The sequence below is a fragment of the Hakea prostrata genome, chromosome 2, assembly GCF_041222555.1.
Source record: "Hakea prostrata isolate BN-2017 chromosome 2, UWA_Hpros_2, whole genome shotgun sequence".
Lineage (NCBI taxonomy): Eukaryota > Viridiplantae > Streptophyta > Magnoliopsida > Proteales > Proteaceae > Hakea > Hakea prostrata.
The window spans coordinates 19,706,587-19,778,675 of NC_142601.1; the positions used below are offsets into that span (position 1 = coordinate 19,706,587).

The 72,089-nt window shown below is 39.0% G+C and overlaps 2 protein-coding genes across 5 annotated transcripts; both read right to left on the reverse strand.

Annotated features, from left to right (window-relative positions):
- Positions 1-15,836: 15,836 nt before the first annotated feature.
- LOC149023967 (acid phosphatase 1-like) lies at positions 15,837-18,065 on the reverse strand. Its single transcript, XM_089144389.1, has 3 exons — positions 17,456-18,065; positions 17,151-17,363; positions 15,837-16,191 (listed from the first exon to the last, which is right to left on the reverse strand). Exons 1-3 carry the CDS (start codon positions 17,953-17,955, stop codon positions 16,014-16,016), a joined length of 891 nt encoding a protein of 296 aa, XP_089000515.1. The 5' UTR covers positions 17,956-18,065; the 3' UTR covers positions 15,837-16,013.
- Positions 18,066-19,505: 1,440 nt separating this feature from the next.
- On the reverse strand, positions 19,506-49,141 carry LOC149023968 (uncharacterized). 4 transcript variants are annotated; one of them, XM_089144387.1, is made up of 7 exons: positions 48,699-49,141; positions 38,937-39,254; positions 38,219-38,358; positions 36,531-36,626; positions 30,615-30,871; positions 27,426-27,646; positions 19,506-19,982 (listed from the first exon to the last, which is right to left on the reverse strand). In XM_089144387.1, the coding sequence occupies exons 2-7, from the start codon at positions 39,249-39,251 to the stop codon at positions 19,611-19,613; spliced, it is 1,401 nt and encodes a 466-aa protein (XP_089000513.1). In that variant the 5' UTR covers positions 39,252-39,254; positions 48,699-49,141; the 3' UTR covers positions 19,506-19,610. The 4 variants fall into 4 exon arrangements, with proteins under 4 accessions (XP_089000513.1, XP_089000514.1, XP_089000512.1 ...); XM_089144388.1 differs by having other exon boundaries at positions 38,937-39,257; XM_089144386.1 differs by having other exon boundaries at positions 38,937-39,295; positions 48,699-49,140.
- Between the last annotated feature and the right edge of the window lie 22,948 nt (positions 49,142-72,089).

The window sequence follows — 72,089 nt, forward strand, 5'->3', positions numbered from 1 at the left end:
AGAGGGTTCTAAAGAACCGAAAAAAAAAATTAGATCTTTGCCACCACCGAATTAATTCCCAAATCGTATATGCTTTGATACCATGTTCAAAATAGAAACACAATTTTAACGTGGTTCGATCTTCAGTATGAAGTCTACGTCCACGGTGAAATCCCCAATCAACTGTGTTCTGGGGAGAGCTTTCATTATCTTTAAATAGAGATGGTAGTGTACATGATGTGGTGTTTTACAATGAGTAGAGTTCTACAAGTAAAGGAACTTTACAATGAGTGGGACTATTAGTCTTTGTGTTACACTGAAAGACTAATATCCGATAACACCAATTATATGGAAGAATTTGTTGTTTAGCACTTATGTTCTGTTTGTTGAACCAACTTGAAACGCAGGTGAGAGATCTAGCCATGAAGTGATGGGATTCAATCATTTGGAATATTTTAATCTAAAATTAGAGTAAATCCAATGAACACCCTTAATGGAGAATTTAGGGAATTCTCACTTGCTCAAATTGAGAAAATATACAATTATAAAAGTGAATTACATAATTTATATTAAAATAGAATACAACCACACACGTGTAATCTTATTAGTAATTATAAAAAGGTGAACTCAAAAAAAATGACTACATTTCTATTTCCTTAAAATTTCTTAATCATGAATTTGCATGCAATAATAATTATACCCAAAACAATAATCTTATTTTATAAAAAAATAATAATCAATATTAATTACAATCTCATTTTAAATAATACATAATTACGTGATTACCACTTTCTTCTATGTTAATTAATTTTTATAACCCAAAATACTGATTTTGCAATTTAAATTCGGAACATCACACGTATATAATTTTACATTAAAGCAACGTAGATTTCTGAGATACGTTAGGAGCTGCTGAGCATAATTACAAGACCAGTCATGAAGTAGAGAGTTCTTAAAAAGGACCTATAGTGGGTCCACCATATTTTGCAAGATATATTCTAGAAGATCATTGACTGCTTGCTCGTGACACCATATTTCTTGAACGGATCTGAAAAAAGGGTAAATAATCTAAACCCATTTTTAAGCAAAGTAGCAAGGTTTCCAAAAGATCTGAAGAGTAAGTCCATCCATTTTATTTACTCTAAAAAATTCTTAAAATTAAAAGACCAAAAAATCATTTTTTTAATTAGATCGTGCTACATCTGTTAAATTGTATTGGGTCGGGTCATAACCCGTATCCAGGTAGAGAGGGTAAGGCGGTGGAAATAAACTCTATAAATTGTGGATCATTGTAAAACCCTAAAATTAATGAAAACTAAAGTAACCTCCTTTTTCCTGTGGACGTAGGCCTCTGGCCGAACCACGTTATCTCCTCTTGTTCTTCATAAATCTCACATCTTTTTCCTTGATTATACAATTAACATGGTATCAGTTAAGGTTCTCGATCCATCTCCATAAGTGCTACAATTTTTTTTCTTTCCCACGCCTCTTCATTTGCTGAAAAAAAAAAAAAATTCTCTGATTTCATTGGAGACGGCGACAAATCGAAGGTAACCCTAATCCAAGAGGTGAAAAACCTCTGAGATAGAAAAGAAAGAGACGGTCAACAGGTTCAATCAGTGAAGGTAGATCAGAGGGTAATCGACCCATCCTGGGGAGATTTCAAGAGAACAACTTAGTCGTCATTGGAATTAAGAAGAAGTTGATTTTTGTCCAAAGAGGATATAAGTTGATTTTTATATACAAAACATATAAAGACAAAACATAAGCTCTTATTTTATTCGATTGGCACCCATCTCTTGTTGCCCATCTCTTGCAGAGCAGATATAGCCAAAATAGAGGATTAAATTTAATTTGATTGGCAACCTATTAGTGCACAGTTTGTCTTGTTTTATTGCAAAAGATGGCTGCCTCTTTGGATGCTTCGACGTCTACCATTGACTCCAGTGGTTATTATGCATTCACCTAATTATCTTTATCCTTCTAACAATTCAAGCATCACTTTGGTCACTCAAGTCCTCACTGGCGATAATTATCATACTTGGCGATGGGCTGTGCAGATGGCTCTCTCTGCAAAGAATAAATTTGGTTTTATCACTGGCACCTTATCTAAACCTTCATCCCCACCTTCCGCAGTCGATGTTTGTATTAGATGCAATGACATGGTCTTATCTTAGATCCTTAATGTTATTTCTCCAAAGATCTTATGTTGTGGCTTTTATTGATACGGCCTATGATCTTTGGAATGATTTGGCTGAGCGTTTTACTGAAGGGAATGCCACTCGCATATATCACTTGAAACGGACTATTAGTAATCACACTCAATGTCAGTCTTCTGTTTCAATTTACTTTAATAAATTGAAAGCTCTTTGGGATGAGTTGGCTTTACTTTCTATTATTCCACAATGCTCTTGTGGGGCCTTAAAGGAATTGACAACATTGCAGCAAGCAGAGAAGGTATTTCAATTCTTAATGGGCCTTAATGATAGCTATTCTATTATTAGCTGTCAGATTTTGACCATAGAACTGGTATTTCAATTCTTAATGAGCCTTAATGATAGCTATTCTATTATTAGCTGTCAGATTTTAACCATAGAACCTCTTTTAAATATCAATAAAGTGTTTTCTATGGTTCTTCAAGGAGAGCGAATTGCGGATTATTCATTTTGTACCTACTCATCCTGATGCCGCTGCCCTTGCCGCTACTCGCAGTAATTCTAGCTGTGCGGTTCGTTCTTTTGGCACTCATCGATCAAGACCTAAGTGTGATCATACGTGAAGGGCACTTGAAGGCTCGTTGTTATACATTTCATGGTTTTCCTCCTAAAGTGCCAAATTCAAGTTCCTCTTCATCCAGTGTTGCAACTTTTACAGTGGCTCGTAGCTCTAGCCCATCTCTCACAGCTGAGCAGTACCAACAGCTTATGCAATTTGTCAATACGGAAAGCCCTCAACCTTCTGCTAATCTATCTGGTGAGTCTATTTGTCGTTCCTCAATTTCTTCATCTCATTGGATCATTGATACAGGTGCCACCAATCATATAACCCACTCTTTGCATCTTTTAAATAATGTTTTACCTTATGCTCATTCTAGACCTATTCGTCTACCCAATGGTACATCTGTCCCAATGACTCACAAAGGGACTACTCATTTATCTTCTTCTATTCACCTTCATGATGTGCTTTATGTTCCTGATTTTCATTATAATGTATTGTCTATCAGTCAACTCACCAAATCTCTGCATTGTACTGTTATTTTCTTTCCTGATTTTTGTGTTTTTCAGGACCTCACCACGAAACGGGTGATTGGGATTGGTGAAAAGCATGTTGGTCTCTACTTTATCGTACTCATGGTCGTTTTGTTTCCTTTGTTTCCCAAACTTCACATAATTTTGACATGTGGCATTGGCGCTTAGGGCATCCGTCTCATTTTCCTCACAATTTTTTATCTCAAAGTGTTTCTAATGTTACCATTTCACCTCGCCATTGTGATATTTGTCCTCTTGCTAAACAATCACGTTTACCTTTTCCAGTGCATGTTGAACAGAGCAATTGTCATTTTTCTCTTTTACATTGTGACATATGAGGTGATTTTTCTATTACTTCATTTTCTGGTGCTCATTACTTTCTTACCATTGTTGATGATTATTTTCGATGTACTTGGGTTTTTCTTATGCATCACAAGTTTGAAACTCAATGTCTTCTTAAAAATTTCATTGCTATGGTAAAAACACAATTTAATTGCCTTGTCAAGAAATTTCGTAGTGATAATGGTCTTAAGTTTCTCTCTCTCTCTCTCTCTCTCTCTCTCTCTCTCTCTCTCTCTCTCTCTCTCTCTCTCTCTCTCTCTCTCTCTCTCTCTCTCTCTCTCTTACTTTAATGAGTTGGGCATAATTCATGAACGTAGTTGTGTTGCTACTCCTCAACAAAATGGAGTTGCTGAACGTAAACATCAACATATCCTTGAGGATGTTCGAGCTTTACGTTTTCAAGCACATCTACCTTTAACTTTTTGGGGGGAATGTGTTCAGACTACGATTTATCTCATTAATCGTCTCCCTACCCCCTTGTTAAAAGGGAAAACCCCAAATGAGCTTGTGACTGGTGTTTCACCTAAGTATTCTTATCTTCGTGTTTTTGGTTGTTTATGTTATGCTAAGAATTTAACTCCTCATAAGTCTAAGTTTTCTCCACGTGCTATTCCAGGCATTTTTGTTGGGTATCCATATGGGCAAAAGGCATATCGTATTTATAATCCTGTCACTCGTAAGGTATTCACTAGTAGGGATGTCATATTTCATGAGACGATATTTCCATACCAGAATGCTTCCTTCCCTCAATCCGTTCCTTCTCCCCACACCTCTTCTCCATCTGTCCATCCTTGTCCTGCAATTGATGATCTAGTATCCCCTCCTACTCCTACCCCACCCCCCTCTTTACTAGAATCACACTCTGATGATCCTAGCGTCCCTCTTCGTCGTAGTACTCGTCCTACTCGCCCTCCTCCTCACCTCCACGACTATCAGTGTGATGTTGCTTCTCTTCCTTCTTGCCCTTATCCTCTCAATAATTACTTTTCGTATTTGGCTTTTTCCCCTACTCACCGTGCTTTCCTTTATAGTATTTCTAATGATTCTGAACCTCGTTCCTTTGTTAAGGCTTCCCACAATCCCAAATGGTGTGTTGCAATGGCTGATGAGATTAAGGCTCTTGAGTTAAACCATACTTGGAGCTTGCAACCTCTTCCCCCTGGCTAGGTCGCTATCCAGTGTAAATGGGTATACAAAATTAAATATCGAGTTGATGGTTCTATTGAACGCTACAAAGGTCGCTTGGTTGCCAAAGGCTTTACTCAAATTGAAGGTGTTGACTACCAAGAAACATTTTCCCCTATTGCAAAATTAGTCCCTATGCGATGCCTCCTTGCTATTGCTTCAATTAAAGGTTGGCCTCTTTATCAAATGGATGTTAACAATGCTTTTCTTCAGGGTGATCTAGATGAGGAAGTTTACATGTCTTTGCCACCTGCTTTTTCCCGAAAGGGGGAGAATAATCTAGTTTGTCGTCTTCACAAGTCCATATATGGTTTAAAACAAGCTTCTCGCAATTGGCTCTCCAAGTTCACTTCTGCTCTACAACTTGCTGGATTCAAACAATCATTAGCTAATTATTCTTTGTTTATATCTTCCAGTGGGTCTAGAATCACTATTGTTTTGGTCTATGTGGACGATATAATTATTACTGGAAATGATCAAGTTGTCATCAATGCTTTGAAATTGTTTCTTCATAGTCGCTTTCATATCAAAGACTTGGGCACTCTCAAATTCTTTCTTGGCATTGAGGTTGCTCGGTCAACTAAAGGTATCTTCCTTTTTCAAAGGAAATATACCTTGGAGATGCTTAATGATGCAGGTCTACTTGGATCCAAACCCATCAATTGTCCTATGGAGCTAAACTTAAAATTGAACAGTGAAGATGGTGAACTTCTTGCTACTCCAACAGAATATATAAGACTTGTTGGAAGATTGATTTATCTCACAGTCACTAGACTTGATATTGTCTATGTTGTGCAAGTTCTCAGTCAATTTATGGAGAAACCTAGAAAACCTCACTTAGATGTTGCATTTCGGATTTTACACTATTTAAAATCTTGTCCAAGGAAAGGCATTTTGTTATCTTCTGCTAGCGACCTACACATCAATGCCTATTGTGACTCAGATTGGGCAAGTTGTGCCACTTCTTGTAGTTCTACTACTGGCTATTGTGTTTTCATTGGATCAAATCCTATCTCTTGGAAGAGTAAAAAGCAGTCAACTGTTTCCCGATCTTCTGCTGAAGCGGAATATAGATCCATGGCCACGACAACTTGTGAAATGATTTGGCTGTGCTATTTACTTAAGGATTTAGAAGTTTTGCATCCAGAACCTATAGACCTATTTTGTGACAAGAAAGTGGCTATACACAATGCTGCAAATCCAGTCTTCCATGAGCGAACAAAGCATATTGAAATCGATTGTCATGTGATTCGTGAAAAACTTTAGGCTCGGCAAATTCAAACAATTTATGTTTCTTCTAAGCATCAAGTGGCATATATTTTTACTAAAGCTTTAAGTCAAGAACAATATCATTTTCTTCTTAGCAAGTTGGGCATTCATGATGTCCATGCTCCAACTTGAGGGGGAGTGTTAAATTGTATTGGGTTGGGTCATAACCCGCACCCAAGTAGAGAGGGTAAGGCGGTGGAAATAAACCCTATAATTTGTGGATCATTGTAAAACCCTAAAATTAATGAAAACTAAAGTAGCCTCCTTTTTCCCGTGGACGTAGGCCTCTGGCCGAACCACGTTATCTCCTATTGTTCTTCCTAAATCTCACATATTTTTCCTTGATTATACAATTAACAACATCTGAGGGTGTTTTTCATAGCAGAGGGGTTGGTTTAGTACTTTTGGGCATGTCTCCTACTTTGCTTTTCTTTTTCACACACATTTGGCATGGTGTTAGAACTTTGTTCAAAGATATTTTTGTTGGGATTGACTCAGATTTGTGTTGAGAACTTGTTGAGGAAGACTCTGTACAAAACACTGGTAAGACTGTTGTAATCATGAACTTGATGGAGCTGAAACGTACAAGAAGTACTTTCTTAAATATTCAGACACCCAGATTTGTGCAACACGGGTTCCAAGTGTGTCTTCGCCCTCAAGATCAATACCTTTAAATTGCAACTCATAGAGGTTACTCCAAGTGCAATTAGATTGTATTCACTATTAAATAAAAAGACAATAGGAACAGAGAGGAAGAGAAAATTCATTGTTAAAAAAGAGCTCAAATATGGGTTTTATAGAGCTGCGAGGGTAAAGTCACCTCCCTTTGTGAGGGTACCTCTTCAGGTCACCTCCAAAAGGTACCTCTCAATGGCATCTCCATATTTTCACCCAGTAGTGGACTTTTTGGATCAAGGTCTATGACCCACGCTCCTAAGTCCCAAGTCCAAAATCATATAGAAATATTAATATTAATATATAGCTATACAACCATGATCAAGTCAATCTAGGGTTAAGCTAGGTTCATGTCGCACACGGGTTTGCACCATACTGCTTGAATGTAATCTTTAACCCTAAAGGTAAATAACATTGGTCATTTCTATATATAAACCAAATAATCAACTCCTTATTATACATAAGTTTAAATATTTTTCAACAATTTGGATGCTCAAGTAGAATTTGAAGCATTCCAAAAACTTGGAGATCCAACTACAAGGAAGCAAATAGGTTGATATGACATTGTTCTAGTATCCGTATTTGATTATTGTGATTTTAAGATAGGGTACCAGAAAAATCTTGATTTGAATTACCACCCTTTCTTTGACTCATGCTTTAATTCTCTTTATTTGGGAGATGATATAACCCGAAATGAACAAGTGTGGAAGCTATAATCATAAGCGACAATCGAATTTGTTGTTCATTGGCTGAGATTGCATATGTTGTCATTGTTGGCAACTAAAATACAGTGTGTTCTAAGAGTACATGACTTGTATTGAAGTGAAGGTCTCATAGAAGGCTTTGGGCATTTGTTATATATTTTTAGAGGGTGACTAACACTATTACAATAGTTTTGAGTGTTTGTGAGAATATTTAAGTGTTTTGGGTGAAGCGAAGATTCCTTAGAATGGTGGATTTCACATGTCACTGCACAAGGGTCATGTTGGATGAATTTTTAAGCAGTCATCCAATTGTTTCTGGGTTTGACTAAAATTGGAAAAATGTAGTTCATGAAGTCTTCTTTCCAGCAAACTTTTCAGATTGTGCTTTCGATATCAAACAAGGAAGTTATGAGGTTTCTCATGAGAGTGTGCGATATGGAAGCAAATCTGAGCATTGTAGAAATAATATGAAATTTGGCTACTGTGATGTAATCTACTTTTAGGGGTTCGAGAATAATTGTTAAGAGTTTGGGGGTCTTTGTGAAATAAGTTTTATATCTCAAGGAGGAAAGTGTAATTTTGAAAGACTGAAATGATACAATCTAATGGTCATTAGAAGAAGGTGGATGAAGATCCAATTTTGAGGGTCGAAATTGATGCGCTTGGTTTTCAAGTGTCCAAGACGGAAAAGATTCCATCGCATGCCTTTTGGATGGTCAGGAGCATGAAAATTTGGTGTGCCGCAAAAGTATAATGATCAACATGATCCTATGTGTTGCAGATTAAAGGTAAGATTAGAAAAGATTCCATCAACATGATCAACATGATCCTATGTGTTGCAGATTAAAGGTAAGATTAGAAAAGATTTGAAATAATCTGGTGAAGGGTCCTCTAATCTTACATCACTTAAAGGATCTGATGGCCCATATCTCACATGCCTTTTTAAAGTGGATATCCAAGGGTTGTGTGATTAGATTCTCTTTGGGACTCATCTAGAAGATGAAATCCTACGATTCCTGTGCATCAACATTCATTCCTTTGAAAGCCCGAATTTAAGCGAAACAGATGAGGGTTTTTGAGTGTTTTGGCTTGTGAAGACTAAGAAAAACAAGGAGGATAAGCCAAGAAGCAAAATGGGTATGCCGAACAAGCTCGGATGTGCATTTTGATGAAACGTTGAAGAAGAATGTGAGTAATCTATTGTAATCTCCCTCAATTTGAAAAGTTTCACCTTTAAAGTAGTTGCTTGTTAGGGTTGAGTTGTTTGAGGTTGTGGCCTTATACTTTTATGGGTATAAAAGTTCATATTGAAGTGGGTGCTCCATGTTTTGAATTGATTGAGAGTAGTTGCTCTCTGATTATTGTAGTGCTCAAAATTTTAGTTGGAAAGTATTGAGTAAATACAAAGCTCTATTTAGAGCATTACTCCTTGAATGTAGGCAATTTGACTAAACCACATAAATTTGGTGTCTTGCATTTTTAGTTTATTTTTTATTGCATATATTGGAGTGTTTGATTGCAAAGTGGTGGTGCATTGTCTGATAGACCCAACCATATTGTACTGTGTGGTGGACGTGCCTTTGTGTAATTGATAACTACAGGATTATCTTTACCAATCTTATCTTGAACTTAAAGAAATATCACATTCAAGAGAATTTTAAGATTTAAGAAAGCGTTGATTAATACATTTCTCTTAGTCTTGAATAAAAGCCCTCAATGTTATTGGACGTTCACTGTTTCAATTCGTTGTCATATTGCTCAAATGGGGGTCTCTTAGTTGTTGGGAAGGTTGCCCAAAAATGGTATATAAGGTGTATGGTTCAGCTTTGGTTGACATAATCCCTGCACAAATCAAGATAGAGTAAGGAAAACAGATTAGCCCATTGTAAACATGACAAAGACAATGGTCGAGGTGCATAATTTGGGGATATTGATAATTGTCATTTAATAGTCCAGGTTGTTGTATGCTCAGGTTCTTAAACCACGTAGAGAAAGAATCTAGAACCCACCCTTGTTAAATCACATCATTGCCTAAGACCCACAAGAATCTTTAAGTGGTAATAACAACTTAAATAACCGTTGAAGAGAGACTATCTAGAGAGGGATCACTGAGAAAAAAGTTGCATAGATGCAATAAAGAACTCAATGGGAGACTTGGACCTCAATCCCAATGGGCTAGTTGCCCAAATCCTCCATGGACCAAAAATACCAACAAACATTAAACAAAAATATACCACAATAATTCAATGCAACTTTACAACAATTGCAAAATTATAACTTCAGGTATTCAATTTATTCTAGCATGATAATTCTTCAAAATTATAACTCATAATAAAAAGAATGTATCCAAAAACCATCTCACATGTATAATGAAATATATAATATTTTGTAATTGAAGAACTTGGATAATCATTCAATTCATGAAAAATAAATAGTCTAATTTAGTTCATAAACTTCATATTGTTATGGAATTAGAAGAAAATTTTACCTAAAATTTTCTTCATTTTCTTTCAATTGCCTTCAATATATCAAACTTATTTTCTAAAAAAGATAAACTAAAAGTCATTGTGGTAAACTATAACCAAATACGTAGAATAACAAAAAAAAAATGACAATAGCCACAAACATTCCCAATTATCCATGTGAATTTTGTATGAGTATTTATTGTCCTCAATCATGCATAATGTGCTAATGGATAAAGTTTCTAATTTACAAGTGAAGAAAAAATGAAGCACCCTTAAAATGCCTCACGAGATTAGCATTTTTAAATAACATCACGATTTTAAATATTTCTTTGTAAACTAAAATAAAAATGACAATCCACAAACATTCCCAATTATCCATGTGAATTTTGTATGAGTATTTATTGTCCTCAATCATGCATAATGTGCTAATGGATAAAGTTTCTAATTCACAAGTGGAAAATAAAATGAAGTACTCTTAAAATGCTTCATGAGATTAGCATTTTTAAATAACATCACAATTTTAAATATTTCTTTGTAAAATGGGGGGGGGGGGGGGGAATGACAACAGCCATAAACATTCCCAATTATCCATTTGAATTTTGTATGAGTATTTATTGTCCTCGATCATGCATAATGTGCTAATGGATAAAGTTTCTAACTCACAAGTGAAAAAAAAATGAAGTACTCTTAAAATGCCTCACAAGATTAGCATTTTTAAATAACATCACAATTTTAAATATATCTTTGTATTCATTTTACTTCACTTTTATTCACTACTCCACATTATCGTTCAAAATATTACCTGGGATGTGTTGTATGGATTTTAAGATTGGGGCCAAATCATGACCGGGTCAAATTGGACAAGGAAGCCAAACTAGGGGGCTTGATCCCAAGAGGCGGATGAGGCCAGTCTTCAAGAAGGGTCTTGGTGATGGACATCTAAGGACACCAAGCAAATAATATTGGCAGTCTTCGGGATCAAGAAGTTGATCTTAGATGCCAAGGAGACTCCATGCCCAAGTGGAGACCAAGGGGTGCGATCCTCATACCCAGAAAAGAACAAACGTAAATGATATGTATATCAAGGTCCGACAAACCAACGATCCCATTGGCTTGTTGGGTAAGTAGACCAAGAATTGTCATGTCAGCCTCCGCTGCAGCACCTACACCAGAAGTAAGCCAATCAAAATGGCTATAAGCCTAAGAGCCATGTATTGACCTCAGAGGAGATCCAGGACACAGTCGGCCATTCAACAACCACCAAGAATCATCTTCCACTATAAAGACTCTCCACCTACCACCGAATCTTGTAATGCACATTTTCTCTCTCAATAGTATTGAGTGTTCTTGTTCCTTTATTACAATCCGCTGACCTCGGGGTAGTGTTATTCCTAACTTGACCTTCAAAGGTGGCTGATTGACCTCTCAGTCACCCCACTCTCACTTGTCTTCTTGCATGAACAGGTTACACAACTAGCTTGTGGGAAGGGGGTTTGATTCGGATGTAAAATGATGGGTTATTTGGTTCAAAGCTGGCCCAACTTATTTTGACAAGTTCTACGAAATGTTCGAGCTCCACATGAATTATACATAGAGTATTATGAAAATCGGTTAGTAATTTTGTACATGAATGTGAAAACTAATTAATTATCAAGTCATATATTTGAGATATATTACTCAACTTCTTCATCTTATATTTTATTTGTAAAAAAAGTGTATTGATTGTTCATTTGAGTTAGGTTGGGTCAGGTGGGTTTACACGGTTTAAATGCCTATCCTGAAAGATGGTTGGAGATGGTCAAAATATAAATTTTTGGTTTGACAGATGGTTGGGGAATTTTACCATTGCAGACTATGTTGGTATTCCTCTAGATCTAGAGGGTCATTTGAAATTGACTGTTGTAGATTGTTTATAGCAAGGGGAGTGGAGATTTCCATTAGTGGACAATGCCAAATTTCAAGAAGTAATCTCTCTTATTATGTTATATCTTGTTTTTTGTGCTGGTTTTGTTGATGTTTGTCATTCGTAAGGTTCGGTGGGGGGAGTGTTTAGTTTTTGATCGGCATGGGATCTCTATCATAGAAAAGGAGAACAACTGGAATAGGCTAAAAGTATTTGGAAGACTTCTTTGCAGCCTAGCCAACAAGTTTTCTGTTGGAGACTTTTTCATGATAGGCTACCTGTTGATGCCTTATTGACTAGGAAAGGGATTATGCTGGCCTCTCGTTGTAATCTATGTGGTAAAGCTTCAAAGGATATAGAACATCTCTATCTTCACTGCTCATTTTCACGTGGATGTGGAGAAGCTTTTGCAGCAAAGTTTGGTTATAGTTGGATAGTAAAAGATTCGATTGTAGAGTTGTTCAAGGCTTTGAAACACCAGGCTTCACAGTCTCCTTTACAGATTACTTGGATTAATGGATGTTGTTTGCTTTTATACTTTCTTTGGATGGTCCGCAATCAAATCCGGTTTGAAAAATTAAATTTCAGGATTGATGAGGTAGTGAGTTTAATTTTTTCAGACTTAGTACAGTTTGGCTTTAAAATGGATGAGAGAAAATTACCTCCTACCATTTTTTCGGATGAAAGAAGACTGGGCCTTCACTTCTCTATCTTTAGTGCTGCTCCTCCACAAGAAATTTTTTGGTGTTCTCCTGCTACAGGTTGGGTTAAACTAAACATTGATGGGTCTTCTTTAGGCAATCCATGAAGGTCTGGCGGTGGAGGAGTATTTCGAAATGAAGTTGCTACAGTGGTTTTCAATTTCAGTATTTTTTTAGATGTTAAAACCAACTTTGAGGCTGAATTGTAAACTTTCATTCATGGATTACGTTGGGCAAGGCATTTACAAATTACAAGGCTTTGGGTAGAAAGTGATTCAAAAGCTGTGGTGACTTTAATACAGCAGAAGAAAATATCTTGGTATATTAATATTTGTTGACTATAAATTGGAAGATTTCACATTGCTATCGTGAAACTAGTACAGTGGCAGATTTTTTGGCAAATTCGGCAACTAGGACAAGAACTTCTGATATTAACATTCCTTGGTCAGCTTCAATCCTTAATGAACTTGATGTGGATGCCTCTAGACGTCCTAGATTTCGTTTTATGAGTTAGTGATTTTCTAATCTAAGTAGGAACCAGTGAGGAAGGGTGTATTGGGGGCAACAGTTGTTGCGGGTAAGGGAGGTTGGTTCCTTATAAGGTATTAATTGATGTATTTTTAATATTTCTTCTTCGCTTAATATAATGATCCTTTTAGCGGGGAAAAAAAAAGGCTTGTCTTGAAAGATCAATGCTATCTTATTTTAGGAGTTTTCTTTCGTTTAATGAACCTATTTCCAAGAGTAGCTTTTCCTTTCTTTGAGAACAACTTCAGTGGTAGTGGGGTTAAAACAGTTAGTCGATACTTTCAGTTACCAAGTTTTAAATTTGGAATCCGAATAGAGCTGGAGGCTACTAGGTAGGTTCTTGTTGTACCAGAAGCATGTTTGTTAACATGCTTCTGTTGGATACAGTGGATATCTTTTCCTTTTGTGTCTTAGCAAGTCTTCGACACCAACTCTTAGCGTCTTCATTTTCTTTCAGCCCACCATTCATTTTCAGCCAACCATCAATTTAAACCTGCAGAAACTCTTTCACAATTAATGGGTAGGATCTGTTGTGAATAAATCACCCAGGACCTGGTTCGTGTTAATCTGACTAGGATCGACCTATGGTTCAAACCAAATACGAGGCTAACCCAAAGGCCACACGAGGATCTAATCCTGACCATTAGATTTATTGATTTAAAGTATTCAATCGATGGTTAAGGGAAGCTCGAGTCAATAAAATGAATCTATAAATAGGGTTGTGGCATGTGCAGAAGGTAAGACATTCGAATTCACTCAATCAACCTGCACTTTTCCCACCTTTTAGGCTTTCAAACATTTCTGAAGCTCCAAAGAGCTCTGCAACCCTAATCCTTTGAAATTCACTGACTTGATCATCGAAGACGGAATGCTAATCCAGCTGGTCGGCTCTGTTTCTAACTGTTCTTTTTCTATCGTGCAAGAAAGAGTGGATTCCAGTCCAGGTTGAACCAGATCTAAGGTGTTTGGTGTGATTCATGGTTCACATATCTCGGCCAAATCTGCACCAACAGATTCATTGCTTGATAAATTGAAAGTTAAGGTTTTGGTAGAGTAAAATAGCTGATTAGCTCCAGATCATAAATGTAGCATCTTCAATAGGGTGTAAATGGATAACCAAAATTCGCTTCCGAAACATTCGTATTCGTTTAGGAGAAGTCAAAATCTATTTAATTACTAATAGGATGCAGATATGGTAATACCCTTTCTGATCAATTATTATATGTCAAATAAAATTATCTAATTAAGTTATTTGGATTTGTTTTCTTATTTTTATAAAAATTTTACTTGAGATATATGAATATTTTTCTAGATTTTCTACTAATATGAATACTAAAATTGTTAAATTCTTAAACTTCAAACCTAACGCTCACAAATAAAATAGTAAAGAGTCAAGAAGTAGTCGAAAACTTGTATTCAATATGTATTCATACCCACTTAGGAGAATGTATAAAGAAAAATAATTATCTAATTATTATCCAAAGCTAACTAAGGCTCTTTTTTGTATCAATTCTCATTCTCTATTATGCCTATAAATAAGTACAAGAATTCATTATTGGTCAAGAATGAAATATGGTTTGGTGAATTTTATCGAAAATAAATTATGAAATAAAAAATAAGTTTGGTGTCAAAATAAAAAATTGTTAGTAAATAATAGTGAGCAATTGATAAAAGAGGGAAAAAGTATGGTTTTTATAAAAAAAAAAATGCATATTGACTATTTTACCCTCATCTTAACCATAAAATTTTAAGTAAACTTTTGCATAAATGAAGAGAATGAAATTCTCACCATAATTCATAATAGACAAAAAGTTCATTATGAATTTTGAAAGTTTTTCTATTATTTTAAATAAAAATAAAACTGATAATAGATGCCAAACAATTTAAAATAATGAAAAAAATTTCATAATAGAGAATGAGAATTGATACCAAAAAGAGCCTAAGTTCGTCTGAAAACGGAAAGGATATTATCAAAATCCATCCGCATATAATAAAATGCAAATATGGTATTACCACCATCCGATCCAAATCTGATCAGTTTACACCCCAAGTCTTAACGGTAGAATGCTTGTCACACCCTAGTTTTCGAGACCCAGTGGGGGCCCATAGCACAACAGTCCAAAGGAGGGTTGACTGACCTTTGAGTGTAGTTCAAGTCTTTCTAAGAGCCACGTATCTACCTTAGAGGAGATTTAGGACACGCTGAACCATCCAACAACCACCAAGAATCAGGTTCCAATATGAATACGCCCACCTACCATCAGGTCTAGTAATGAGCATTTACTGTCTCAATACCATTTTGAATGTTTTTGTCCATTTATTACAAGCCCTTAACCTTGAGGCAATATTATTCCTGAATATAATTTTGGGAGGTGGCTAACTGACCTCTGAGTTGGCCCACTCTCTCTTGTCTTCTTGTGTGAACTGATTATAAAACCAACTTGTCGGATCGACTACAGTTCACTCGAAGGGGTTATATTCGGACGTAACAAGATGGGTTATCTAGTTTGGAGCTAACTCGACTTAATTTTGAAAATTTTTACCAAATGTACGAAATTTGCTTGAATTATAGACGGTGTATTATGAGATGTATTAGTATAATTTTGTACATGAATGTAAAAACTAATTAACTATCAAGTCATATATATGAGATATATTATTTGCCTCCTTTATCTGATATTTTTCTACACCCTCATACACGTGTGCACACACACGTTGAAATTTATTAGTAGAATATAAATATGTAGACCCCGAAAGAGAGTCGAACCTGTGACCTCTTCACTAGGAGGTGTTGAACATTGCCAATTAAACAACATTTTGATGGTGAACATGTAATATTCAAAATTTATTGATGATGTGAGCAAATCTTTTTTTCTTTTTCTTTTTTCAATAAAAGAGAGAACCAATCATAAGTCATGGATAAAATTGTTCCTAAAATATCATCACAAGGAATTTAATTTGGATTTGGAAGATTATACTTTGAATCTTTCACATTCCACTTTGTCAGTATTATTTTATGGGACGAAATACATGGGATTAGGAACCTTAAATGTACGAGCGCCAATAGAATCTCCTAATAGGTCACTCCACTGATCTCCAACATTTCCCCAAATCCTATAACCTTCTCCCTCTATTTCTTTGCGTACGCTTGACTTGAAGCTCACAGCGCTTTTGCCACTATAAGCCGGAGTCCTGCATCAAATTGACCATCATCAGTTTCTCAAAAAAATTTGAATTTTGAATTTGAGGTTCAGCAGGGACATGATCTAAATCTAGGTTTAACATTCCCTAATTTATTTAGGTTGGGCCTAATGCATCAAATTAATATCCATCGATGATGGGTCCCATACATGTGGTGAATTCCATTAGAATTTCACATCCATTCATTCAATGCTTATGTATATGGAGATCAACTGTTTTTTACTGATCATGTGGAACTGAACAGTAGGGCATCAGTTACCTGCATGTGATCTCAGTACTCTTGGGCCAGTGTTAGTGCAGAGAACACATGGTGGGAGGCACAATCACCTTTCTACCTAATCTTTGCTTTAAAAAAAAAATTCCATTAAGAGGGAGAGACAAGTGCTGAAATTTCACAGGAGAAAAAAAAATAGATGACCGAAGAATAAGAAAATAAACGAAGGGCATGTTTGGTTATATGAATCCAGAGATTTCAAATATCTGGATTCATGAATGCAAAATTTATATCCGTTTAGTTGTGAAAATCCCTAGATTCATGAAGTCTAGAGATTCATCATTTTACACTAAAAACATGAATCTGTAATTTTATGGGTATAGGGTGAAATCCAGAGATTTCAGGATGAATCCACATATTTCATTCCCCAGATTCAAGTTAACCAAACAGTTAATTTTATGAATTATGACTCCATAGATTTGAAATCTATAAATTTGAAATCTCAAGATATTTGAAATCTCTAGACTCATGTAACTAAACAGGCCCTTAAAAAATTTTAAAAATATCAGGGGAGTGGGGGGGCATGGCCCCGGGCCAAGGGGGAGCTTTGACCCTGATCAAGGAGTATGGATCACCTCAGAGAAGTGGTGGGGTTTACTTATAAATATTAAAAATAGTAAATAATGAAAACCCCAGTAAGTCCCACATGGGTCCCTCATATGGGCCAGTAGGGTACCTCATGATCAAACGTTCGTAGCCATGGTATCCTTGATTATGCAAGTTGTCCACGGTAGCTTGACCCAACCCAGCTTCATCTCTGCCTGTAAGAAGGAGAACCTTGAAACCACTGGAAACCAACTTCCTGAACAATTCAAGAACCGCTGGAATCGCAGGACACCCTCCTTTCAATGCCCATCTCTTGAAATCAGTTGAATCATAAGGATCACACCTGTATTCATCACCATCATTTGTCTTTCAATTCACGTGTGGATGATAAGAACTACCCATAAAAAATTGAGAAGAAAGAACAAAGTAACATACCCAAAGTGCTTATTGTCTCTGTAATAGATGAGGTTAGAAATACAAGTATCATCAATATCAAGAATCCAAGCATCCATTCCATCAGCAGAAAGGACAATACCGTCAAGGTAAGTGTAGATCTGCTCCTTAATCAAGTTCAGGTCACTTTCATATTGTCCACCAAGCATATAATTTTCAACGTAGCTCATGCACTGAAGAGGGACCGTTCGCCACCCAAGGAGGTTGTTTGCCTCTGCTGCTACTCTCCAGCTTAAGCAGTAGCTCGTTTGATCCACTCCACTTGCATCAATACCCTTCGAAGGTGGTGGATTATTCATTTGGCCGCCATTGCTGCTGCTAGCTTTAGAAGAGAACATGGCCAAAAACATCATTACTAGAACCTCCCACAGCATTCGCATTGTGGAAAACATATGCGCTTCAATTGTTCTGTATAAGTTCGCAGAGGAAGTCCACAGAAAGAAGTCTATATATGTGAAATTGAAATGGCAATGGCACGGCATGGTTTAGATTCGCATTCCGCTGTTGGGGGTGATAGCGAATATAGGAAAGGGATAGCGTGCGTCGGTAGAGAGTAGACTCAAGCCGGCTAAGGGGTCTATGATCAGCTTCCATGTCAAATGGGCTTCACCAGTTGAACAAGTGGGTCGTGCTTTAGTGCTGTGTAAGGTTCGTTGTCGACCTTTCATTTCACAATAGTGTGTTTCATAGCTTTTTGAACATGGACTGTCGTGATTGAGATTTTAATCTTGACCGTATGCTGCAGGTGTTGTGCATTAATTACACAGCACCCAAGCAACGTCTGAACAAGTAAAATAAGAAAGATCTCAGCAGTAAAACCCCGTGTGGAATGAGAAGAAAGGAATTTAGGTGTCTAATTAGAGAAAGCAAGAGAAGAGAAGGCACCGTGCTTTGCTGGTCTTTTTAGTAGCCCATCGCAATCAAGGTTCCCATTGCTGGTCTTTGCGTCAACGTTCATTTGGGAAAGGAAGGTGCTCTGGGAGGGGGAGTGTTTTGGTTAAAGACGGATCACGCTCTTGAATGTGTGGTTGAATATAGTGTTATTCTCTCCTAATTATTGCACAACTAAGTGTAAAATGAAATAAAAAGAAGGCTTGTCGGCAAGAGCATGCTTCACATTTTTATTCCTTCTTAACAGGTAGTACCAGACAGTTCTTCTCAAGTCTACTCAAGATGTGGATTCAAAAGCCTACTGAAATTGCGAAGTCCAAGAAAGAGGGAGGCCACAAAATTCAAATAATCAAGAAGAAAAGAGACAGATAAGGGGTTCCCGCACACAAAAGAAGAATAAAGAGTTGGTGCATTAGGGCCTAGAAATTCAATTCTGCCATGAATGTTTCTTCACATTTGAGAGTTGTGTGCTTCACTTTGAGTGTGAGAATTACCTTACAGGGGTTCTGGGCGGCGGGCTACAGTGGGTTTGGACTATCAGGGTCAAAGCTTGCACCCCCTCATTGAAAATCTGTAAACTCATAACAAAAGAGACGAAGCCAATTGATCTCACTCTTTGGTTTGCATGCATCCTAAATTTAATAATGATAATAGAAAGCATTCCTGTTCAACTGGCAACTATCTACCGGATCATACCTTACTGCATCTTACCTCAGTTCCTGTTCCCTGCAAAAACTTTAAAACTATACTGTTCCGGGAAAGGGGGGATTCGAGAGAAGCACTGCTGTACAAACCTTGGGTCCCTCAATATTCTTGATTACAGAATGGCCTACACATTAATCAAATGAACAATAGAAGCATATGAAACATATATCTGATCGCCCAAACCCTGATCAATGGTCTGGACAGGAGAGTCTGAAATTCCAAGAAATATATAGGTGACTAATGGAGGATGGCTAGTTTAGACATACACTACTAGAATCCAACTAGTAGGATACATATTTATTTGTGTCCATCCAATATACACTAGCAAGGATCAGCAGCGATAATGTCCTTCCTCAGAACCTGAGTGCAATTCAAGCCAACAAGAGAACAGGGACATAATCTGGTTCTAATATGGCGAACCAGATGTACATAGAAGTTAACAATGCTTCAACACAGATTATTTTGGTGCGGAAAACAAACATTATTTTGTATAGCTACTCAACAAAGAACTGAATAAAGTGGATTCAGTGTTACCATAATATCAAAAAGAAAACATAAGATTTTCAGGGTCGTACATCCCTGCTATCAAAGCAATGAAAATGAACAACATAAGCATGCTAATTATAGCAGTTCTTAAAACCTGCTGGCAGGCACCATCAAATTGAAGTTCAGTCTCGTAAGGAGCATCAACCAAAGATCTGTTCTCACCGCATGCAGAAATCCTGTGTGATTCCCTGTTGTCAGTCTCTTCATCAGCAGTGGACCAAGCATCACCGATCCTATCTGTGGAGCATCTAGCACACGTGCATTTGCCACCAAGAAATGATGGAACAATTGTAAGGAACTCAAAGAGAACCTTTTGGTACATATCCCCTTCAATCCTCACCTTTTGCCGAGTCACAGGCTTCAGAATCTGGGAAAACCCACAGATTCAACTTTAGTCAAGATATGGACATCAAGAACTTAATCATTTCATGGACAAGCAAAGCAAAATGGATACACAACACAAAGTCAGAAACTATTTCAGAATTCTGTTTAAAAAAAAAAAAAAAATAAAAAAATAAAAAACTAACTAAACTAAACTATTTCAGAAGATGAAATGAACTACAATTTGGGGTCAAATTGACCGCAATGACTGACAATTGGGGCTATCTTGTAATGGTTGTGATAGAATAGACCCAGAATATACATCCCAATCAAGGCCTCCACTGCTATTATAACCACTGGCATGGAATCTTTAGCAATTGGAACAAATAAATACAATATGCATCAATAATAATACATATCCACGATCAGTTTAGATTGACAGCATAACTAATCTGATCATATAATGTGGATAGTTTACTGAAATCTGTAATAATACCCATAGTGCAAAAGATTAGGATAGTGAAAGCCTTCTTCTATTGCCTATAGCATGACCTCAAGATTTAAAATTCTTCAAAAACCAACTATATCCAATCTGATTTTCACCAAGCCCTACAAAAATTCCCATTAAAATAACTTCTAATCAAGCCAGATTAGGTGTGTAGACTTTCGCACCTATCCTACATGGTCTGGACCACAGTTGTCAAGGCAGTGGACAGGTGTCCTACGTGCCTATGTAACAAAGGCACCCAAGTGACTTTTTTTTCTTTCTAGCTCCACTCTACAATCATTATTTAGTATGCTACAAAATGTACCTAACTATCATAATGAATCAACACTAAGTAATGAAACTACTCTCTATGTAGAGAAATCTTCTTGTTCTGTAAGAGTTTGACTGACGAATGATTTTACTTTTACAGGAGACCTTTTATATTACATAGAGCAGAACACCAGCTTAAATCTTCTGATTTTTGAGACACTTTCTTGTTTAATAAGATGCCTTATATCTCATGCATTCTTCTTCAAGTTTTCAAATTTTATTTATTAAAAGAATTCTATGATTGCTAAATTCTAATTTACATTTATAGACTTATGTTACAGTCACATCTTATTTAATGAACCTGAATGCTGGAAAATTTGGTTTGAAAGAAAATAGTTTTTTAGATATAAAAATGAATATTCTGGTGTCCATTTAGTTTTTAGCTATATTTCACTATATTAAGATTTACAAATTTTTTAGATTGAGAAAAACCCCAGCAGCAGAAAGTTGAAAATTTAATTTAGGAATAGAAAGACAGTTTTGGTTCCTTAATTTGAAAGGGGTTGACTTCTGTTATTTTTACTTTTAACTAGTTGCATTGGACTAAATAGAGGGGTGGGGGCGTATTTACTTATTTATGAATAATATCTTAAGTAAATGAAACACTTATTTAAGTGATATTTAACACAAATAAGTGCCAGAACCTGGTTCAATACCAATTAGACCAGTGCAAGTTGTACAAGCGTAAAAATAAGGAGAAGAGAACACTATCACTTCCGGTGGCTGAAGAGGACAATAGCAAAGGAGGGACAGCTGGCAACATTCTATTGGATAACAATCATTACTCTGCTCCCAGCAGTGCTGCAGAAGAAACAGGCCACGTGGCAGAGGATGAGTGGGAAGGCATGTAATAGTTCGTTAGAACAATTAGGGTATGTAAGGAGAGGGAGAGGGGAGAAGAAGGGGGGGGGGGAAGAGAAGGAACAAGCGAGGCTTGTGGGAGAGGGAAGACCTCTCAGAGGAGCTCTGTTGTGTGGGAGCTATTCTGGTTATCTGCTGAGTCTTTTACTTTGTTGTTTTCTATCAGATTAAGTAGTAGAGAGTAGAATCAACTTGTGTTCTTAGTATTGTCAATTCAGATATTACTAAATGAATGCAGCTACTGTTTCTTGGTTGTTCTAGTTAAATCGTACTGTTACTGTTATCTTTGAATTGCATTCAGAAACTAGTAGAGTATCTTCTTCAGTTCTGGATATGGATTTAATGAAGTTTACACCGAGGCTCTATAATCTTGGTATCTGAGCGCGTTAATCCCAGGGAATGGTAAAGAGTCGAATGGAGTCCAAAGTTGAGATTGTGGAGGCGAGTGTGAAGGACTTGCAGAACCAGCTCGTATTGATTGATTCGAAGTTAGACAGAGTCGAACAGAGTAATACGGCATTTTTAAGTGAGATGAGAGCATACCTGTTAAAAGGAAAATCGTTGGAAGTCGAAGAATCATCGCCTGAAATCACCATAAACAGGGGGGATAATATGCAAAGCACCTTGCTACCAGAACGACGAATTCCGACCTCTATTGGACGACGCGATTTCTTTCCCAGATATCTAAAACTTCCCATCTTCAATGGCGTTGACCCACATGGGTGGACAGCTCGGGCAGAGAGGTATTTTATGCTACAAGGATTGACGGAAGCAGAGAAATTACAGCTCGCCTTGATTTGTTTTGAGGGATCGGCGTTAGGCTGGGTACAGTTTTGCGAACTCCAGAATCCTCTTCATTCATGGGCAGAGTTGAAGCAAGAGCTAAGGAAGCAATTCGGATCAACTCAAGCTAAGTCACCACTTGAGGCGATCATGGAACTCCGGCAGGATCGCACCGTCATCGAATATCATGGCAAGTTTGAAGCTCTTGTCGCCGCTGCCGGCGCTAAGGAGGATGAATGGCTGCAGGGAGCTTTTTTATCAGGATTAAAGGAAGAGATTAGGGCTGAATTAAGGTTATTCCAACCTAATGGGCTGGCCCAAATTATGGACTTGGCCCAGTCAATTGAAGCCAAAAACCAAGTCCATTCGTGGGCCTAAAGGGTTATCGGTGGCCCATCCCATTTCTAGTTTGATACAGCCCATCAATAACTTGATACAACCTGCAGCTCAGCGATCCATTGGAGTAAACCGATTGAATCAACCAATTGCACGATCCATTCCAGTGGGTTCAACGAACCAAACAGGCTCCGGTTCAAACACAGCCACTTGACCAACTGTAGGGCAACCAAACTCGAACCCATCGTCCTTAACGAGTGTCTCTGCAACTCTTGCAACTGGCGGCAGTAGCAAATCCAAGTGGTTAACTCCAGAGGAAATGAAAGCTAAAATGGACAAGGGGCTTTGCTTTATATGCGACGGTCCATACTCTAGAGGCCACCAATGCCCGATGAAGCAGTTGCGAGTGATGTTGTTCCACGGAGAGGCCAGTAGCGAAACGGAAGAGGTCGTAGTAGCCATCGACGCAGGTGACGATACTCCTAGTGAACCAGTGATTGAAGCTGAACTCTCGCACAACTTGTTGGCTGGTTTCGACTCACCTCGCACTATGAAACTACATGGGCACATAAACGATGCATCAGTGGTGTTGCTCGTCGACTGTGGAGCAACCCATAACTTCATCTCACGTACCATGGCAGAGAGAATCGGCTTGAAGATTGAGGGTGAGAAGCAATTTCATGTGACATTAGGCGACGGCAATAATGTTCGAGGGCAAGGGATCTGTCACGACGTGCCTATTGTCATCAACGGAGTAACATTTGTACAAGGGTTACTACCATTCGAATTGGGTGGCGTTGATGTCATATTGGGAGTGGAATGGCTATCGGCATTGGGTGATGTACAGAGTAATTGGAAGCTCCAAACCATGAAGTTCATGTGGGAGAATAAACCAGTACAGTTGAAAGGGGACCCTGCATTACTTAGACTAGAAACAACTCTGCAACAGCTATGGAAGACAGTTCAGAAGGAAGGCGATGGCTTTTGGTTAAAACCGATGTCCACAGATAACCAGAATATTGCAAACATTAGTGAGCAGATACAAGAGATGTTGGAGGACTTTAAGCCACTGTTTGCAGATTCAAGAGGGCTGCCACCACGCCGACCCTATGACCACTCAATACATATGACCAACGACAACAACCCACCAAATCTCAGGCCATACAGGTACCCCCATTCACAGAAGGATGAAGTTGAGAGGTTAGTCAAGGAAATGTTAGCTACTGGGTTAATACGAACAAGTGTTAGTCCTTATTCGAGCCCAGTGTTGTTGGTGCAAAAGAAAGATGGCGGTTGGAGATTTTGTGTGGATTACCGAGCACTTAACAAGCTAACAATCACGATAAATTCCCCATACCAGCAATAAATGAGTTGTTGGATGAGCTAGGTGGCGCCAAAGTGTTTAGTAAGCTCGACCTCAAGTCAGGGTACCATCAAATCAGGATTGCCGAAGGAGACAAAGAGAAGACAGCATTTCGAACCCATGACGGACATTACGAATTCCTTGTGATGCCCTTTGGGTTATCAAATGCCCCAGCCACTTTTCAAGCTCTCATGAACGAGGTATTTCGAGAACATTTGAGGAAATTTGTGCTAGTGTTTTTTGATGATATCTTGGTGTATAGCAGGACTTTGGAAGACCATTTGAGTCACTTATGAGTTATCTTAGATCTCCTAACTCAACATTGCTTGGTGGTAAACAAAAAGAAGTGCTCATTTGCGATCACCAAATTAAACTACTTGGGGCACATTATATCATTTGAAGGGGTAGAGGCAGATCCACAGAAGGTACTTTGCATGATGGAGTGGCCATTACCAAAGAATATCCGAGCTCTTAGAGGGTTCCTTGGCCTCATAGGATATTACCGACGTTTTGTTCGGGATTATGGGAAAATTGCAACACCTCTCACCAATTTATTGAAGAAAGAGGCTATCCAATGGGATGATTTAGCCACACAAGCATTTGAAGCTTTGAAGGCAGCAATGTCCACTGTACTGTACCTTGCTATGCCTGATTTTACAAAGGAATTTGTAGTGGAGACTGATGCTTCGGGAGTTGGACTAGGAGCTGTACTTATGCAAGAAGGACATCCCATAGCTTTTTGGAGTAAGGCACTATCCCAGCGAGCTCATGCCAAATCCGTATATGAGAAGGAGCTGATGGCTATGGTCCTAGCTATTCAAAAGTGGCGCCATTACTTAATGGGGAGACATTTCAAAGTCCACAAGGACCAAAGAAGCCTAAAATATTTGATGGACCAGAAGTTGATAGCTAAAGACCAGCAGAGGTGGATTATGAAGCTTTTGGGGTTTGATTTTGAGGTCCTTTATAGGCCCGGGTGTGAAAACAAAGCAGCATATGCATTATCAAGACAGATGGAAGGCACAATACATCTCTCCAGCTTGTCAGCAACACTATGGGAAGAGGACGAAGGCTTAGACTGTGAAATCCAGCAATTAGAGCGCTATTGCAAGGTGATACAATCACTCCTCAATGGTTCCCCTGAGTTTTCAGATTATAAATTGCAGAATGGTACACTCTTTTATAAAGGGCGATTGGTAATTCCTGAAAATTCGAGATTGATTCCTAAATTACTTGCTGAATTCCATTCCACACCTTTTGGGGGTCATTCCGGGTATTTCCACACCTATAAAAGGCTAGCAGCAATAGCATACTGGATCAGTATGAAGCGAATGGTGAGAGAATTCGTGGCAAGTTGTGATGTATGTCAAAGAAGCAAGCATCAGGCCATGAAACCTGCAGGGCTACTTCAGCCCCTACCCATACCAGATCGAATTTTGGAGGATATCAGTTTGGACTTCATTGGTGGATTGCCAAAAACCCGAGGGGGAGATACCATACTTGTGGTGGTGGATAGACTCTCGAAGTATGGGCATTTCATTGCCATCACACATCCCTATACAGCCAAGGAGGTAGCTGTGGTTTTTAGCAAAGAAATAGTACGGCTCCATGGGTTTCCAAAATCAATTGTGTCGGATAGGGGCAGGGTTTTCATAAGCCTCTTTTGGAAGGAACTCTTCAACTTGGCGGGCACCAACCTCAAGTTCAGTAGTGCATATCACCCTCAAACAAATGGACAAACCGAAGTTGTCAATCAGGGATTGGAGATTTATCTCCGCTATGATTGTGCTAGGCAACCAAAGGAGTGGATCAATTGGCTGTCATGGGCTGAATATTGGTACAATAACACTTACCATTCAGCTACTAAAATGACACCATTTCAAATTGTTTATGGCCGAGAACCACCACCTTTGCTTAAATGGGAGGGCCATCACTCTAAGGTGGAAGAAGTTGACAACTACTTACGAGCAAGAGATCACATTCTCGATGAGTTGAAGAAGAATTTGTGTGTGGCTCAAGATCGTATGCGTTATCATGCAAATCAACACCGAAGGACTGTCACCTTCCAAGTAGGGGAGGAAGTCTTTCTCAAGCTTCAGCCGTACCTATTCAAGAAGATAGCCAAACGCCCCAATGAGAAGCTCAGCCATCGTTATTATGGCCCATATCCGGTTGCTGCTCAAATCGGTCCCGTAGCTTACAAACTCATTCTTCCACCAACTTCCAAAGTACATCCAGTTTTTCATGTATTTCAGCTCAAGAAAGTGGTGGGCAGTAACATTACTACTCAGCCGCTGCCATCATGCTTAGCGGACGATGGGGAGCTTCAACTCATCCCGGAGAAATTATTGGACATCCGCTATTCAACCCAAGGAACACTTGAAGTGCTGATTCAATGGAAGCAACTACCCAGCTGTGAGAATACTTGGGAGGACTTTTTTGAAGTGCATAACCAATTTCCTGATTTTCACCTTGAGGACAAGGTGAAATTGAAGGGAGGGAGTGTTGATAGACCTCTCATAACTAAGGTGTACAAGAGTAAAAATAAGGAGAAGAGAACACTATCACTTCCGGTGGCTGAAGAGGACAAAAGCAAAGGAGGGACAGCTGGCAACATTCTATTGGATAACAATCATTACTCTGCTCCCAGCAGTGCTGCAGAAGAGACTGGCCACGTGGCAAAGGATGAGTGGGAAGGCATGTAATAGTTTGTTAGAACAATTAGGGTATGTAAGGAGAGGGAGAGGGGAGAAGAAGGGGGGGGGGGAAGAGAAGGAACAAGCGATGCTTGTGGGAGAGGGAAGACCTCTCAGAGGAGCTCTGTTGTGTGGGAGCTATTCTGGTTATCTGCTGAGTCTTTTACTTTGTTGTTTTTTATCAGATTAAGTAGTAGAGCGTAGAATCAACTTGTGTTCTTAGTATTGTCAATTCAGATATTACTAAATGAATGCAGCTACTGTTTCTTGGTTGTTCTAGTTAAATCGTACTGTTACTGTTATCTTTGAATTGCATTCAGCAACTAGTAGAGTATCTTCTTCAGTTCTGGATATGGATTAATGAAGTTTACACCGAGGCTCTATCAAAATGAAACACTTATTTAAGTGATATTTAACACAAATAAGTGCCAGAACCTGGTTCAATACCAATTAGACCAGTGCAAGCTGGCAACAGTTGCCTAGACACTTTAAAATCCACCTAGGCACCTACGCAATGCCTTGGCAATGCCATGACAAATACGGTCTAAACCCAGAAAGATTTCCACATAACACAATAATCTCCAAGAGGTAATGATCTTACATGTGCAGATTTTTACAGATTAATGATCTTACTTGGATAAAAGTTTGTGCTATCACTCTGACAACTGTGGGAAGCCGTATGACAAACAAGCAGCCAAGACGGTTCGGGAAATTTTCTTGCAGAATTGTAGAACAATATCTCATCATTTGCATGGGAAATTTTAGTGCAGATAGCCCTTCACAGTCCATAAGAACTGTAATTTGAGGAGCTTCTTGATTAACTAAATGGAGCACCCCATGATCTACTTGAGAAACTGCAAAACCAACAAAATGTCCCTTGAATGGTTGCACATGTTTCAGCATAAAGTCTAAGAAGCTAATATGAAGGGAAAAAAATGGAGAGCATTCATCCGCCCAAAAGGGGAAAAAATCGTTGTCAAGGATTCTACTTTAAACACTAACATGCATTTAGGGAATTTATACATTTAGCAATCATCATATTAATACATATTTAATTTAAAATTTCAGTTTTAGATGTAGGACAGTGCTCATTGTGCGCTTCACATAAAAAACATCAAAATCAAACCAAGACATGACGATCAAAGTATAGACAACTACATTTTATGTGATCAAGAGGTCAAAAAGCTTTCTTGCCAGCAACATTTGACACTGAGAACATCTTATTATGGCATCTTGTCACCAAATGATATAGAGAATTTCATGAAAGGGAACCAGTAGCAATTGGAAGTTGTCACTTTGAAATCACAGCCGTGAGGATGACTCAAAAGACAGTCAACTTCCTTTACAAGAAAGTGGTGATGCAGTATTGGGGGGTAAAAAATAGAAACCAGACAAGAATCAAGCACCATATTCAACTTGAACTCTCTTATTTGGATAAAACTGCCAATCAAAAATACCAAAATATCAATTAGTAACTCTTCTTCATGTTCTTGTTCCAGTAAACTAACTTAACTAAGAATTCTGAAGTGAGTAGTTTAATGAACATTCATTTTGAAAGAGCTCTTCAAGAGTACTTGCTCTTTAGCATGGTTATTTTAATAAAAATGTATGATTATTGAGATCCTCTCCAGGTGGAAGTCAGTAAACTCTAACCATACTCAGATAGTTTGAGTAGCTAAAAGCTTAAGAACAATATTTCTCTCTTTTCCTTTTTTTTTTTTTTTTTTTTTTTTTTTTTTTGGGGGGGGGGGGGTTGGGGGGCACTGCAGGGTAGGGTGGTGGGGGAGCCGACTGGTGTCATCTTGTGGCAATCGAACTTCTGATAATTATGTTCTTTTTTCCAGAGGCAATAGACCAAAAACATATATAGAAGCACACACAATAAAATTACATATATAAACCCCACAAGATTAGATGAAGAATGACAGGTATACTAAGCCATGCCTGGAAAAATACTCCCAGCAATCAAGACAAATATTAAATTTGTACAAATGAAGCATGACAGTTTGAACAAAATTCATAAAATCACGTCTCTCCACTATGGGAAGAACTGATAAATGGTCATGGATCTAGTTTAACTAAGCAGCAAATTGACCCATCTTTTTGAACTTCCCAAGTGACTACTTAAGATTGTTCTTGGAATACTTCTAGTCACCTAACATGCAGTAAAGTAAAATCAGGAAAGTCCAAGACTCCAATAGGAATCAGAGGGTTCAAACAATCTTTTCTAACCCCTTGTAAAGGGATTCCCTGGATTCCCTAAGCTGCTACTAAGACTATTGCTTTGACTTCTTCCTTAGCTTATTCCTTTTTATTTTCTTTTACTCTCTTTTACTTCTTTGTAACTTCTATTATTATTTCAGTCTCTTCCAGATCCATAGAGCCAACCCCATTTAGTTGGATTAGGTTGTGCTTGTTGTTTGTAATATTTATCTAGTAGTACGTAAAAATTGTAATAATCAATTAAGTATACTAAGTACAACGAAGACAGAATATCTAGCATATAACTTCAGTCGTGATCAAACAGATGATAAGGTAGTGAAACTTGATAAAAAGGAGATTCCACAAAGCATATATTTTAGGTAACTTTGGCTCAATCACAAACAAAAGAAGGTGACATAGAGAATGATGTTTCCCAAAGAATTAAAATAAGGTGGATGAAGTGGAGAGGTGTGTCCAGGGTCTTGTGTGATTGATTTATTCCTTTAAAGCTCAAGGGGAAATTCTATAGGACCGTCGTACAACCAGTTATTGTGTATGGTGTAGAGTGTTGGGCTGTTAAGAAGCATCATATAGACAAACTGAATGTAGCAAAAATGAGGATGCTAAAATGAATGAGTCGCAAAACTCGGAAGGATAAGGTAAGGAATGATCATATTAGAGCACGTTTAGAAGTAGCATTGATAAACGATAAGCTACGAGAAAGTTAACTAAGATTGCACGGCCATGTTCAAGGGACGCCTTTAAATACTCTTGTACTAAGAAATGATTCGATCCAGATTGGAGGAACTAGAAGAGCTAGGCCAAACTTAGATAACCTCAATAGAAGTGGTGAGAAAGGAAATGCCTAGCTTAGGCCTTTATCTTAGTATGGCCTCGAACAAAGCTAATTGGAAGGTAAGGATCCATGTAGCGAGTTGAGACAAGGCTTGTTACTGTTTTTATTGTTGTCATAATCAAGAAAATTTGTCTTATACAATTTGGAGAAGGCTTAGCTCTATTCATGGTGTTATGCATATAAATGGTACCACCATTGAACTGAATCAGCTGCCTCCAAACAATCTCTTACTGGAGTAAAACATGTGTTTTCAGTAAAAATTCTCAGAGAGCTATATGGATTAAGTGCCCTGAAAAATAGCTAGTATTTTCAATATCAACAGTGAACAAGATTATTGAGATATTAGGGGTAATTTACTGCCTCTTTTCTCAGAGAGCTATATGGATTAAGTGCCCTGAAAAATAGCAAGTATTTTCAATATCAACAGTAAACAAGATTATTGAGATATTAGGGGTAATTTACTGCCTCTTATATTTATTAATTGGTAGAACAGTTCATGAGTTGCTACAATTCATGTGAACCATGACTATGTGAACAGTGGGTATTTCAGTTCGTAACCAAATCTCTATCTTCTTCTCTTTCATTCTTCCTTTTTCTCCCTCCTTAGTTTCTTGGTTTGATTAATATGATACTGTTTTCTAACGATGATAACTCTGAAAGGATCACTGCGGATCCTAAATCTAGTTGAAATCCAAGACATCTAGAAAGATAAGTAATATGTTGCTACACAATCAGAGAAAATTGATCAGGGAACAAACACACACCAACTGCTTGAGCAAATCGAGGTCTGTCATGAGAAGCCAAGGTTGAACAGGCAAGTCCTAAGCGAATAACAAGGCAAGGTCGAAGCTTCACATCATATCCATGCCAAAAAACCAAACGCGACCAAAGCTGAAGGCCTTCTTCTGAAAGTATATGATATGTTTCCCTCCAATGAATACTCTTCTTGATTGATGAAAGAAATGATGAAAAGTCACCATTTGCAGCAGTATAAAATCTCTGGAGCTCATCTTCATTGATCCTGAATTTGGAAATACGTCAGACACTATAGCAAATAGCTAACCCTCAAGCTTATGGGTGCAGAGGGGGTAAATCAGAAGAGTTGATAAAATCCAAAATATTTCCGAACAAAGATCCAACATAATTTATTCTGTAAGAATGACAAAGGAAATTGAAAAATGGGATGACCAATCTAAATGTGTAAAGTTATGTTGATTGGGGAAGACATATGCATTGGAAACCAATATGGATTTAAAACAAACCAATTTTAATGTGGAAAAAAAATTTAACAGTAGGATTGTGGAAGTGGTGGTAGGAGAAGCCTACCTGACTATCTGCATACAGGAGTACAGGACCACTGCTAATCCATGTGGTTTCACCATAACAAATATCCAGCGTATGGGAACCCACCACTGAACTTTCATCACTATGGTTCCTTTCTAATCCTGTAAACCTTTTTCAAATGTAAATATCTCAGTAAAGCCAATGGCTTAGTTCAAGCTGTAGCACTCAACCCAAGTATTAATCAGGTTAGCATTAACCAATCCTAACCTGGAAAATGGATAGGCCAGCAAGTACTCTTGTCAAGTATGATTTATAGAAGACCAAAAGTAGAAATAATAGATTAAGAAGCTGATGATGATGAGTGTGAACAAAAACACTGCAGATCAAGATTAAGCAAGGATGACTGTCTTTGGTTATCTCACATGATTTAGCAGACATACTTCCTCAGGAAGTCAGCTCACATTCAGAAATCATAGTTTCAGACCCAAACCATTCCAAGCCCAAGGGGTTGATGCAGGATTGTCTGCACCTAAGCTATCACTGAACCTTTAGAGATGAAAAGGTTCAGAGATATCAACCTTTGGAGAGGATATCCAAGCATAAATCTATTAGGAAAGGATTTGAATCCGACATTCCTCACAAAAAGAATTGAATCAGTATCAAGTCCTTGGAAATCTATTCTATGCAGAAAATTACAGAAGACAGGAAATCTTGGGTGGAATCATGCAAGAACTGTAAAATTAATGTACCTGCAATGCATGAATTTTCATTAATATGGTTTTGAGTCATTTGACCTGTTATAACACAGGATAAAATAGGGGCCACAGGATTAGCATCAGTGAGATGGTGTTTAGTAAGTCCATTGTGGACTTTTTCCTAGTTTTTTTTGAATGAATAATAAATTAAATTACTGAAAGCACATGTACAAAGAGGAGAAAAGGGGGGGGGGGAGATCCCAGTCAAGGATGGGACTGGAATGAAGATGTGAGATTCCAAGAACTAACCATCAACCTATTTCTTGGAGAGTCAACAACAAGGGGGTGGGGGGCAGAGATAAGTCTCGAAGAAACATCAAAATAGATGGCATTCCAAATCATATCTCGAGATCGGGATTTGGAAGTTCATCTTCTCATGTTACGCTCCCACCAAAGATGATGAACAATGGTGGCAAAGACAAGCTTACCCACTAGGTCGCATATAGAGTCTCCGGCAAAGCTTCGCAGGATCCAATTCCAATCTTGGCAAAACCAAGAGAACGTCGCGATGGGGGCCAAATGGAAGCCATGGCTAGGGTCCAAACTGAGCGGGATAACAGGAAACTGAAAAAAAGGTGGTCGAGGTCCTCTGTAACTATTCCAACATAGGGTACAATTGGGATTGGCAGGTATATGACGGCTAATGAGGAATGCTTTGCTTGGGTAAGGAGAGCAAGGTTGAGGGCTCTCCAAAGGGTAAGGGAGTGGCGGGGGATATGGCCATTGAACCAGACAAGGGGGGGTCCAGAGGACGGGGGTAGGGGGTTCGGAGAAGATTCCAAGCCAAGGCAGTAATAAAGGATGTGGTAAGGGGGTGGAGTCAAGTGATGCGATCGACTGCATAGGATGAAAGAGGGGGGGAGGGAGTTCCAAACCTGAGTGAGACATGGGTGAGGGCAGGGAGACCAAGAGCCAAAAGAGATAAAGAAGGAGAGGGGGATGGATTTAGGGATGCGGGTGTCATAAACAGTTCTAGGGCCAAGCTTTAGGGATTTTTTCCTTGTTGCTTGTGCTTGTATGTTGTACTCTATTGATTTGTACATAATGAAAGTTTGAGGGAGGTCCACATATCTAGCATGAATCCTCCACTTCTATCTTCTTCTTTCTTTCTTTCCCCTTCTGTTCTATTCTAGCTTCAATCTCCAATTAACATGGGATCAGAGCTGAACCATTGGGGATTGTTACAAAATTCTATTTTGAAGCTGGCTCAAGCAAAATTTAATAACCTTAAAAAGGTTCCTACTCATGGTTTTCAAAGCGTCCGCCTAGGAGGTAAAAACAGCCTTATTTGCCACCACTTTGTATACATGCAGTTTTCAACCGCTTTTTTGCTTTGTCACCTTGTGAGCCTTATTGTCGCCAAAATGCCAAAGCTATCGCTTTTTGACATTTTGTACATAATAAAAAAATTTTAAATCAAATTTTACTCTATAAAACCGTATACGAATTTTATAGTTAGTCACTTTGGAATCAGGAATCAATGAATCATTAAATGGATAATCTTTTGGAAATCGGAATAATGTGATCTAATAATTTATCGTATTCGGTAAAAAAAATTGGAAAAAAGGGACAAATCAATCCCGGTTAGGATTTGAAAATTATTTGTTTATTTAAAAAAAAGTCAGGTGAAAAACAATTTGGTCAAATAATGCCCCCTAAAATTAATGCCACCTCTTGAGTTATCCAATTTATCAATCAAACCCCACCTTATGGAGTTCTATGTTAACTCAAGGGGTGGATTAAATTCCCTACATAAAGAAAGAAGGAATTATAGTAAGTCTTTGCTCCACTTATGGATCAGTATAATGTTATAATGCTTGATGAGATGAACTTATGTTGTGTTCTTTTTTGGATTTCTTTTCATAATTATGATTCATGAATGCTTTTTTTTTTTTTTTTTTTTTTTTTTTTTTTCTTTTTTTTCAATGTGATTCTTGAATGTTTGTTTACTTACAACATAAATTTATCAGTTTATATGTAGTTGCATTGAAAAAAATTTGACCCAACCACTTTGGTCACCTTGCGGCCTTGACAACCATGATTCTATTCATCGATCAACTGGGGTATTTACAGTGTGCTAATTAATTAGCCTTAGAAAAGAAGCCCTAATACTAAAAGGACTCGATTCTCAACTAAAACTGAGTTAAAAAGAGAAATAAAACAGATTCAGGACTTGAATAACTAAACTAGCCCCTCTACAAATATCTATTTGACCTTCACTTAGGGGACCTGCTAATTTATGTGACTTTTATGTTGTCACAAGTCTCACGACCTCTAAAACAGAAATTACTATTTAAACAAACTTAAGTTCGTGTACCACCTTGGTATATCCGTATATGCATGTTTTAGGCCCATAGGAGAGCCCAAAACCGAGTAAAACCATGGAAGAAAGGCCCCACCACGTATGTGACCCAACTCTAGGCTTATTCCACAAATTAGAAGCCCAAATAGGTGCTGGGTCTGCATCAAGTTTGGTCTTGTCTAGAATATTGTAACTTTTAGTCTTCACTTAGTACTCAGTGAGAGTATCATTTTGTTGTACAAACATGAATCAACAAAGGGGAGAGAAGTAGGAGCTCTGCTTCACTTGTCAAGCCCTAGAAAATTTCTATACATAGTAATAAGACTATGAGGATTCCCTACTACTTTAACCAACCAGAATCACACCATCATTTCGTTTAAACAATTACTTTTCTTTCTTTTTCTCAACTCCTGTTTCTCTCTTATTCCTTTTGCAAATAACTGAAATTATTGTAACAAAAGCATTTGAAGTACAAAAGTGGAGAATCAACACTTCCAACCCCCCCCCCCCAAAAAAAAAAAAAAAAAAAGTAAAGGCATCATAATTCTGGTTCTTCCTTAGAGAGGACAGTAACCTATGAATCCTGATGCAATAAATATAAATAAAAAATTCTACATCACTTGGTGCAGATCCAGCACTGAATTGGCCTACTTTCTTTTGAAATCAACCTAGGTTTAGTAGATATGGGTGTTGGGCCTTTATTAATAAGTTTACGTGATCATGTGACTTACTCTATGGGCCCGAAAGTCAAGTGTCGAATAGATTGGTTCATTAGTTTAACTGGTCAAATTATGTATAGTCTGTCCAATCTAAATTATAAGGGCAGAATAGTCTTTTTCTCATGCTCTATTTTAGTTATGAGTCTCAATCAGTTTCTATTTTTCTAGTTTGGGTCAATTTTTAAGTCCTAATTTCTCCAGAACTTCTTATGTAAGGCTATAGCCCCCTGTCCATTAGAATAGACTATAGTTGGTTTATAGATTATTTTCCCCTCAAGACTTGAGTGCTCTTGTGTGTTGGGGGGGGGGGGTGTTGCTGCTGCAATTATTGATTTTTGTCAATTTTTGTCAGAGAAGGTCCAAGAGTTGAGTATTCCATTGAGCTTCTTGGTGAAATCAAGCCAACTCCATGCTATAGCTAAATACAAAGCATTCAAGAAGCCATTCCATTCATCCCAAAGTCCTAAAATGCTCCTCATCTGGGGATCTGGAAGCCTACACTCCATTCCCCTTCTCATATCACCTGTATGCTTTTCTTGAATCATCGGACTTTTTAAGAGACCCAAAATTCAAGGTCAAAGCTACACCACTCTAGCCATAACCCCTAAAACAAGAATACTCGAATCTTCTAATTTAACCATTAAAAGCCAACCGAACTTGGTGGATCATATCCCTACATGGTTGTCAAAGCGTCCACCTAGGCACGCCTAGGCAGTTTTTCAACCGCCTTGTTTTGAACTGCTATGTTAACATGTCATTTTTTTTCCGCTTTTTCACCCAAATGCTACCATTTTATCGCCTTGTGCGCCTTATTGTTGCCTAGACACCAAACCATTTTGGTATTTTGTACATGATTATATTTTTTTTCTTGATTTTTTTCAAAATCAAATTTTACTCTACAAAGCCGTATACGAACTTAATATTAGCCATTTTGGAATTAAGAATCAATGAATCATTAAATGTATAAAGCACTTATTTGACATCACACTCTCATAGAGGTAAGTAAAAATGTAAAATTACTACTTTCATTTTCATACATATAATTTGATATAGTTTATAGTCATATGTTATGATGCTTGATGAGATGAACTTATGTTTGTGTTCTTTTTTTTAATAATCTTCCATAATTACAATTCTTCAATGCTTGTATTTTTTAGATGAATGTGATTCTTGAATGTTTGTTTAGCTTATAACAGAAATTTATCAGCATAAAAGTAGTCCTATTGAAAAAAATTGACCCAACCGCTTTGGTTGCCTTATTGCTGCCTAGGCGCCACTTTGTCACCTAATCACCTAGGCATAGCCCCAACCGCTTTGGTCGCCTTGCCGCCTTGACAGCCTTATATCCCTCTATTATTACATGCATTCTTTCCAAGTTCCAACCATTTTGACACCTATAGAACCAAATTTTCCATCTCAAGGGACTTATCCCTTCTCCTCATTGGATGGGCTACATATCTTTGATACCTTAAATATCATTTAAAAGCATATGGTTTTTAATCACAAAGCCCTAACTTAACCCTTTACCCCTAAAACCAAACACATCCTCTCCATATGAGTTGCTTCCCTTAAAAGATCTTAGATTTACTAACCCTCATTCAATTGAGGCTAAATCATTACCTCACTGGCAAAGTAATTCCCTGCTGTTCTAGCTCTTTATGGAGTCGAATCAACCAGTTTTCAGATGGTAGACTTTCAGGTGCTATATTGTACATCCTGCAAATACATGAATGAGTTACTACGCAGGTCTTAAAGCAAACAAGAAGCAAGCAAAGATGTGCAGTGACAATATCAAATTATGATGTAAAAATAAATGGATTCAGGATGATGCCCAAGCAAACTAAACAGAACACATGCCATGCCCTAAATTCATGATTAATCAGTCACTTTGGCTTCACTTAAAAATTTGAACCAACTTAGACATCATTTGGGCTGACTTGAGGAATAAATTTAGTTTGGTTTTTGTTTAACATTTTTAATTCGAAAAGTATACTCTCAGCACCATCAAAAACCAGAACAGGGAAGCAATACATGTCTCCACAAGATGTCTAACTGGGTACTTGGGTATAAAAATGGCAGAAAGTAAAAAACTTTGAGCAAATTGCTCCAAGACACCAAAACAAAGGTCTTTAAACACTTACACCCTTATTTATGTTTTTGGATAATGGAGAATTTGGGTTGTGGAGGTTTTAGTGAATGACAGTTTCCAGAAATGAAAATAATGAGGGAAAACTCAGGCTTTGGGAATTAGAAGATTTAGAAGTCAAAATGAACAACTGGCATCAATATTCCCTTGCTCGGGATTGATTTTAATGCAAGACAACAAGTGAATCAAGGATTGGATTGCTTGCAATTGAAAGTGACCTTAACAGTGTGGTCGTTCTTCAAACTGATGAAAAGGAAGCATCATTAAGGACCTCTTGGGCTTCACACTGTCAGGAAGCCGGCTGGATATACACGCCAATCCCACCTGAGTTTAGGTCGAACAATAAACTGATAATTCAAATGATGGACGAAAAAGGGAGCAGCAGCTTGCATAGCAATTTCATAAATCAAATTTGTCTCCAATATTTTCCTTTATAACAACCTTACATAAAACTGATAAAGACTCAAAAATCAAAACCTACACCAAAAGGAAACACTTAACCCAATCCTTCGCCGACTAGGAAAGGAAATAATGCGGGGAAATATACTCAAAACAGGAGTCTAACTCAGCTAATGACTACTTTCACTTGATATTTTAAGCCCATTTAATTGGCTTAAGTACAAAGTAAAACTATGGTGATCAAAGACCGAATATGTATATAGAAACAGCAGAAGGGTTGTTTTCACTAAAATAACCCCCAAATGACTGATCGACATCACCAACATTGAGCCTTCAGCTGAAGTTATCAACAACATTCCATAAGCTCAAGGGTGAAAATAGGCAAGGAATAAGTTGGGAAAATGCTAAATTGACTTCGTACTTGTAACCCATAAAAATGTAATAATAGAAAGAACATCCTCCAATCCCTAAACCCAACTACACACTCCATTTTAACCCAAGGAATTCTAAAATTTAATGAAAAGATAAATATGCATCAAATATAGGCATGATGAATCTTGAAATTCAACATATCCATGTCAACAGAAAAACTTCAAATCAAGGTAACTCAACTACATACTATAAAATTCATCAGGAAAAAGAAGGGGAAAAAACTAGATACTATACAACAAAAATCCTTGTCCCAACTAAATGGGGTCAGCTACATGAAAATTTAAATCCCTAAAAGAAGGCTTTCTTTGCTAACAACATTCTTGCATCATACCCTGTATCTGCAGTTGACTGTTCTGAATCCGGTTCTGAGCATACTTGAGAACCATCATGATGATCTGATTTTTCTCTATCTTCTAACCGGTCACATAAAGCTGTTGCAAGTGAGACCAAAAGAAATGGTCTTGACAATGCCTGGAAAATTAATTGTACTTTTGAGTTAGAACCCTTGTCCAAGCATAGAATGTGAAGAGTAGAAGAATGATGAATGCTATCCCTATCAATAAATTTCATAAAATCATGCAACTTGCACACTGAAGTCTTAAATGAAAGAAAACAACTCTATCAGGATAATGAACATGTCTGACACTGTGATGAGATAGACCTAACCAATAAACCCACATGCAACCAAGCACAGAAATTACACTGCCCCCCCCCCCCCCTTCCTTTTTTTTAAAAAGAGTGAGTTTGTTAAAATGAAGATAACGTGGAGAAGCAAAACCATGGTTGTTTTCTAGTAATTAAATGTAGAATGCTTTATTATTTACACAAGTTCCCTAGCAGATAATCTCATCTTTGTGGAGGATGCAAGAAAGACTGAATATAGAATACATTTCCCTATCAAGTTCAGAGTTCTGGTTCCCTACACAAGCTAATTAAAATAACATCCAATAGAACAAGGCATGGATATAGATATTGATATGAACTAACGGAACATATACAGGCATGACAATATCAGCTTTAGCAATGCATGGGCAAATGTAAGAACTGACCTGTATGCCTTTAACAAAACCCCTGAAGAAGGACCACCTCTGGATCCACTTAAATGGTGGACAACAAAGAAGCTGGAGTGCCCCAAGACCACGCCATAAGACTGGACACTTTGCATTGGAGAACCTCCGTACAACTTCTAGTGCTGTAACTTTCAATAAAAAGAATGCTACATGCCCAACAGTGCCATTCCCCAGTTTAACATGGTCTAGAGAAGTTATATGTTTGAATCTCTTCTGAAAGAAATCCTTTGGGGCTGAAGAAACTAAACCTCTCTCTGATGCCTTTTTACTGATGGCAAGACTTGGAACATCCATGTCCTTCTTCCGGTGAGAAAAAAGCAGTGGATCTCCCATTAATACTAATCAATGAAAATTACAAATAAGCCTTTAAAAGTGAGACAATGCCATTAACCATAAGAGTGAACATAAGTAATCCATTGCTACTATTTGGTTGTTTATATAATGGTATTTAAACTCCAAATTGATTGAGTGCCTGGAGCAACTGTAACAACCCGAGTTGAAGAACCATAGGAAAAATACAGCCCAGATAAACAACAACCTGCAAATGACATTCTTAATATCAAGTAATATCCAAAGAATGATAGCTAGTATTTATCTTCCCCACAATTCGGTAAATTACTAGAATAAATACGTGGCACATGTTTATCAGTTGGTAATCAATAAGTCACTCACCCTGAGACCAAAAAACAGTTGAATGGGTGACCAATTTTTTAAAGGGCAGTAGCTATCATAAGAACAATACAACTTATGATGATTGAAGAAGTTGTTTGACTTCTTACGTCAGGAGGTCCCCAACATAGCATACATTGATTGACAGTACAGTTAACCAAGTCAATGGAGCAGTTTTGCCATAGGAAGATGTAATATCATACGCAAAATATAGTAGGGAATCAATGTATCTGCCAGGCCACCATTTCTTATGTAAGCGTAATCGAGACGTAGGATTAAGCATATAATATCAAGTGCATAACTGAATAGTAAAACATTTTGTATGGATCTTCCTCCTTTTCAGGTTAAGAAACAACAAAACTTATGAGATTAACAGAAGAAGCAACAGGAAAATAAGTACATCCATCTGATTAAATGGAAATGAAATCCTCTCATTAACTACTCCCCCAAAAAAAATCCTCTCATTATAGTATATGTAAACAATCTCAGGATTTGCAACCTCTTTAAGAGAAAAGTGAAGAAGAAAGAGATTGAGAGAGCAATGGGGAGATAAGGTTTGTGAGGAGGAGTGTGTCTTCAACAGTACCAGCCAACACAACTATTTGTAAAAAATCAAAAAGACTGATGAAAGGAGCATAACTCTTATCAAACTAAGCCTAAAGCCAATAAACGTACTCAGACTAGGACACTAACAAGAGCTAAAGCAATAAGGAACCCACAATATGGGAGTCAAAAGAAAGCTCCAGCTTGGACAAACAAGAACAAATATGAAAGGCTCACCAATTTTATACACTTGTAGTAGTCATAGACCCTAGCAAGCTCAAAGCAGCACCCCAATCAAATTATCATAAATCCATTCCCAAAGAAGAAAGTAAAATGGAGCACCCAATGGCAACACCAAACACACTTCCCAGTGAAGGCAACAAAATGCAGCACACAACATCTATATAAAATTCCGCTAAAGTGCTGCTTCAAAGTCTACACAAAATCCCATAAAAGTACAACTTTTAAAGCCACACAAAAGCACATCTCAAGGAAACCACTACAACAAGAATCAAACTAGGGAATCCCTAACAATGACTTACTCCTGAGTCCATAAAATTGTAACATCTTCAATCTCCCCCCATGCGTAATGATAAGTTGATTTCATGCATATTATTTTATACGATTAATTTACTATATTTCCATGTGTTTACAATTGTTTTATATCAATTTACCCTAATATGATATGAAAATGAATATGTTGCACCCTTTCCTTTTATTTCTATAATTTTGGTGATTTTATATATTTCCTAACAAATTCTAATTAAGATTTATTACTTTTACGTATAGGAAATTATCAATCAATTCTGGGTATTATTGCAAGAATCCTACCGCAAGTCAAAAACATAGAGAGAATGAGTCCTTGCATGCTTCTATGTTTTATTTCCTATTTATGATTTGATCAAATAAGGGAAAAGAGGAAGAAGAATCGAATTCAAATAAGGAAGACAGACAAATCCCGTTTTTGAGTGTCTGTCCAGTTTTGATCAAGATCTTCATCGGATGGTCATCTGGTGTCCGATCAAGCCGATTTTTGGAGGACAGCTTCACGACTTCTTGGTCTTCAAATCCAACGGTGGGATTATGCATTGGAGATCTCTAAATTAGTCCGATTCATACGTCAAAACACTCCTTGGTTAAGTCAGATAAGAACTCTGAATTTGATTCAAACTCTGAGTTTAATTAATCTATAAAAGGAGAGCAAACTCCAGGAAGAAAGGAGGACGTTTTTGGGAGCTTGGGAACACCAGAGAGAACCTTATTGGAGCTTTGGAGGAGCGGAGAGGTCGAACCAGAAGACGTTGGATGGCTTTGGAGATCTGAAGCTTAGGAATAAGTTTTTCTTGATCTTCTTTCAATGTTCTTGAACTCCTCTGTAATGTTTTTAATTTCGAGTATGAACTAATTTAGTTTTTCTAGGGATCAGATGTAGCCTATCTTTGAATTCCCATTCTTGAATTCATCAATATAATTTTGAATATTGTTTCCTTTGATTGAGTTTTTACTTCTATTCTTCATGCTTTTGATTAATTTGCCACTAATCAACTGATTTGTTAATCATAATGAACTGAGAGGGAATTTATGTGTTTAGTTCATTGGAGTAAAAGCCATGAATTACATGTAGGATAGAGATATCTTACATGGTTTGTGTAGTTGTTACATGGGAATCCATAGAATTTAATGATTTCTCAGTTGTTGTAATCCACATTGAAATATAGTGGGTTAGCAATTGAGGGAATTTCTATTAGTACTCGAGAGAGACTAGTAGATAGGGAAGGGAATCTCGACTATCAGTCAGGAAAATATTTCTCAAATCATAAAGAGGGATAAGAGGGTGGGAATACTTAGTTATGGTGAAATCTGACCCCTAGGTCTTTAGCAATTAATAATCTCAATTTAACTTTCAATTTGCAATATAGTCTAGAATAATTATCTACCTTATTATTTGTTCAAATAAAATTGGTATAATTAATTTGGTACTTAATCTATAGTCTTCGAGGGATCGATCTTTTATCATTATATTACTTGTTACGACAGCGTACACTTGCGTTGTACTTTTTCACAACAAGTTTTTTCAAGACATGTGAACAAATAACAACCTATAAGTAGCATGACATATGACAAGTAACCTAAGAAATATTACAACCAAAAGAACCAGCAAATAAAAGCCCAATATACCCTCAATCATCAACATATAATGACAAATAAAATACCAAACCAATGCGATTCAGCATCCACCAAAAATAAGACGATGATGAATTTGTAATTAATCTATAAACCTTGGTTAAACTATACCAATTAGTGCAATCTTGGGTTTCAAAACCCATTTTGATCACACATGGGCATACTAAATCAGCAAACTGGCAGAACTTAAAAGCAATATTTCAATAAACAAGAATTTTTAGGGGATACTGGTAAGCATAAAAAAAGCCAAGGACATGAAAAGTTTAATAATTATTGACCACAGGTATACATGGAAGCACAGCTGATTAATGGACATATAGGCATTAAAGACAACAATATTGGCAGCACTAAGAATCGAGAAATAAAATAGGATAACCACGTAATAACCATGGATAACTTAAAGTGGGAGAATAAAAAGAAAGGGAAGAGTGAATAGTGTCAATCAGAAAAACAAAATAAAGAAACTAGCTTAAACACATGAGAAAATTTGATCTTAGAATCAAGACTGTATTCTGCCTATTGACAGTCACAGCTCTAAGACTGAACCTCTGTACCAGCAACAGAAAATTGATTCAGGCCTCCAACAAGCTCTGGATGCACAAAAACTAAACTTCAAACAGGTTTTAATCCTTGACAGATGATTCTAGATCATAGAAATATCATCAGGTAAGCAGCAATACAAACACCATGCCCAAAGTGGATGATGGCAAAATGAAGACCAGATCTGAAGCTTGTTAAATTGCTCGCAACAGAGAAGCTTAAGGGCAGAAACTCCAGGGTTCTGATCGCCTATGAAAACCCTATCTTCAATCAAGGAAAGAGATCTAGATCTCAATTTGCAACAGACAGAACAATGGGAGACAGAATCAATCTTCAAATCTGAAATCTTCTTCTCCTCGATTTTAACTCATCAAGGAACCCCCAACAGAAAATCTGTAATGAGGGAAATATAAAGTAACAGAAGGAAATGGCTCAAGGTAGGCTTGGAAGAAGAGGGCTGGGAGCAGATTTGGACCACCTTCGGTCCCTTTGAATGACCAAATACCAGAACCATAGCAGCGGCAGAAGTAGGAAAAGAACCAAAAGCCTGAAACAGAAAAGCTTTCTACCCCAGACTTGATCAATAATGGAAAGCCAGCATGAGACCAAGTTCTTCTTCAGCCAAAAAACCAAATAGATATTCAACTGAGATATTCATACATCAATAATGACTAGCACTATATGAAGTCCATCAAAACCAAAACAAAACCACAAAACTGAAAATGACTCTCAAACCAGCGACTGGTTATATCTCTAGTGCCATGTAAACAATCCCAGAATCTGTAAACAGTACAGGGTAAAAGAAAAGCAAAGAAGAGAGAGAGAGATTGAGAGAACAATAGGAGAAAACAGTTGCGTGGTAGAATGTGTGTTCTACCATACCAGCCAACACATCAATATTACAAAAGGAATATGACTCTATGATGGAAACCCAATTTCAGGGTTAGGCTTTCTTGGAAGAATTCCCTAAGGCTGTGTTTGTTTGTAAAGGTGGGGTGGGAAAAAAGGGATGAAGAAAAAAACATGTGGGCCCCATGTGTAGTGGGTGAGGGAGAAGGAAAGGGAAGTGGAAAAGTGTTAATTGTGGGTCCCACATTTTACTTTTCCACAAAGTCCTACACATTTTGTGAGGTTTTGAAAAGGCTTGTGGTGGGAAAGTTGGGTTGCCACCTCACCAGACAAATTTCCTTAATTTAAGGAAACTTGTCTCTAACTTTCTCACCCCAAACAACCAAACAATATACACTTTTAGGATTTAAAGGAAAAGTAGGAAAAGTTTGCTTTTTTCAAGAATTTTCCCACCCCACCTTTATTCCAGCAAGCAAATAAACGCAGCCTAAAATTTAGGGTTTGGCCAAAATCTTCCAACAAATAAATGAAAATTTTATGGGATGCATATGGGTTTCCAAGAAACTTGTGGGAAACTCTTAGGAAATATATAAGGTTGCTCTGATCTAGATGGGAATTGGAGGGAAAGACTAGGAAACAAAATTGGGATCTATAGGATGATAGGGTAAAAGTGAGGGTTTTAGCAAAACCAGGGTGGGTTGAGGAACTGATCTTGGGAAGGGTTTTGAAGATCTAGGGCAATATTTCTTTCTTTCTTTTTTCTTTTCTCTTCCTTTCCTTTTCTTTCTTTTTATTTTCTTTCTTTTTTCTCGTTTCAGATCTGCCGCAAGTCAGAAAAGGGGGAGGGGATGGGTGCGATGAAGAAAAGAGAGGAAAAGAGGGAGCCGCACGGTAGAGGAGAGGTAGGAGAGGGGCTGGCGAGGGTCGTAGGGAGTACGAGTGGGGTTTTCGGTGCTACCAGAGGTGCGGCAGCAAAGCTGTAGGGATGCTGAGTTTGCACAAGAAGGGGAAGGGGGCTGGGATTGGAGCGAGGGTTTAGAAGGGTGTGGGAGGGGACAGGGGCCTGCTGTACTTACTGGAAGCTCTTATAATGAATTGTAGTTGCTGGAGGCTGGAAGAAGAGTGCTAGAATCTTGAAGAAGGTGGCTGATCTTGAAGAAGAATGCTCAGTTTCTACTCAACCGTGGCCTCCTCAACAAGGCCACGATCCTTAACTCAAACTTAATTCTTATTCAATAATTAAACTTAACACTTACAATGAAAAGACTAGGCTATTTATTGCCTACTAGAGACTCAAATCTAATTGGGAATCCTTTATAATTTACGATCTCCCTTACAATTAATCTCAGCCACAGAATTAAAGACTTTAATTTAAACTAAACTAATGGAATCTTCTTGAAAAATAGATTCCCCTGAGACACTAGGACTCCAATATAAGAAGGAGCTCTTCTCGTAATAAAAGACTAATAAGAGTCCTTTAAAGAAAGAATCCTAAGGACTCGAGCTCAACTAAATACTAAAACAAGACTTCTAAACTAAACAAGATTCTTGAAAATTAAGAAATAAAATTCTGAAGATCAATTTCAGAAGATATTTAGGGCTGGAATTGACTAAAATACCCCTCTAGGAGGAGGCCAGCCCTAGGTGCACCACTTTGGAGTGGCCTTGGGGCCCACTCCAGGGTTTCAGCCAGGGAGTGAACCCGTGTTCACATCACTCTTCTCAAACTGAGCCTAACACCTAATAGGAAACATACTTAGACTAGGACATTAATTAATAATTAAAGACCTAAAGCAATAAGGAAACCACAATAGTGGAGCCCCCCTATCATGTTATATCATATCCTAATACAAAATACTACATGATAGAGAAGGGATTATACGCGAAATGCTTCAAACAGAAATACAGTTCGAACTTTAGTTTAGAAGGAAAAAATAGCCAACTTGATTTATGCCAACTAAATGAACCAAATCAGAATGACAAAGATATTGGAGGAAGAAGAAAGGTCTTCATAGTCCCTTCATTGGCTTATAGGAAAACAAGAAAGGGTACACAAAGAGATCACTTTGTGGTTCCTGTATATAAAAAGTGTAGCACGTAAATGTATTGATGCAATTAAGTATGCCAAATGAAGCCATAACTAATATTTACAACTAGTGAGGAAGATGCACATGCTATAACTATGAGACAGATGATTTATTAGAGGTGTCAACTTAGTATAATCAAGGAGAGGAAATCAAGCAATAAGCATTCAATGACCAAGAGATGTCTTTTAGTGACCACTCTCAGATCTAAGTGTGGTAGAACTCACCTTTTCTATTTAGCGAGACAAGATGAAGTCGACACAAGATGATGTGATTAGTTCAAGTATCTACTCTCAACTTGTAACTTTGATGATTGATTTTCATTTGAACTACGCAATTAGAAGCATAGAACAAAATTCCGTCAAAATTTGCGAAATTTCCACCAAAATTTCCAATCTTGGGAACCTCGAAACGAAAAAACTAGGGACCAAAAAAAATCCCAAGTTTCGATTGAAACTGTCAAAATTTTGTCAAAACTTGTCAAAACCTCAAAACCTGGTTCAACCCAACTAGACCAGCTGGTTCATGAGAAGAAGAAAAAATCCCAAATTTCATGGGAAACATGGGAAATTTCGTAAAAACTTGAGAAATTTGTGGAAACCTGAAAATTTTCGTGGAAACCTAAGACTTTTTCCTTGCAAGTTTCGTAGCTTTCCCATATTTTCAATTTTTTTGTTTCTTTCATGTTTCTCCAAATACCAAATTTCATGGGAAACATGGGAAATTTCGTAAAAACTTGAGAAATTTGTGGAAACCTGAAAAGTTTCGTTGAAACCTAGGACTTTTTCCTGCAAGTTTCGTAGCTTTCCCATATTTTCAATTTTTTTGTTTCTTTCATGTTTCCCCCCTCCATCAAGGATTTTCCTATCCAAATTGTGCATTCCCTTAGACTGATTATCTTAGGCATGTTGATGACCAGACTTATAAAATTATAGTTGTCAATTACCTTGACAACCATAGGCATAAAATGTCATGGGATGTCTATGTTCGTTGGTTGGAGGAGAGGATATTACAGGCATAGTACTACTCACCTCATAGGATGGATCCACCGAGGCACTCCTCTTGGCACTAAGTTGTACTTTCCTTTTATTGTTAGTTACTTTGTATTTGATATTTTGAAGTTAGAAATGATATATTGAATATTATGTACTTTTAATAGTTAAGTTTATAGGGTACTTCTCAGACAACTCTAGATTGATGTTATGTACATTAAATGACATATCTACATTGACTTTTTTAGCAAAATACAGCCAATGTGTTCTTCATACTCTAATTAGCTTAAAATACTCCTTAAAACCTAAAATTTCCTAGTTTTCCACCTAGGTTTCCCATTTTCACCTAGTTGAAACTTGAGTTTCCCTCGAATTTTTTTCTATGATTAGAAGTATAAACACGTGTAATATATTAGACTTGCTTTAAGAATATCATGTGCACAATAGGTCATCTTAAGGTTTCACTTAGGGTAGAAGTTTCTAACTTAAGTTTTGAAGTAGAACTCACATTTAAAATATTTTTTTCATAAATCTAAGGTCACCAGTATGTTCAAGGGCTGAATTCTGAAATAGGCTTAGACAACAAGTTTTAGCCCCAAATGACCCCTAATACCCATTGAGTTGAGGGAAAAAATCTACAAACTTAGTGAATTCTCACTAAGGTCTTGGTGGAACTCAGTTTTTGGGTTGGATGCAAGAAAAAAAATTTTGTTCAATAAATAAATAAAACCAAGAATGCATCCTTCCCAACTAAGTGGGTCAGCTACATTGATACCTGCCCTCCAATGAGCTCTGTCATACTCGATGTGGTGTCTAGGCTATGCATGTCTTTTCCCACTATTTCTCCTAGCATCATTTTAGGTCCACCATCGTGTATTCTAGTTTTTCAGTCAAATTCAAGTCACTCCTACATAATGGAGCATCCAAAGGTCTCCATTCAATATGGACATACCAGGTCATACTTTCTTGTAGCTTATCATGTGCTAGAGTTACTTCCTAATCATCTCCGCTACCTAGAGTAGAAATAGGACATGCATAGATTCGCCGTAGCTAAATCAAGGATGTTGTAATGAAAAAATCAAGTTCAAAAACAAAATATATTAAAGGCAACATAGGATTAGCATTAAAAAATTACTAGTTGAGTGAGTTCATCAAGATGATTCACCCATGTACAACAGAAGTACAAAACCCAACAATTGCTCTGTTGGGAATTTGGATATGAAGCAGGTTAGAAACGGCAAAAGGCCAAGAGCAAGTCCAAGAATGAACTGGGCTGAAATGAGAAGCAGGAGGACAAGGCTTGAGAATCTAAAATAGACGTGGATTTTATTTGGGAACAAGTTCAAGCAGCAACTCAAGACGGTGCAGGTCCTATGAAGCGAGTCATGAAATAGAACAACCAATACACCAAAAGAAATGTATAGATAGAAAATAGTCCCTAGAGTATCTAACAATTCAGTAGGTAATGCATACAGCAGGGATTTTCGTTTTAATCAGCAAACGTTCTACTATCAATTTAAATTGTATATTAAACAATAGGCTGCCTATCTCTAAAAATTAGTGGCAGCACTCAAGTTTTGAAGATCAAAACTTGTCGTCATCTTCAATAATTATTTCGATAATAAAACGATCCCCATAAAGCAGTATCGACTATGGGATTTCGGATTCACGGCTATTGATCAAATCCAATACCCAATACCCAGAATCTCAAATGCAGCAAAATCTTACCGCCTCGCGTGCGCGGGTGAGACCCAAAGCGCGAAGACAATATCAAAATCAAGAGTAAACGATGCTTCATTAGAGTTAAAGTTTCAAATTCAGGAAAGAAATCAAGATCCTGTTTGCGATTAGGATGAGGCGAGGAAGACAAGATTTCGTACCGCGTTGAGAATTGAGACAGGCGAAAGTGTCGCAAAAACTATAGAAGAATCTGATCCCTTTTCGCCAAAACAAGAAGCTCGTGCAAGAAGAAATGATAAAGAACCTAGGGCATCGGAGAGTTGATTTTCTTTCCTTTTCGATTGACAATTTTGATTTTCTCTGTCTGCGAGTATGGTGATCGCTAGTTTGTCTCCGCAAAATAATTCATTTATTTCCCGCCAAGTCCCACTTACCTATATCTTGACACGTGTCCAGAGATGACCCCACGGTAGGATCTGTATGTCATGACACCAAACATTAAGAGAGAGATACCGGCAATTCCGCCGCCTCTCTCTCTCCGCTTCTCCTTCTTAAGTTTTCTCTCTGTCTGATGCACCCTCTTTTTCCTTCTTTTCAGTCTTCTTTTTCTCCATTCTCTCTCTGCGTTTGCAGTTCGCTCTCTCTACTTTCTCCATTCTTTATCTATCCTCTCTCTCATTACCATGTATTTTTTTTCCCCCTTTTGATATGCTGCAAGATGTGGAAATTCTTCCCCTAGATTTGGAGTTTTTGATGTGCAAGAAAGTTCGACCGCTGCACGTCACTAGATTCCAGACATTGCCGGGCGCCACCAAAATCCCTACCACTTCTTATATCCAAGCCAATGCCACAGCGTCATCAGGCTTAAAATCTAGAGCAAGAAAAGTGTGACCAAAATACCTCATGCCCTAACATCTCATATGGACCGTATCATGCAAGGGTTTAACAAGTATTGAAAAAGAGACAGGAATGATTACGGAGTTCGGCAATATGCCTATTCTCTGGGATTCAAGACTGAATCCAACTGCACTAAGTATAGGATGTTACAGACAAGAAGAAGAAAGGAGAAGTTCACGAATACACCTGGTACAGGCAACAAAATGCTACCAAACTACCATCGAGTGATCGCCTTTTCCTACTGATCAAAAGCCCTCAACAATCGTCGTCAAGATCCAAAGGAACTCAGAGTTGCAGGTGATCGAATACGGCAGCCATGGAAGACCTTCAAGAGAGCTCCAAGAACCCGTAGAACTAAACCCTCAAAATCAGAAAAATCAATTGCATCGCTCTATGAACCAAACCCAAAGCCTCTCATATACAATGACTTAAACCGAATGAACCAAACCGGTTCACTTGTTACATGACTTAGAAGTAAATGACCAGATTACCCCCCAACAATCTCCCCCTTAATCTGTACATCCAAAATGACTATAGTGAGCTGGATAACAACCATCATCATCCGAGTGTACCTGCACACACAAAACAAAAAAGACCACAGTACAAAGCAAATAATAAAGATGCAAAATACATAAACATATACTAACTATGCAACACTAAGGACTCCATGCAGATACACCATGCAACAGACTGCACCATGTAGAGAAAACCCTAAACATAACTCATAACTCATAACTCACTCATATAACTATGAAGAGCACACATGCACACACTAGACAAATATCTCATAATTGAGACAAACAGAGAAAGAGTTATAAAAATTTGGGCAGCATCTCCCCTAAAACTACAACAAATGCAAAACCTGATAAACAATCAAATAACAACAAGACACACACCACAATCCAAAAACAAGTAATATACAACTCAAAACTACAGAACATATGTACTAAAAAAAGCAACATCACTAATTCTCAACAAATCAAGACAATGTAGAAATTTAGAAAAAGGCAATGACTTAGTACCACAGTCTGCAGGATTATGCTCAATACTTACCTTTTCAACTAAAAGTGAACCATCAGTTATCTTATCCCTGAGAAAGAAGTATTTAATGTCTATATGTTTGGTTCTGTCATGATAAACAGGATTCTTACATAAAAAGATAGCACTCTGGTTATCAATAAAGACAGCAGGTTTAATCTTCAAAATACCAAGTTCACACAACAAACCATTCAACCATATACTCTCTTTAACACATTCAGATGCAGCAACAAGCTCAGCCTCTGTAGTGGACAAAGCAACTATAGGCTGTTGTTGCACCTTCCAACTGATGCAATCACCAGATAACTGAAAGAAATAAGAAGATAATGATTTCCTGTTATCTACATTACTAGCATAATCTGAGTCAATATATCCTTCAACAATAAGATCACCAAGTGTGGACTTGAACACTAAACCTTTATGAACAGTACCTCTCAAATACCTTAAGAGCCACTTGAGAGCAAGCCAATGTTCTTTACCAGGATTAGACATAAACCAACATGAGCAATATCAGGTCTGGTACATATCATGAGATACATAAGAGAACCTAAAAGACTAGAATAAGGGATCTTTGACATTTCATTATTTTCAAAGTTATTCTTAGGACAATGATCATTCAAAAGTTTAAAATGTGCAGCTAAATGAACATTTACATGTTTACAATTAAGTATGTTAAACTTCTCAAGCACCTTCAATAAATATAACCTCTGACCAATGAACATAGTATCCTCCCCCTTATCCCTATAAATCTCAATCCCTAAAATTTTCTTGGCTGTCCCAAGTTCTTTCATCTCAAATTCAGATTTCAGCTTGTTCTTAACATCTTGAATAAGAATAGAATCAACACAAGCAATCAATATATCATCAACATAAAGTATTAGATACAATACAATAGAATCTGAAATGAGAAAATATAGGCAACTATCATAAACACTTTTTTTAAACCCTACACTCAACACAAATGAGTCAAAACGTTTGTTCCATTGCCTAGGAGCCTGTTTAAGTCCATAAAGAGATTTCTTCAACAAGCAAGCTTGTGATTCCTCTCCAGCTGCCGAGATGCCTAAAGGTAGTTGCATATATATATATATTATATATATATATATATATATATATATATATATATATATATATATATATCCTTTCTTCTAAATTGCCATGAAGAAAGGCAGTTTTCACGTCCAATTGCTCTATAGTCATTTTGTTCTGAGCAACAAGGAACAACAACAATCTTATAGTCTTATACTTGGCAACCGGAGAGAAAATTTCATCATAATCCACCCCTTCTCTTTGAACAAAAGCTTTTGCAACAAGTCTGGCCTTATATCTTTTGGAATTATCAACTCCATCATCCTTGATTTTAAATATCCACTTACAAGGTAATAACCTTTGATCCTTGGGCTTCTGAACTAGTTCCCAAACCTGGTTCTTATTTGATATGGAGAGTTTATGATCAGACCGGGTCCATACCTGGTCCGACCCCCGACCCCGGTCGAGACGGAGAAAACCGAATCGCTCCCGAGCGAACCGGATCCAGAAGATGGCTTGCTGAAGAAGAAAGATTACTCTGCTGCAAGCGTGCCCTAATCTTACTTATGGATTAGGGTAATCACCCTGATGACAGCAGACTCAAACTGACAGCTACGGATAATCATCATCAAAGGGATAACTATCGCATAACCTAACGGTTATCTCAGGAGTCCTCTACTAGCCCAAACTAGTAGAAGTCTATCGCTCAACGGATCTTACTAATGAGATCCAACGACTACCCGAAGAAGGCTCGAGTGCATCCAACGAAGGAGATTCGAAGGTACACTCTATGTAAACCTCACTACCATACAAGGTGAGGGACGGATCAATCGATCAAGGAGAATACTATCTGAGACTCAGGTTCAGATACATACTGATAGACCTAAACTATCAGCGTTCTGCTATCTAGATCACCTTTCCCGTTTCTTCATTCATTAGCTCGTGTTTCTAGCAGAGCCGTTTGTGATTAAGTTCATCAATCGACTTAGCCTTCGGAGGTGGACTCCACCCGACCCCAGCGGTCGGGCCACATCTGACGCTTTCGTTTTGCAGGACATCACGTGGAGATCCAAGGGCTGAGCAGATTTTGGACGCATCATTTGGCGCCGTCTGTGGGAAAGACTTGAAAAAGCCATGGTGACTAGATCAGCAGCCGCTGCACAACGCAATTCCGGTGTTCAGATACCTGGGGTGAATAATCCGGATATTCCCCAGGAAAGCCAAAATCCTATCGAAGTGGATAAAGGCCAGGGAGGACGTAATCTTCCTCCTGATACAATCCAAGATCAATTGGATCAGGTAAAGATTCAACTCTTGGAGGTGAGCCAAGCACTCCGCTTGCTCACCAGACGAGTGGTTTTACCACAAGAACCTGATCAACACGACTCAAAGAGACGTGCATTGCCACGTGACCAAAGAATGGCTGAAGATCGGAATGTCGATCAGAATTTCCGTGAAGAAGACCGAGGACTTCGAAGGACTGATGATCAACCAAGGCGAGGCGATCGGTTCGATAGACCGCAAGAGAGTACAACCGATTCAAATACAAGGTTGGATTCTGGGGTAAGAACTCATTCACCCACTGTCAGAAGAACCGTTCGTGATGATCGAGCAGTTCGTGACGAGAGAAACGTTCGTGAAGGACGGGCTGTTCGTGATGATAGAGTAGCACGTGATGATCGTGTTAATCGAGGTCGTGATCGTATTGCTGAAGATCACCCGACCCAGATTGGTCAAGAATTGGCCAACATCAATGAGAAGTTAGGGCAATTGGCTAAGGGAAGAATAAGCGAGGATATTTACTCGGTCATTCGGAAGACTCCTTTGCTTGAGCCAATTGCGGGATATCGGTTTCCCCATAACTTCCGTTTGCCTACCTTCTCAACATTCGATGGCTCCGGAGATCCAACAGCTCACATTGGTTATTACCAACGAGACCATGGCGATTTCGTGTAATTCGATGAAATTTTATGCGGGGTTTTCGGATCATCTCTAACTGGAGCGGCACAAAAGTGGTTTTCTAACCTCCCTCGGGAAGGATCGTAAACTTTGATGAATTGGCACGCCAATTCATAGGGCGATTCCAGTGGGATACGGAGTCAAGAAAACGGAAGAAACCTTGTTTATTGTCAAACGGGGAAAGAGCGAATCGATCGGAGAATTTCGAAAAGATTCAACAAAGTGACGATGGAGATAGAAAACTTGGATGAACAGTAGCGGAACCGCTCTATTCACAAGACTCACAAATCGAAAGCTCCTGGAGTTATTACTACGGGATATACCCACGACTTATGCTTGAGTTGGTACAGAGATGCCGAAGCGAGGCTGAAGTCATGGAGATTCTAGATGCGCGCCAAGGAGATAATAAAGTCTCCAATAAGGAACAAAAGGCTCTGACGAGCGAAGAAGCCAAAGAAGAATGTTCGTGATCGGGTTGGAAGATCCCAACCTTGGCGCCAAAGATCCCCCGGCAGAAGTGAGTACACTCCATTGAATGCTCCTCGGGCCGATATTTTGAATATCCTCAAAAGAAAAAATATTTTGAAGTGGCCGCCTAAAATTCTTTTGAAACCCGGAGAGCAGCAGGATCGGGAAAAGTATTGCCGATTCCACAAGGACTATGGTCATTACACTAATGACTTGTCGTCATCTGAAGGCAGATATTGAGAGACTGATATCTCAGGGACATCTGTCCAGTTTTGTTAGAAGGAGAAGGGAGGAGCCACGCGGGCCACGTGCGGCTGCTCCTAAAAGGAATCGTTCGATTAGTTCAGAACGATCAAGGGAGGCCCCGAAGTCCAAAAAAGGCAAGGAGGTGATTGAAGCTGCTACTCGGTCACCGATCCTTACCATCTTCGGGGGTCCAGAGCTCGAATCATTCCGGAGTTTAAAAACCAAATCCAAATTTGTTGGAGCCGGAGAGGCGCATAAGCGGAAGAAGCTGAATGGTGAAGATTCTATCACCTTTAGCGAAGAAGATGAGAGAGATGTTTGTTTACCTCATGATGATGCTATAGTCATCAGGGTAGAGATTGCACGGCGGGAAATACATAGAGTATTGATTGATACAGGGTCTGCAGCTGACCTAATTTCTTACGAAGTGTATCAAAAATTGAAGGTGGATCAAGATTTGATGAAACCTTCATCAACACACCTATATGGCTTTGCAGGGTCATCTGCAGTAGCGGAAGGATCGGTTCAGTTGGATCTTTCCATTGGAAGTTTTCCCAAAGAAACAACTGTCCGAATCAATTTTCTGGTGGTTCGAGAACTACCAGCCTATAATATGATTCTTGGGCGACCATCTTTATCCAAAATAGGTGCTATTGTTTCAACAAAGCACCGAAGATAAAATTCCCGACCGATATGGGAATCGGTCAAGTCTCCTCGACCGGAAGATCTCTCGGCAGTGTTATGTTGCCTATTTAAAAGACAAGGAGGGTCCGAAGAAGGTTACTGCCCTCCCCATAGAAGTTCGAGATGATCGGGAAGAGACGGAGATGCAAAGGCCCGAACCAGTGGAGAAACTGGAGCAAATCCAGGTGTGTACCGAGGATGCGAAAAAGATTACTTATGTTGGGTCCGAACAGTGGAAGAGTTTAAAGATGAATTGAAGTTATTTCTTCAACAGAATAAGGATGTATTCGCATGGTCTGCTGAGGACATGCCGGGGATCGATCCGGCCATTGCAGAGCACAAACTCTGGATAGACCCTAAGGCGAAACCGGTGATACAGGAAAGAAGAAATTTCTTTATTGAAAAGTATGAAGCCGTTCGGAACGAAGTTGAAAAACTTAAAAATTTTGGTTTCATAGAACCAATCGAGTGCCCAACTTGGTTGGCCAACATGGTGATGGTGAAAAAGGCGAATGGGAAGTGGAGGATGTGTACAGACTACACGGATCTAAACAAAGCTTGCCTAAAAGATTGCTACCCGTTGCCTCGGATTGACCTCTTGATAGATGCTACTGCAGGGTATGAAACTTTAAGTTTCATGGATGCCTACTCGGGGTATAATCAGATCCTTATGAATAAGGAAGATGAGAAGTATACGGCTTTTATGACTGATCGTGAAAGCTATTATTACAAGGTCATGCCTTTTGGCCTGAAGAATGCAGGAGCGACATATCAGAGGGCCGTCAACAAGATTTTCAAAGAGCTGATAGGAAAGAACGTTGAAGCGTATGTTGACGACATGCTTGGTGAAAAGCTTTACAAAAGCAAATCACATTGCAGATTTGATCGAGGTTTTCTCGATCGAGGAAACATCAAATGAAGTTGAACCCCGAAAAATGTGCCTTTGGAGTCTCCTCGGGCAAATTCTTGGGTTTCATGGTATCACGAGAGGGGAATTGAGGCAAATCCTGCCAAAATACAAGCTCGATTGATATGGAGGCTCCCAAAACCGTTCGGGATGTACAATGTTTGACGGGGAGAGTTGTTGCCTTAAATCGATTTATCTCCAAGTCTGGAGAGAAATGTTTGCCTTTCTTCAAGGCACTTAAAGACCTGAAGGGCAGTAAGGAAGCAAAATGGACTGAAGAGTGCCAGAAAGCTTTTGAGGAATTAAAAGAAGCACTTGGACAACCACCGATCCTGTCCGGGGCCGGAGAAGGGGGAAATATTACAGCTATATCTAGCGACATCCCTTTCCATGTCGGTGCAAAGTACTTGTTCGGGAGAAAGATAAGAAACAGTGGCCGATTTACTATGTAAGCCACGTGTTGCTGGATGCGGAGACGAGATATTTGCAGATTGAGAAGCGGGCTCGGCTCTCATGATGGCCGCCAGGAAGCTAAGGCCATATTTTCGAGCTCATCCAATTGAGGTATTTACAACTTTTCCTCTTAGTAAAGTTCTTAATAAACCTGATTTGTCTGGAAGGATGGTATCCTGGTCGGTTGAGCTAAGTGAGTTCCAAGTGAGCTTTAAGCCCAGGACTGCAATTAAGGCTCAGGCATTAGCCGACTTTGTAGTAGAAACTACTGCACCAGTGGAACCCACTATTGAGGATCCCATTATACCAACCACTTGGGAGGTATATGTCGATGGTTCGAGTAATAAAGATGGAGCAGCGCTGAAATTCTATTAAAAAGTCCAGCGAGGATTTATTATTCGATATGCTTTGAGATTCGCATTTGATGCAAGTAATAACGAAGCGGAGTATGAGGCCCTAATAGCAGGACTTCGGTTGTCAAAGGCATTAGCTATTGCAGATGTTACTATTTATAGTGACTCTCAGCTTATAGTCAACCAAGTCCAGGGGGAGTATGGCATTAAAGAACCACGCTTGCAAAAATATCGGGAGATAGTGCAGGCATTTCAGAACCAATTCCGAAATTTGAAGATATCTCAGATTTCAAGGAATGAAAATTCGATGTGAGATGAGCTATCCCGACTAGCCAATGCCAAGGAAAAGAATCTAGACCCTTCGGTCTACATTGAAGAGGTAACTTTTCCAAGTTATCATGAAAAAGAAATTTCTTATATTGAAGCGGAACGTTCTTTGGATGGATCCAATAATTGAATATCTAAGAGATGACAAGTTACCCGAGGATCCAAGTAGAAGCAAGGTTGATCAAGATTCGATCAGCTAGATTTGTCATTCGAATGGGAGACTATATAAAAGATCTTATGCTGGACCCCTTATGAGATGTATAGGCCTCGAAGGAGCAAACTCAACTTTGGCTGAGGTTCATGAAGGAATTTGTGGCGCTCACATGGGTGGCGAGCCACGGCCCACAAAATTTTAAGACCGGGGTTATATTGGCCTAAGATCCAAGAAGTCTGCTATGGACTACGTTCGTCGATGTAGTAACTGTCAAATTCATGCTACAAGATCGAAGCGCCCGGCGGAAATTATGACTTCAATTCTAAATCCCATTCCCTTTGCAATGTGGGGAATTGATATCATGGGCAAATTCACCAAGGCATCGGGCGGACGGGAATATCTCGATAGTAGCAATTGATTACTTCACAAAATGGGTAGAAGCTGCAGACCTTGGCGACAATTATCGAGAAAAAAGTGGAGAAATTTGTGCTTGAATCAATCATATATCGCTTTGGGATTCCAAAAATAATTGTCATCGACCATGGTACTCGGTTCGATTGTCCACAATTTGAGCAATTCCGTGGAACATATATGATCGAGCATCGTATGTCCTCAGTGGCATACCCCCAAAGCAATGGCCAGGTAGAGGTTACTAACCGAACGCTGCTGGAGGGAATAAAGAGAAGACTCGAAGCTGACAAAGCTTCTTGGGTCGAAGAACTATATAATGTACTGTGGGCTTATAGAACTACGGTTCGAACACCTACAGGAGAAACTCCATTCAGGTTGGCATATGGATCCGAAGCATTGGCACCGGTGGAGATAATGGCGGGGACGTTACGGGATCATGAGTTCGAGGAAAAAGCAAATGAACAAGGACTGCTTGATAGTCTTGATTTGTTGGACGAAGTTCGGGCAAAGGCAATAGCACGAACTCAACATTATCAAAGAAGGATAGCGTCTCATTATAATACTCGAGTGAAGAATCGTCGGTACTTAGCCGGAGATTTGGTGTTGAGAAACACCCTAGCTTCCGACCCGCGTCACCAAAGAAAGTTGGACCCTTCCTGGGAAGGACCTTATATGGTTGTGAAACCGGTCGGTTCAGGAGCTTACAAGCTGAAGAACATTGATTCCCATAAAGAATTGGATCGTTCGTGGAATGCTAGGCATCTCAAAAAGTTTTATCCTTGAAGGTGATTTCAATTGTGTTCGTGATGTAATCTTCAACTCAATCAATGCAATTTTTGGTTTTCAACAAACTATCTTTTGATTGGGGGGCATCATACACCACATTCAAGAACACATTTAAGAACAAGATCCAACTATAAGGCATCGGATGAAAATTCGTGTGGGTCCTTCAACACTTCAACACTTATGGAAAATCTTTCGAACTTTCTTAAGTCGGGGCATCGGATGAAAATCCGAGTGAGTTCCTTTTGCAAGGCGTCGGTTTAATACCCGAGTGAGTTCCTTCGAGACTTATTGAATTTTTGAATTATCCTTAAGTATAAGGCATCGGTTTAAAACCCGAGTGAGTTCCTTCTCAGACTTATTGTATTTCTCCGGAAATCCTTAAGTATAAGGCATCGGTTTAAAACCCGAGTGAGTTCCTTCTCAGACTTATTGTATTTCTCCGGAAATCCTTAAGTGTAGGCATTGTTTCAGACAACTAAGACCTAATGCAATGGCGATTCAAGTGGCTAGCAAAGTTCAAGATACAGTAATTTCTTATTTCTTCAGAAGATCCAAAGAGGCCAGTATCAAAACAATTACAAGAGCTGGATATAATCTCTGATCAAAGAAGAAAGTCATTACAGGTGTGTTGTTAACAAGTTATACAAGATCGACGCGACTTTGCTAGAACAAACATATGAGTCAACCATTGGTGAGGAAAAGAAGAAATGAGGATTACAAAAATATTTCAATATTCATAAAATCCTCTGCAATTTCATACTCTTTGCCCAGCTTGTCCAGGAGAAGGATGGTCCTCGACCAAACTCGCATTCGGCACGAGCTCGTCATAATTGACTTCTTCAAGCGGAGAATAAACAGGAGAATCTTCTAGATATTGCATAATATCTGGATCGGAAGGTGGAGGATCAGTCTTATCCTTGGTCCAGTCAGGAGGAGGAATACCCAGGTTGGTAAATACTTCAGGATGGCAAACAACATTGTAGGGAGTCGTATCAAAATGAGGATCTTTCCTTAATATTGATTCCCATACTTCGTTCTCACCATCCCGGTACGCCTGCAAGTTATAAGCATTCAGCATATCAACAAAAGGCTTACTGTGTAAATACTTGAAGACGCAGAGCTCTGCGAACATCGGTTGGAAGGGATTCGGGCAAAGGAACGACAGCTTGCCTTTCGGGTAATGTTTCGGATCCTTTAGCTCCCGACTTTCCAACTGTCCGTTCCAGTCGCCGGATCTTCTCCCCGGCATCATCCAAATCTGACCGAAGACGACCAATCATCGAATTCTTTTCTCCCCGCCACCTCCCAAGCTAGATTCCGAAGGCGAGCAATCTCAACATCTTTAGCTTCGAGATTCCCGAAGCCTAGAAACTTCATTGCTCAACCTATCGAGTCTAGTAGCTGCTTCCACTTGGTTGTGGAAGTTACAAAGAAGACTCCCTGCAAACAACTTTCGAGTTAGCGAGGAGCAGAAAAGTAATTTTTCAAAATCGGGAGGATAATGAAGAAAGACTTACATCACCGGTGACTTCGTAAAGACTTCATCTAGAAGTTTGGAAAGAACTGCGCTCTCAAAAGTCATTCGAGCAGCAGTACACCATTCCAACGCTTTGTCAAACTCGTTTGACACTAATTCAGGCGAAGGATGAGAAGGATGAGCTACATCAAGCAAAGGCTGAGCTTCATCACTTGTCACCCGACGGCGCTTCCTAGTGGCAAAATCCTCCAACTCAGAAGGAGAGGAGGAGGATGCCAAACAAGCACTAGAGTTAGAAATAGGAGCAGCACCTGCTGGGGCCACACCTTCATCAGACGCCAACATAGTTGCCTCAGATGCCCGAAGAGTCTCCTTCGGGGGTGCACCGACAGGCTCACCAACAGGATTGCCGCCAGCACCATTGGCAGCGGAGTGATCAAGATCTTCCTGGGAAAGACAAGCGGTCACTTCGGGCAAAGAAGGCGCATGGACGGCATCAACAGAAGCTGCAGGAATCTGACTTGAAGATTCACCGCCAGCAGTCGCCTTACGCTTGGAGGATTCACCAGCTGAAACCACCACACTGGCCCCAATCACCACCGACGGAACGCTATTCTTGCGAGATTTTGCTCTGATAAAGTCTGGGTTGATCTTGGGAGCCACTATAAAAAAAAAAACAGCCGTATCAGTACAGAAATAAACGATAGCATCAATGGGGAAACCCTAGTTTTCTAAAGCATCTGACAGACCAACAAACTAAACCCCAAGTATAACTACTGTGCAGTTTACTTTGGGGAGAAGAGGGGAAAGAGATGAGAAATCAAAAAACTCACTTGTTCAGAAATGGATAGAGCTGTCGTCGAAGTACGAGGAATACGGAGGCAGGCCGAAGGACGAAAGGTTGCTTTGGCACTTAGCAAATCTATCTTGCAGAAGTCAGGATAGATGGAGAGTACCCACGAAGGCTTTAAATAGCCTCAGGTATAAGACGACGGTTGAAGGCTAAGGACAACCGACGACCCAGATCGAAACGACGCCTCGAAATCCGCAAAAAGCAAGATCAACGGTCGAAGGGATGCCACATGGAAACATGTGGAAGCGAGCACCTGATGCAGAGAAACCTCCAATCGTCGCACTGCCATTAAAATAATGGAGGTATTTCCGATTCATTGGAAACAAGTGAATGGTACACAAAAGCGGGGAAAACGTTTGAACTTCGCAGAAGGGAAACGTGCGGACTTTGCAATAAATGAAGAAGTGGGGAAGATTAACGCATCTTCCCGAAACGCATCTTCACAATATTTCTACAAGATCATTATTCGGCGAGGAATGAAGAGTTAAGTGATAAGTTTTATCATTAATACTTTGATATTCAAGACAATACTTCGGCAAGAGATGGGGAAATTTTGAGGCCAACATGAATAAAGAAATGTCTATTCATTAAAATGAGGGTACATCTTTACAAAGGAACAACACCCTAAGCCTTTTCTTCATTGTTGCCCGAGGGACCCTGGTCGGGATGACTTTTCTCAGGATCCTGAGAAGAGCCTTCCTCAAGAATGTCATCGGCTGAATCCTCTACAGCAACAACTTGAGACTCGGCTTGTGATTTCTCCTCCTGGAAGTGCCGGCTCGTCATCTAGATATGCCTCATATTGAGGGTCAGCTGGAAAAGGATCATCTACTCCCTGGGCCCAGTCTGGGAGATCCATACCAACTTTCCCGAAGACCTCTGGGTGGCATACCTCACGAAAAGGAGCAGTGTCGAAGTCAGGGATCGTTCCAAGGATCTGCTCCCAAACGTCGTTCTGCCCCATGCGATAAGCTCCGAATGTTGTAGAAACCTAGCAATTCGGAGAAAGGTACGTTGTTCAGGTATTTCCGAATGCACTCCTTCCGAAGGTTTGGCTTTATATGCTTAGGCTTGCTAGGGATTGCCAACTTCAGATGTTCTACGAGATCCCTACTCTTAATTTCAAGGCTATCACCAAACAACGTGGCAGCTGCCTTTTGCTTCCTGGCCTCGCGCTCGGCAGCAGAGACACGAATTCTTGAAGCTTCAAGGGCTCCCTTGAGGGAGGTCACTTCTTCCTCATGCTTTTTCTGCAGCTCCACAGTAGCTGCAGTCAGCTGGTCTATTTCAGAATTGGCCTTGGCCAATTTCTCTTCACAAGTTTGCAGCAAGGAGCTGGTGCGACCAACACGGCTCAATGCTTCCATGTGTTGATAAAAACTCAACACAGCATTCCTGGGAAGATGGAAGACATCAGAAGAAGTCATAAGAAATTATGAAAACATAAATAAGCAAGAAGACCGTTACCTTGTAGATTGACTCACAAGGGAGGTGTCATCCAGGGCTTCAAACTCCTGGCGATCAGAAGGAGCAAGACTGAGAGAGCTCCACTCTGCAGCTTTCTCGGGATCCCGAGTGACCCTGTCGGTCATCTTCAGGGTCCACTGGGGGAGGAAGACTTCCTCACCATCCGTCGAAGCTTTGGATTTTTTGTTGGAAGGAGCATCAATTGGGTCATGCCTCCTCTTGGTTCGGACGGAGGAGGAGACGTGGCCCTCTCCACCATTGGTTTCTTCCCTTTACCCGAAGCATCAGCTGCAGGCCTGATATTCCTGATACCCCTGTAAGAGGGGTCGGGAGAGGGAAGAGAAGCCTCTTGATCTACAGTCAAGACCCTGGGCGATCGTTGCTCGGCTGTCACAATGGCTCTAGCGGCCTTCACCCGCATGCTTTCAGGGTTCGTTCTGGGAGGCACTGCAAAGAAGAAGGACAAGAATCAGAATTCAAGACATATCACTTCAGTCAAATCAAAGGATGATGGTTAGAAGCTCACAATGAGCCAGGCCCCAGTACTGAAGGATGGAGTTATACTCCATTTCATATCCATGTATCTCTTGATACCACGGAATGGATTTGATCTTCCTGATGGCCGCCTCGTCTTCTTTGGATAAGGGAAGGCCCCGGTTACTTTCGGACGAAGAAGTAAACCTCCTCCAGGTGGTCGGGAAGTTAAGATCCGATGGAGGCGCTCGACGAAAAAAATATCGTTCGCGCCATCTTTTGTGGTTAGAAGGGCAAGTTCCTTTGGCAAGGATGCTGCCCCTCCAATCAAGTTCAGCCCTATTGCGTTTGGAAAGAAAGACCCATCCGGGAGGATGGGAGATAGAAAGAACATGAAAATGTACAAAAAGAGAAAGAGATGGCGTGATGCCAAGCTCAAAACACAAGCCCAAGAAGCCGACGATGAGACGCCAGCTATTGGGGAGGAGCATTCCGGGACAAATGTTCCAGTGATTCAAAACTGCGGAAAATAAAGGATTAAAAAAGGGAAAGCGAACCCCGCTTTCCAGTGTATCTATGTACAGAGAAAATTCACCCGGAAGGGATGAATCAACCCTCTCATCAGGGTGGGGAGCCCTAACCCGATATGAGGAAGGAAGGTCAAAATCTTGGACAGCGGAAAGAAGAGTTTCTCCATTATAAATGGAGGGAACAGAGCCAGGCCCACCATTGGACCCGGAGGTCTGAGGTTGCCTAGAGGAATCAACGATCTTGGAAGATCCAGACTCGACAAGGACAGGAGAAGTTTCGGTTTTTCTTTCAAAACCTTTTTGAGAAACTTCAGCGAACTCTCGCCAGAGGACGGTTAGGGTTTTGTTATCACTATCCGACTGTTCGGGGAGTAGGAGAAGCAAAAGCATCATCGCTATCACCAACATGGGGTACTAAAGAAGCCCTATCGTCCACCATTACTTGTTTCGATAGAACTACAAAAAGAAAAGACCCAGTAAACTTACGATTCGGTGAGACGAAAGCTTGAGAGCAGGAAGGCGCGAAGCAGACGACAAAGGTTCAAATTCCAGACAGGAAGAATGAAACCTACAAAGACAACGAACCGCTTTTAAAACTCCCGCACGAGTGTTCGGGAATCTGAACGATCGAGATTGATTCAAAATTGACAATCAAGATTCAGAGACGTTTTGAAAGTTTGAACTCACGAATCCGAAATAGGCGTTCGGAAACCGTCGCTTGGATGACGTGAGCCACGACAGATCAATCGCAACAAAGACATGTGGCCTTACACTCACAACGCTCGAGGAAAAGTGACCACCGCATTAAATGTGATATGACATTTAATGAAGCACGCAGAGATCATCACACGACGACGAACCCGAGTTAAAAACCAAGCCCTCGGGATCGACCGAACGCTTGGTGCAGGGGGCTCGTGATATGGAGAGTTTATGATCAGACCGGGTTCATACCTGGTCCGACCCCCGACCCCGGTCGAGACGGAGAAAACCGAATCGCTTCCGAGCGAACCGGATCCAGAAGATGGCTTGCTGAAGAAGAAAGATTACTCTGTTGCAAGCGTGCCCTAATCTTACTTATGGATTAGGGTAATCACCCTGATGACTGCGAGACTCAAACCGACGGCTGCGGATAATCATCATCAAAGGGATAACTATCGCATAACCTAACGGTTATCTCAGGAGTCCTCTACTAGCCCAAACTAGTAGAAGTCTATCGCTCAACGGATCTTACTAATGAGATCCAACGACTACCCGAAGAAGGCTCGAGTGCATCCAACGAAGGAGATTCGAAGGTACACTCTATATAAACCTCACTACCATACAAGGTGAGGGACGGATCAATCGATCAAGGAGAATACTATCTGAGACTCAGGTTCAGATACATACTGATAGACCTAAACTATCAGCGTTCTGCTATCTAGATCACCTTTCCCGTTTCTTCATTCATTAGCTCTGTGTTTCTAGCAGAGCCGTTTGTGATTAAGTTCATCAACTGACTTAGCCTTCGGAGGTGGACTCCCGACCCCAGCGGTCGGGCCACATCTGACGCTTTCGTTTTGCAGGACATCACGTGGAGATCCAAGGGCTGAGCAGATTTTGGACGCATCATTATTTAATGAATCTAATTCGTCATTAATGGCTTGAACCGATAAATCTTTATCTTTGGAACCCAAAGCTTCTTCATAGGAACTAGGTTCATCTAACCCAATATCAGAGACAAAAATATCAGTCTCATGTGCAAAGTTGGCTAAATACCTTCTAGGTGGCCTAACCACTCTCCTAGCTCTATCCCTTGCCAATTGGTAACCACTTAGATCAGGAACTTCTTCCACCTCTCCAGTGGAAGTCTCAGGAGAGGGCAATGGCCCACTCTCAATCTCAGAAACTACAACCTCAGACTCTTTATTACCAGAGCTAGGTTGAGGGGAAGTCAAGGGTTCTTTAGGTATACTAGAATCAAGAGTCTGAGCAGGACTTAAGAAAACATCAGCCTGCCCTAAATCAAATTGAGTGAAGTCTGTCATTCTTTGATCAAGTGAATTCAAATTGGTATTGTCAATGGAAAGACAAAGGAACACACTCTCCTTAAAGAGAACATCCCTACTAACAAATGTCTTAACACCAGGCACAGTCCTATCCCATAGCTTATAGCCTTTCATCCCCTCAGGATACCCTAGAAAGATGTTCTTTTTACTCCTGGGTTCTAATTTACCAATGCTCTGGTGAGCAAAGGATTCACACCCAAATACCCTAAGGTAACCAAGACTGGGTGGTTTCCCCCACCACATTTCCTCAAGGGTTCTAAACCCTAAGGTAACAAAGGGACTCCTATTGATTAGGTGAACAACTGTTGTAATAGCTTCACCCTAGGAACCCTTGGGCACCCCTGAACTGATGAGCATACATCTATTCTTGTTTAATATTGTCCTATTCATTCTTTCAGCAATGCCATTTTGCTGAGGGGTATATTTAACAGTCCTATGCCTTTGAATCCCTTTGTCATTACAAAATCCATTAAACATTTCATTAACAAATTCTAATCCATTATCAGTTCTTAATGTTTTAACTTTCTTTTCACTCAAGTTTTCTACCAAAGCAACCCAATATTTGAACTTTTCAAAAGTTTCATCCTTGGTCTTAAGAAGATCCACACTTTCCTAGAGTAGTCATCAACAAGAGATAAGAAATAAGAGTTTCTACCATAAGACAAGACTGAGGCAGGTCCTCACAAATCAGCATGTACATATTCTAATATATCCCCAGATAAGTGAGACCCAGCTCCAAAGCTTAACCGGTGCTGCTTACCTAGGACACATGACTCACAAAACTCTAAGTTATCAATAACATCCTTGCCAAACATGCCTTGTTTACTTAGAGCTTGCATTCCTTTATTGCTTTTGTGTCCTAGCCTAGCATGCCACACACTAGTGATAGTTGACTCACTTGACAAACAGCAAATATTGGAGATATTATTTAGGAATGTACTACCATCAAAAACATACAAACCAGATTGAGAAATGCCCTTTAAACATACATGAGATCCCTTAGATACAAAAAGACCAACCCCAGAGATACAAGTTACAAACCCAGACCTGTCAAGGCTACTAATTGAAATCAAGTTTCTCTTCAAGTCAGGTATGTATCTAACATCATGTAAAGTGAAAACAGATTTATTGTGATTCATCAATTCAACAGAACCAATACCAACTACATCACATAAATCATCATTTCCCATCATAACTTTGGCATTATTTAACTCAGACAAGTGTGTAAACCAGTGTATGTGTGGACACATGTGATAAGTACAACCTGAATCTAAAATCCATCCTTCTTGCCTACTAACCTCAGATATGGTAAGCACCTCACTGATGTCTTCATAGACATTGGCTTGACCATTCTTGGGTCCAGGATATCAGAATTGGAAGTCTCCAATTCCTTCATTTTTCTCTTATATGCAAAGCAATTTTTCTTAAAGTGACCTACTTTCTTGCAAAAGAAGCATCTCTTGAGGTTTGTATCAGACTTGTTGTTCCCATTATTATTCTTATTGTTATTCTCATGATTTTCAATTACTTTTCCATTCCCTTTGGGTCTCCCTTGTTTGTAAGAGCCCTTACCCTTAACAAACAGATTTTCCCCACTGCCCTTAGTCTTACCAGAAGCCAATAGTTCAGACTCCCTATTCTTTAAGGCATCAATCAGTTGTTCTAGGGAAATATTTTGACAGGCATACTTGATTGAGTTCTTAACAACAAGATAATCATTATGAAGTGAATTCAATAGGATAATAGACAAGTTCTGATTTTCCAATTTAGTCTTCTCCCCTGTATTGGCTAAGTCTTGAATCAACTTCTTAAATATATCTAGGTTCTTGTCAAGGCTGATTGTAGGGTCCATCTTAAACCCATACAACCTCTCCTTTAAATAAATTTTGTTACCTAGATTCTTTTTCTGATAGATCTGTTCAAGCTTATTCCAAACTTTAATAGGAGTATTGTCATCATCATCAAGACACCTGATAACCCCATCAGTGATGTTCCAGAGCATGCAACCAATTGCATTCTCCATCACTTCAGTCCTCAAGACTGGATCAATACTTTCAAAGAAAGCATCTGGGTCATTTATTGATCTTAGGAGCTTTTGCTGAGCCATTAAGGCTCGAACCTTCCTCTTCCAAATCCCAAAATCCCCTGTGCCATCAAACTTCTCAATATCTACCCTGGAATCCCCCATAGGAGTTTCCAAACTTAGGTAACTAGGACTTTCCTCTAGACCTACTGCTCTACTCGAGCCTGTGGTAACCCCACTGACCACAGTGGGAGGAGTATCCTCCCCTGGTAGACTAAAACCCTTGCCTGGCTCCACTTTGAAGCCGGTACCATACAACAATCAGTATACAAGAATAGATATTCACAATACTGATAAACAATTCTGAAAAAATGAAAGATTATTCTAACCAAGAGTTAAATAATCAACTATTAATTAATCACAAAACCATAAGCTCACTTTATACAATTTGCAGCAGCCTTCTTAACAGATGTAAAAACAGCAGATCAATACAGACCAAGTATTGTATCAATATTAACATGAAAATTAGGACAGCAGCTAGTATAATCAGAGAAGCAAGAATTAATGAGATTAATTAAACACTAAACATATCAGAATTAACCTAATCATACTAGATTGTCACCCAACAGTTTACAAATACATTTACAGAATATACCAAAATCATATGAGACACTTTAACATGATTTTTTCATAGAACCGAATCATATATATAACAGATGAAATCAGATTATTTCATAAGAATGATATATATATATATATATATATATATATATATATAACAAATTGTATGAAATCTATGAGAACCGAATGTATTGAATCATATTACAGAGGTAAGCAACGAAAGACAACACATAATCTGAATTTGTAAACTGAGACAACCTTAAACCGTATGATCACACCATCAATTTAGGATTTAAATGATTTAAACAAAACCTAAATTAAGCAGGGAACATGAAAACGATGGCTCTGATGCCAATCTGTGACCGAAATACCTCATGCCCTAACATCTCATATGGACCGTATCATGCAAGGGTTTAACAAATATTGAAAAAGAGACAGGAATGATTACGGAGTTCGGCAATATGCCTACTCTCCGGGATTCAAGACTGAATCCAACTGCACTAAGTATAGGATGTTACAGACAAGAAGAAGAAAGGAGAAGTTCACGAATACACCTGGTACAGGCAACAAAATGCTACCAAACTACCATCGAGTGATCGCCTTTTCCTACTGATCAAAAGCCCTCAACAATCGTCGTCAAGATCCAAAGGAACTCAGAGTTGCAGGTGATCGAATACGGCAGCCATGGAAGACCTTCAAGAGAGCTCCAAGAACCCGTAGAACTAAACCCTCAAAATCAGAAAAATCAATTGCATCTCTCTATGAACCAAACCCAAAGCCTCTCATATACAATGACTTAAACCGAATGAACCAAACCGGTTCACTTGTTACATGACTTAGAAGTAAATGACCAGATTACCCCCCCCAACAGAAAGTCACCATTGGAAGCCAAGCGACAGCACTCCTTGGCACTTCCATCCTCTATTTCGATCAAGTGGATACTCACGATGTAGCTTCTTTGCCTTTGTGGCGTGATTTCTCTCCACCTTTTGTGGTGTTTCAGTCTCCGTTTGTGGCGTGTTTTCGCCCATTTGGGCACTTGTGATGCAAGATGCGTTTTACGTATCTTTTGGGCTTATTAGTTGGTGTTATGATTACAACGTTTGTTCTAAGGTTTTATTGGGATTGATCCATACCTTAGCCTAGATGTCCCTGTCTAATGCATGTATGACAGATTGGCCAAATTCCTCTCCTTAATTTGGGAAGAATCTTGTGTTTCATGCATCTATCTTTTTGTATTCCTTTTCTTTTTGGTTGTGTTTCTGAATCCTTTAATTTTTGTTGAATGAAGTTTTATTTCTTACCCCAAAAGAGATACCATCCATAACTAGACCAGATTCTACCATTCCAACCCAGTCACCTCTCACTGCTGACGAAACCTCTCCATCGTAACTTAGAGTGAAATCTACTTGGGGCTTATATGAAGAATTTAGAATTGAGTTCAAAGGGTAAAGGGTTTATAACATTCTCCTTTCTTTGATCCTATGAGATTGTTATCAGTTGTTGAAACAATTGAAGGGAGAAAAAGGACAGGGAATCTAGAACAGTGCCTTATATTATCAGTTGTTGAAAGAAGGGAGACAAACGACAGGGAATCTTGAACAGTGCCCACCAAGAGACAATGGGAGAAAATCCCCAAAAAATCTCCCAGATTGGAGGTATTGATCGTTTTGCCTTTTCAATCTATGATACCTTATTACTTTCGTCTTTTAGTTTTCAAGTTAGAAGGATTTGCACTTCATGCATTAGGTTTCCATTCTTTTTTTTCCTTTTTTTTTAGGTATAATGGTGTTTTTTATTATAGGGAATGGGGATATTATATATGTCCACAATTGTTGCTCCAAAATTTGTCATCTCCTGATTTGGTTCGAAGATGACCCGAACGAGCTATCTACAAACAAGAAGAACGCTAAGAGTGGGCACCTCTGGGGACGAGAAGCCACCTCTGATGAACAAGTTAGATTTTGATTACACAAATCCTCCTTGAGAGGAGTTAATGTCTAAAGAGTTCTGGGTCTCTTGGGTTGTTGCAGGAGAGTTAATGCAAGACTAACATTGGCTTCTTTTTCTATTTCCTCTTATTTTTGCCCTTATAGACAAATTCCATGTTCTTTCTGAAAGGGAACTACTCTTGACCGTTGGATTTGTACATTTGAAATGGGTGGCTTGGATGGGTTGTGATACCAATCTTGTTGGAGAAGTCATGGACTTGATACACCTTCCCCCATATTTGTCAGTGACCTGGACATACATGATCCTTTGATTTGACGTGTCCCTTCTTAAACTCCAGATAGATCTAAGGAAACAGTCCCCAAGAAGATTAGGATGGATTAGCGCCTTTATGATGAGCATTAAGCACTTAAGGTATAGGAGCAGAGCATTAAAATAGGCTGTCACCAATTACCTTACCACCTTTGCCGAGAAGTAACATTTCAGATATCTACTGTGTGTTTGTGCCGTCAAGTTAGCATTTCCACATGGCAATATCATGAAGGTAGTCCCAAGGATAAGTCACTTCCCGAAAAGTACAGACAAACATGTTACTACTTAATTCCTTGAACCGAGTCAGAGCTAGATGTACCAAGCCAAACAGTTTGGTGGTCTAAGCCAAAATTTGGTATAGCAGCAGCAAAGGTCAAATTCATGACCTCTTCATTAAGTGGTATTCATCTTACCAATCAAGCAACCTGTGTTGGGTGTTTTTCATTTCTCCTTTCTCCTCTGTACAGGTTTCTTCATCTCAATTGATTTTCAAGTGTTATGCATACTTAATTCCTTTAAGTTGATTTGATCATGTGCCCCCTACCCCTACTTCTCTTCTTTTATCTACCGATACATTGACAATAAACTTCAAATTGCAAGAAATGATCCTCTAGTTAACAAATTGCTAGCCCTAGTTAAACCTGCCTAAAGCCCATGTTGGGTTGGATTTCCAAACCCTGTTGTGTTGGTCCAAGAATTCTAGAGCCACTGTGTTAATACCATAGTCATCAATTACCCTAGTCTTGTCGCATGAATAAATTAGTGTATGCTTGTCTTTCAGGAAAAATGAAAAAAATTGTATGCCTTCTTATGTGGTTGTCCCTCATCATATAATTACTGCAAGCATGTCTTCTTTTCATACTTAAAAGGACCAGATTTTCATAGTCAAGTCTGTAATATGTTTTTTTGAAATTGGGTTTTAGCTATTCTTCCCATCAATATGTAGGACTGCAAAGGGCTGAAAAAAGCCTTTCCAAACTGGAAGTTAAGAGGAGGGCATATTTCTGATAGCCTTTTCTGTCCTCTGTTGGCTATTTAGATGGATTTGGCCATTTATGAAGCAAAACGTGGAGGAATTTTTCCTGATTGGCCATTTAGATGGTCAGAGTCTCTCTTTTCGTGTCTTGCCCAATCTAAGCTTGTTATTTTTTATACCACTAGGTGGTTTAAAAGAAAATACGTTCAATTGGAAGTTGAGAAGAGTCTATTTATCTTATAATTTTGGTTGGTTTTTTAGTGGAGATATTGCCTAAATATTATGGTCGTTGTTCTTCTATACAATTACTCTTTGGAAAATTAGAGAAGCCCAGATTCTTACAAATGAAAAGGCAAGGTTTCATGTAGTCAACCCCATTTAGTTGGCACAAGACTTTCATTGTTGTTTCTACTAATGAAAAGACAACTTTTTCTTTTAATTATTAGGTTATAAGTTGAACTTGTGATCTTATAATTGGATGGTGTTGAACATTTATTCAATTTTTTTTTTTAATTTCCTGGGATAATCGATAGCTAGTTGTAGTTTGATTTATCTTCAAACTTATATGACATCTTTGGTTGTGATTCTGAGATGAATTTATGCAGGTAGGAGTTATTTCAAAAATGTCTTGAGAACTCCTTGGTTCGTTCTTGGTCCAGACCTGGCTCATGAAGACAAAACAAGAGTGAGAGTGGGCCGCCTCTAAGGACGGGAAGTCACCTCCAATGATTAAGTCAGTTAAGGTGTGGATCCTCTTGAGGAGTAAATGCCCAAGAAGATGAAGAGGAGAATGTTTTTTTGAAGTAATTGTAGGAGAGTAATGGCTGGAGATTCAAAGTCTTACCCTTTTCCACGCATAGTGATGATTTATATAAAGCTGGTCCATAGCTCAGGTGATCGTGGACGCTCCACAACCCTACAATGCCCATGTATTGTAATGAAGGGTGGAGATGGCTTCTTAGGGAAACTTGATCAGCAAGCTACCGCTTGATTTGCTATACAGTTAGAGATCTCGTCACTGAATCAAGTGGTCAGCATCAAGTTGTCCTTAATGTGACATCAATCCCCATTTAGGGAGACAAAACTTGAAGATGCATTGCTCAAGGCTGGTCTTGGACGAATGAGAAACTTCCTTACCAGCAATGAGCATT

Coding starts and splice junctions, on each gene's coding strand:
- LOC149023967 (XM_089144389.1), bottom strand. CDS start 17,955: ATGCCGTGCCATTGCCATTTCAATTTCACATATATAGACTTCTTTCTG. Junction 17,364..17,455: donor AGAGACAATAAGCACTTTGG/GTATGTTACTTT, acceptor TGATGAATACAG/GTGTGATCCTTATGATTCAA. Junction 16,192..17,150: donor TACGAACGTTTGATCATGAG/GTACCCTACTGG, acceptor AATTTGATGCAG/GACTCCGGCTTATAGTGGCA.
- LOC149023968 (XM_089144386.1), bottom strand. CDS start 39,290: ATGGGAGATCCACTGCTTTTTTCTCACCGGAAGAAGGACATGGATGTT. Junction 36,627..38,218: donor CAGTCAACTGCAGATACAGG/GTATGATGCAAG, acceptor ATGTATTTGCAG/GATGTACAATATAGCACCTG. Junction 30,872..36,530: donor GGAATTACTTTGCCAGTGAG/GTAATGATTTAG, acceptor TTCCAAATTCAG/GATCAATGAAGATGAGCTCC.